General features: G+C 40.8%; 13 non-coding genes and 1 pseudogene across 13 annotated transcripts; 8 read left to right on the top strand and 6 right to left on the bottom strand.

The window, feature by feature from the left end:
* Window positions 1-7838: 7838 nt before the first annotated feature.
* On the top strand, window positions 7839-7952 carry LOC132896345 (U5 spliceosomal RNA). Its single transcript, XR_009656004.1, has one exon. It is a non-coding gene; the product is annotated as a U5 spliceosomal RNA (small nuclear RNA).
* A 7227-nt stretch (window positions 7953-15179) lies between these two features.
* trnar-ucu (transfer RNA arginine (anticodon UCU)) lies at window positions 15180-15269 on the bottom strand. Its single transcript is given in 2 exon segments — window positions 15180-15215; window positions 15233-15269. It is a non-coding gene; the product is annotated as a tRNA-Arg (tRNA).
* Window positions 15270-16151: 882 nt separating this feature from the next.
* On the bottom strand, window positions 16152-16241 carry trnar-ucu (transfer RNA arginine (anticodon UCU)). The gene is given in 2 exon segments: window positions 16152-16187; window positions 16205-16241. It is a non-coding gene; the product is annotated as a tRNA-Arg (tRNA).
* A 3003-nt stretch (window positions 16242-19244) lies between these two features.
* LOC132897546 (U2 spliceosomal RNA) lies at window positions 19245-19423 on the top strand (annotated as a pseudogene).
* A 354-nt stretch (window positions 19424-19777) lies between these two features.
* Window positions 19778-19892, bottom strand: LOC132896116 (U5 spliceosomal RNA). The gene has a single exon (XR_009655939.1). It is a non-coding gene; the product is annotated as a U5 spliceosomal RNA (small nuclear RNA).
* A 1898-nt stretch (window positions 19893-21790) lies between these two features.
* On the bottom strand, window positions 21791-21981 carry LOC132897048 (U2 spliceosomal RNA). The gene has a single exon (XR_009656227.1). It is a non-coding gene; the product is annotated as a U2 spliceosomal RNA (small nuclear RNA).
* Window positions 21982-27818: 5837 nt separating this feature from the next.
* On the top strand, window positions 27819-27900 carry trnas-gcu (transfer RNA serine (anticodon GCU)). Its single transcript has one exon. It is a non-coding gene; the product is annotated as a tRNA-Ser (tRNA).
* Window positions 27901-34853: 6953 nt separating this feature from the next.
* On the top strand, window positions 34854-34968 carry LOC132895933 (U5 spliceosomal RNA). The gene has a single exon (XR_009655882.1). It is a non-coding gene; the product is annotated as a U5 spliceosomal RNA (small nuclear RNA).
* Window positions 34969-40360: 5392 nt separating this feature from the next.
* Window positions 40361-40450, bottom strand: trnar-ucu (transfer RNA arginine (anticodon UCU)). Its single transcript is given in 2 exon segments — window positions 40361-40396; window positions 40414-40450. It is a non-coding gene; the product is annotated as a tRNA-Arg (tRNA).
* A 3306-nt stretch (window positions 40451-43756) lies between these two features.
* LOC132897277 (U2 spliceosomal RNA) lies at window positions 43757-43945 on the top strand. The gene has a single exon (XR_009656298.1). It is a non-coding gene; the product is annotated as a U2 spliceosomal RNA (small nuclear RNA).
* A 4375-nt stretch (window positions 43946-48320) lies between these two features.
* trnas-gcu (transfer RNA serine (anticodon GCU)) lies at window positions 48321-48402 on the top strand. The gene has a single exon. It is a non-coding gene; the product is annotated as a tRNA-Ser (tRNA).
* Window positions 48403-52728: 4326 nt separating this feature from the next.
* Window positions 52729-52801, bottom strand: trnaf-gaa (transfer RNA phenylalanine (anticodon GAA)). The gene has a single exon. It is a non-coding gene; the product is annotated as a tRNA-Phe (tRNA).
* A 5103-nt stretch (window positions 52802-57904) lies between these two features.
* On the top strand, window positions 57905-57977 carry trnat-agu (transfer RNA threonine (anticodon AGU)). Its single transcript has one exon. It is a non-coding gene; the product is annotated as a tRNA-Thr (tRNA).
* A 2996-nt stretch (window positions 57978-60973) lies between these two features.
* Window positions 60974-61046, top strand: trnat-ugu (transfer RNA threonine (anticodon UGU)). Its single transcript has one exon. It is a non-coding gene; the product is annotated as a tRNA-Thr (tRNA).
* Window positions 61047-71919: the final 10873 nt, after the last annotated feature.

The raw sequence follows: 71919 nt of genomic DNA, 5'->3' as shown, positions 1-71919 counted from the left end.
TTGTTCCTACCCACACCCTTCGGAAATGTCTATGACTGAGACCAGACTAAATATTCACATTTAGTCTGGCTTGCCAGGCTAGGTCTTTGGCTGAAGTGCCCTGGAGTAATGTACTTACTTGCTTTTAAATGCCTTGAGACCTCAAGTATGGCATAGGAATAGGTCATACACACCGCCTAGTGGCCAGTGTTAGTAATTACCAGTCATACACACCACCTAGTGGCCAGTGTTAGTAATTACCAGTCATACACACTGCCTCGTGGTCAGTGTTAGGGGTCATCCATAATTTTCATCATTATCACGAGCGTATAAACCATACGCCGGGGGAGGGGGTTAATGACCAGGCGTACACTTTTTTAAAAATGGAAAAATGATGATCCGTCAATGTGCGAATCGGCGGCCGCCATGTTAAAAATTTCGCGCCACATCGGTGTTGCCAACTAGCTCTACACGCTTTCTTTCTTCAATACAACAACAATGGCTGACCCAGATTTTGACCGCATTTACAAATTTGTGAATAGCAGAAATACCGCTATTCATAAGACTCGTTCAAACGAGTACGAGCAGTTTTTAAGCATTTATTGTTTCCTGCATTCATCTGAGAGGAGGCAGTTAGGGCAGGACAGGCTGCTTGGAAAGAATCAAAAATGAACGTTTCAAAGCCAAAAGGCAACAGCTCCCCTTAAAAAGACAGTTCCTAATTTTCAATAATCAGACCCTCCAGGATGTTACGATTTGCAAATTCGACCAATCCCCGTGAATTCAGGGCGGTGTTGCGGTCCAATCACTGCAACTTTCCTGCAAATTTGACCAATCGTTGGTGTCTTGAGGTGACATTGACAAACTACCTTCCGCCTTACTTCCAGTGTTGCCAGATTGGGCGGTTTCCCTCCCAGTTGGGGGGGGGGGGATTTCAAGTGCATTTTGGCAGGTTTTGAACATATTTTGGGCTGGAAAACGTCAGCAGTATCTGGCAACACTGCTTACTTCCGTGTTTCCATTCAAGAGAAGCAGCATGTGCGAGTCAGTGTTTATGTAGGCTTAAATTCTGTTACTGAAAGTGTGGTATGTTTACAGTGAAGGACTGTGTGCACTTTACATTATTTTTTTTACTTAATACAAGAAATTAATGGATGCCAACATTTTTACCAAAATGGTATTTTATTTTCCATTGTTTAGGCAGCTTCAGCATCATACTGTGAGATTCTATTCAAATTGTTTTTCTTCTTTATGAAGCCTGAGCCATTTATTTTATTAGTTTATAATTAGTGTTTAATTTAGTCTTCAGGAGAGACTGCCTGCACACAGTACTAGTATTAATAGTTTTTTTTTTTCTTACATGAAAGCTGAGGCATTTATATTATATTTTAAGGTAACTTCATGCTGTGCTGTGAGGTTCTATGCACTTTAACTTTTGAACCAACAGGTGCATTTGGATAAGTAAAGCCTATTTTTCTGCATTTTTGTAGTCTTGGTAATCTTTTATATTGGTAAAGTTGTTTACAGGACCATTTCTCAGTGTCTTTGTTTTTTTAATCAATAGTTTTTCAGTAATAACTTAATATTTAACTCATCACTCAATTTTAATCACAAAAACAGAAAATCGCAACAATTTCTCGCAACTTTCACTTCCTCCCGCAATGTAATCACAACAAAAACCTAAAAAACACCGCAACTCATCTCATTATCTCTAGCCACTTTATCCTTCTACAGGGTGGCAGGCAAGCTGGAGCCTATCCCAGCTGACTACAGGCGAAAGGCGGGGTACACCCTGGACAAGTCGCCAGGTCATCACAGGGCTGACACATAGACACAGACAACCATTCACACTCACATTCACACCTATGGTCAATTTAGAGTCACCAGTTAACCTAACCTGCATGTCTTTGGACTGTGGGGGAAACCGGAGCACCCGGAGGAAACCCACACGGACACGGGGAGAACATGCAAACTCCACACAGAAAGGCCCTCACCGGCCATGGGGCTCGAACTCGGACCTTCTTGCTGTGAGGCGACAGTGCTAATCACTACACCACCGTGCTGCCCAACACCGCAACTTTCATCGCAATTTTTTGGAAAAACCCCCACAACATCAGACATTTTAGCCTGCAACAATCACAAAAAAGGCCCGCGAAATCCTGGGGGGACTGAAAAATGAATCGCCTGCTTTCCATGAAAACTTCTGGACCCGTCTTGTGTCTTCTTTTCTTCTCTTGTGAATCTTTGTATTGTCCTGTCATCCAATTTTAATAAAAAGTAATACAAGACATGGTTTTATTTTGAATTCCTATTCCACGTAGATCCATCATCATTTTTTTTGTCTGCTAATGTACACTTTTGGGGGGAGGGAGGGGGGTTGCTCAAAAGTCTACTCTTTGTAGACTCATGATAATGATGAAAATTATGGATGACCCCTTAGTAATTACCAGTCATACACACCGCCTAGGCACGGTGGTGTAGTGGTTAGTGCTGTCGCCTCACAGCAAGAAGGTCCGGGTTCGAGCCCCGTGGCCGGCGAGGGCCTTTCTGTGCGGAGTTTGCATGTTCTCCCTGTGTCCGTGTGGGTTTCCTCCGGGTGCTCCGGTTTCCCCCACAGTCCAAAGACATGCAGGTTAGGTTAACTGGTGACTCTAAATTGACCGTAGGTGTGAATGGTTGTCTGTGTCTATGTGTCAGCCCTGTGATGACCTGGCGACTTGTCCAGGGTGTACCCCGCCTTTCACCCGTAGTCAGCTGGGATAGGCTCCAGCTTGCCTGCGACCCTGTAGAAGGATAAAGTGGCTAGAGATAATGAGATGAGATGAGATGAGACACACCGCCTAGTGGCCAGTGTTAGTAATTACCAGTCATACACACCGCCTAATGGCCAGTGTTAGTAATTACCAGTCATACGCCGCCTAGTGGCCAGTGTTAGTAATTACCAGTCAGACACACCGCCTAGTGGCCAGTGTTAGTAATTACCAGTCATACACACCGCCTAGTGGCCAGTGTTAGTAATTACCAGTCAGACACACCGCCTAGTGGCCAGTGTTCGCGGAGCGCCTGCGCGAGCGGAGCCCCATAGGCATAGAGTGTGGATACCTAAAGAAACCCATCGATTTGTTTTCTGATTTCTTGTCATGATGCATTTCATTGTACCTCTTACCTTTAACTGACAAGCATAATTTTATCATTTAAAGAAGTGTATGCTTATTTACATATATGATTTTCTTTCAGCTCACCAGCAAAGTTATTTTCTCTTTTGGATGAAACGAAGCCCAAAGATTCCAGCCTGCAGAAATTGTCTAAAAATACAGCCAGATGGCCGAGCACTGGAGTTCATTCTGTCTCAAAATACTGTATTACGTGCATTATTCATTTTGATAACCGTGTAATAAGGACCTGAGACCTTCGTGCAAAATGTGCACACTTCTAAAAAAAAATGTTCATCTTTTAGGAACAAACTATCACTCTAGAACAGTGGTTCTCAAACTTTTTTCACCAAGTACCACCTCAGAAAATACTTGGCTCTCCAAGTACCACCATAATGATCAACATTAAAATACAGTAGCGTAGTAGGCCTAAGTATTCATTAAAAACAAGGCGGAGGTTTTATTTAACAAGTATATTTAATATTGTTGGCCACTGTAACATTACGCACAGTACTTTGAACAGTAACACTGTGTTTAAATATAGGAAAATAAAACACTGTACTTAAATAATGAATCAAATAAAATTAATTGCACATAAAAGTGACATAAACATTGTACTAAAATAAATATTAAGAGTTCTTAAAGATTAAATGAAAATGTACTTAAAAGTTAAATAACTGTACTGTTCTTAATGCGCTCAATCAGTGTCTTTTTAACATCGTCAGCCATGTCATTTATTCTCCTTGACACGGTGTCATTTGAAAGCGGCACCAAGTTTAACTCTCTGGCAGCTTTCTCTCCACACATGATACGTGTCATCTCTCTGGCTAATGGTAAACACAGCAGTTCCCCAATTGTGTGCGGCTTACCGGCTCTGGCAATCAGGAGGCTGGCACGATATGAAGCTTCCTGTGCTTTGGCTACGGGTGTACCATTGGACAGAATGGTGGACTTGGACTGCTTCAGTTCATCACGTTTTTGTAAAAAAAAAAAATCCATTGTTTTGTCTTTTAGTGCTGTGTTTGGTTGTAAGATGCCGTTTGAGATGCGATGGTTTCATGGACTCATTGCTCAGAACGTCCCCGCGTACAACACACTGCGGCCTGGGCAGCTCCTCTGTCCCACTCCAAATGAATCCCAGTTTTATGTATTTTTCGTCATACTTCCTCCTCACTGGTTTCTGCCGTTTCCTAGCAGTTCTGGGGCTGGTTTTGCCACTGTCGTTAGCATCTGCGCTCGGCTCACACACGTCCTCTTCAGTTCTCCCTCTCCCCTGATCCATGCTCCCATTCGCGGATTTAAGCCATGACAGTAATTTTGTCGTATTCGTCATAATTAGCAAAGCCACCTCCACCTTTTCCCATCACAGCCTAGTCTACCAATGGCGGATAACCGTCTGTCAGCGGAACCGGCGGGAATGCATACGTATGCTACGTATGGCTACCCAGAAGCACTTGCAAACTTTTTAAAATTATTAACTTAATTTGTATCTCCTTTCATTTTCTTGTCATCAGTTGATAAGATATTTTCATCCATTCGGATATTATGGATAGTACTTCACGTTTTATTTTTTTAATTTTATTTATATTTAATTAAGTAATTCTTTGGCGTACCACTAGAATGGAGCCCGCGTACCACTAGTGGTACGCGTACCACAGTTTGAGAATCACTGCTCTAGAAAACTCTTTAGTCCATGCGCTGCATTCGGACAAGGAGTCCGTTCCCGGGAGGTTCTAATCCCACTGGGGTTTTATCCCGGGGTTTTGTACCAGGCAGCGGATTCATTGTATTATATTTACTTTCAAAATGATATTATTTTTCCAATATGTTTTTTTTTTTTTTTCTTGTCTCAGCAATGGTGAAATCGAATTTGTAAATAAAATCAGTGTCCTGACTCTACTCATCAGGCCAGAGCTATTCTCTTTCTGTGTATATTTTGTCCAACATAAGGAAACAGTATAGTAACTATAACGGTAAAGAAATAAAATAAGAGAAGCTGGCTATACAGAGCATTTTTTAACATAGTTACTGGGAGACCAAATCCCAAACCAGCTTCACTGGGAGACCAAATTTTATCATTTGGTTCAATTGGTTGCAATTAATTAACCAAGTACCATGTAAGTATACATTTAACAAGGAAAACGAAGATCTATGTTATAAGATATACACACAAGATCATGTTGCTTAAGAAAAACAAAACTAAAATTTGGTTACTGAGATGGCTGATGTCAGAATCTGATGTCATTACTGTGTAACTTTGAGTGTCTTTGACATAACATTTGTGCTTGGTAATTGCTCTTGATAGCTGTGTAGTCACTGTAGTGTGTTTGTCTGTATGGTGACTAGTGAACCATTTTGCATCACAGAATATGCCGCAGCGGTGCAGCCACATGGACTCTGGGGCCTGTGATTGTATTGCCCAGACCAGTTGGTCTCCTAGTGGAAAATCCTTAAAAAATGCTCTGGATCATGATACCGCTTAAAACTATTCCTATGCCATTCTTGAGGTCTCAAGGCATTTAAAAACAAAGAGTGAGGCCATGGTTCTGTGTATCTCCTTGAAGTACCTTGCTCAAGGGCACTTCAGCCCAAGACCAGCCCATGTTAACTTAACTACAGAGCTGACACAGGGAGAACATGCAAACTCCACACATGCCCCTTTTCCACCAAAGCAGTTCCAGGGCTGGTTCGGGGCCAGTGCTTAGTTTGGAACCGGGTTTTCTGTTTCCACTGACAAAGAACTGACTCTGGGGCCAGAAAAAACGGTTCCAGGCTAGCACCAACTCTCTGCTGGGCCAGAGGAAAGAACCGCTTACGTCAGCGGGGGGGCGGAGTTGTTAAGACCAACAACAATAACAAGACCGCGAAAGATCGCCATTTTTAAGCGACGAGAAGCAGCAGCTGTACAAACGCGAAGTCATCCATTATTATTATTGTTGTTGTTGCTGCTGCTGCTTCTTCCGTGTTGTTTTTGCTTCGATATTCGTGCCAAGGTTTATGCAAACGTAGCAACATAACTGACGTATACAGTGACGTAACCGACGTATACAGCGAGGTAATGACGTGGCTTCCCTTAGCACCGCGAGCTATGGAAAAGCAAACTGGTTCTCAGCTGGCTCGCGAGTTGAACGAGTTGTGAACCAGCACCAGCACTGGCCCCAAACAAGCCCTGGAACTGATTTGGTGGAAAAGGGGTAACAGAAAGGCCCCCATCAGCCTCGAACCCAGAACCTTCTTGCTGTGAGGTGACAGTGCGAACCACTACATCCCCCTGCTGCCCAAGTTAATAAATTTTTAAAGCCTCCCCATCAGGGAATCAAACCCCAGTCTTCCGCGTGACAGGCAGAGATACTGTCCACTATACTAACGAGGACAATGCAATAATCCTCATTTATCAATCTAACGTAGAAACCAGCGCAGATCAAAGTGCATAAATCACCATATGACAGGTCTCACGTGTGATTCATGAAACGTTTGTATCTTGCCAATCACAGTGTAAGAATGATTGGGCATTGATAAATGTAGTGGGTGAAAACCACTGTCATTTCAATATCACAATCCTAAATATTATCGGTTTAGAGGCCTTGCTCCTTGACTTTACGACATGGAGAGGTGTAATATGGTCAAGAAGAGAAACTTATCTGCCCTCAGAATAGAAGCTTCAACATCACAAATCCAATGGAATGAATTATTTCTATTTGGCAGCCTGAACAGTAGCATCGCAGGAAGGCAGGAAAATGTGGTATGGAAAGCACTTAGGTGGAGTAAAAATGTTGTGTGTTATTCCTCACCTCATGCTTATGGAATGGGATGTTCAACAAACTCATCAGACTGGTCAGGTCTCCTATATTACAGTGTCATATATAATCACATACAGACCCAGTCTACCATAGAAACAATATAAACAGTCGTTCACCAATGAAAATACATTTCTAGAGATAACAAATAGTGTTAGCTTAAAGTTTAGAGGCATCTATGATCTAATAATGATGCTCTCAATTTTATAAAATTAAACTTTGCCTTAGGATGTAGCACAAGCGAATATTTTTGCCTCGAGCCCCAGGAAAAAGTTGTCAATAATTATTTAGGTTTTCAGACCAGTGATCAGAATATTTTTAAAGAAATATTGCTGCTGGCTCATCCAAGTTTAATACTTCATTGAAATGTGTTTTGAGTTGTTTATTTGTATGTTGGTCACATTTGGCTTGTGTTTCTAAACTTATACTTTTGTAATGTCAGGGTTCAAAGCTCACACAGCTGCAGTCACGTGACCACACCTTCTGATATGACTTAGTGTTCCGACTGATTCACAAATCACAACAAAGGAAGGAGGACAAGGACAGAGACTGAAGATCTTAATTCATTTACTTAAAGACAATAGAAATATTTACAAAATGAATGAATGGTGTGAGTAAGGCAATTAATCAGTAGTGTTAGACAGTGCAAGCATGTGATGATAGTGGAGTGAAGAGCTGTAACATGAAAGAAAAACCAAATATAAAACAAAGCCATAACAAATAACCAAACCCAAGACAGCAGGTGATGAGCTCCAAGCCCCCGCCATTTCCCAAAGGCTCCTCCTTTTAAAGGAGATCCCAGGTGTTTCCGTAATGAGCTCCTCAGCCACAACTCCAAGCATCACAGCGGCAGCGCTGAGAGTCTCCCAGCCTCCAATCCAGTGTCACTAACCTGATCCAGTGTTCAGTGCAGCTCAGGTTTCTCTTCACTGACCGCAAATCTTTCACCTTTTACTAAACATTTCCGGGGAGAGGGATGTTAATGAGCTCAGCTTATTTTTGCAGGCTTTGCTCTGGTAGAGCTGGACATGTTTCATGGTCAAATGTTAGAAATATCGAACCTTTTGCATGGAAACCACACACACACACGGTGATGTCTCTCTTCAAAAGGATCCAGCTGTTGGGGGCGGAGTCTAGCTGTGTTTACCTTTCTGTTACCTTTCTTACCTTTCTACCCAATCCGGCTGAGTTCAGTGCTATTTGGCTTGAAGAATTCTCTGCGATTCCAGAAAAGGTTAAAATTGTCTATGAAGTTTATACAGGTACCAAATAAAAAATAAGTTTTTCCAAGCCAGGTGTTAAGACTGAAGAGTCTAGTAAATGCAAAGCTTCCCCTTGCAGGGAGTGGGCCACTGATAAAAGATTGTATTCTAGTCTTATAGAGATCAGAAAAAAGTTTTCTGAAATCATCTTGGACAAACAGCTGTTCTCTGAAAACATCATTTGCTCCCACATGCACAACAATACGTTTGATAGTTTTATGCTTGGACATGAGTTTCAAAATGCTGTCTTTGGTGTCAGAGATGGATGCATTTGGAAGGCAGCAAATAATTAGTGTTGGGAGTAATGCGTTACAAAAGTAACGAATTACTGTAATGCATTGCTTTTTGCAGTAACGCGGTAATGTAAGGCATTACAGAAAAGATTTGGTAATATTTTACTCGGTACAAATGTCAGTAATGCGCGTTACAATGCATTTTTAACCTGGAATGAAGTGGTGGGTTTTTTTTCCTTCAAACAAATTCGCCAAAATCACGCGAGATCAGCAGAGGTGAAACGTCTGCGCAAAATGTTTCACTGCCTTTTCCTTTAGGCTACTCAGACAGGAGAGAGAGAGATGAGTGAACCTGCAGCTGATCTAATGTCGGATAGCACATTCTCCAGATGGGCATACGCCCATTACTTTAAGTTTGTGAAAAATAAGGATGTGAAGAACATCGTAGTCAGATGCACTTTGTGTGCTAAACCTAAAGAACTGTCCACTTCCTGAAATAGCACGAGTAATTTAACTAAAGAGGGGCAGCACGGTGGTGTAGTGGTTAGTGCTGCCGCCTCACAACAAGAAGGTCTGGGTTCGAGCCCTGTGGTCGGCGAGGGCCTTTGTGTGCGGAGTTTGGATGTTCTCCCTGTGTCCGTGTGGGTTCCCTCCGGGTGCTCCGGTTTCCCCCAAATACATGCAGGTTAGGTTAACTGGTGACTCTACAATAAATTGAGTGTGAATGGTTGTCTGTGTCTATGTGTCAGCCCTGTGATGACCTGGCGACTTGTCCAGGGTGTACCCTGCCTTTCGCCTGTAGTCAGCTGGGATAGGCTCCAGCTTGCCTGCGACCCTGTAGAACAGGATAAAGCGGCTACAGATAATGAGATGAGAATTTAACTAAACATTCACAGAGGTGCCACAGTAACATGAAGCAAGCGGAGGATGAGAGTGGTGATAAAATCACAAAGCAGCCAAAATTAACGTTCTCCCGCTCTGAGATGCTCCTTCAGCCTCAGGAGGTTAGGAGACTTGTGGTGGAGTATGTTGTTGAAGATATGCTGACAGTTTGTTTACATTTTTCCTACGGAAGCCGTGAGAGGCCCTTCATATAATCTTTTTTTATTCACCTTGTTATCCCGAGATAACGACATAATTAATTCAGGATCTCGAGAAAACAACACAACTAATTCGAGATCTCAAGAAAACAAAACCATTATTTCAAGATCTCGAGAAAACAAAACAATTATTTCATAATCTCAGCTGGATCACTGTATCTCCGTCGGTAGAGACGAAGCCGGGCCAGTCTTCTGCGGAGGTGCCGCGAACTAATTTTGAAATTATCCCTTATTAAAAGACTTAATGCAATCTCTCCCTGTGTCAACCCCTGATCAGAATATTGCCTTATTAGGTGATCGATTATTCCAGACATTCTAATGACCAAAGTTGCGTCTATACAGAATGAGAAATAGCCCCAAAGTCAGCATATCACAAGTCTCTTAGCGTACCTGAATGAACCATTTCTCAGCTGTTTTCTTGAGATCATGAAATAATTGTTTTGTTTTCTTGAGATCACGGAATAATTGTTTTGTTTTCTCGAGATCACGGAATAATTGTTTTGTTTTCTCGAGATCTCGAAATAACGGTTTTGTTTTCTCGAGATCTCGAATTAGTTGTGTTGTTTTCTCGAGATCCTGAATTAATTATGTCGTTATCTCGGGCAGGCCCGCTGACAGGGGGGGACAAACGGGTATGTTGTCCCGGGCCCAGGAATGGGGGGGGGGCAGAACTGGGCTCTCATGAAGTTGTGATTATTTTATTTCATTTCAAAATGTGTTGATTTGGGGGAGAAATGTGCTATATTTGCATTTAATAAATGATTTCTAGATCTTTTGCCTTTATTGTCTTTGAAAAAGGCATCAAGAACCCCCTACAACCCCTAATGCAAAAATGGTTTGGTCTGACTCATTGATTAAGGGGAAAAAACGACATAGTTCGATCATAGCGCTTCGACAATCAGCGTGCGTGCCATTTGCCAACATGCACAAGTCAGGAGCACAGAAAAGAAAAGAGAAAAAGAGAGGAAGAAACCAAGAGACTCAGGGGCTCACTGCATAAATATTTTAAAAAAAGATTTGGATGATGCAGCAGGTACTAGCAAAGGCAGTGGGGCAGCTGAGCCAGGTAAGAGAAAGACACAGCCAACTTTTTCCAGCCCCGTAAAGTAACCCCAACCAAGACACGCGCGGCACGCAATTCATGTTACAAACGAGGGGAGAGCAAGTCACACTGAACACCATATCAAACGCACAGGGCATTGAATCATTTCATAACCACAACGGCTTAATAACATTGCGTTTCATATATCTGATTGAAGCTAAGAATATTCACATTAGCCTGCAATCATATCCCACCGTTTCTCGAGCGGTGTGTTCGTCTATGCTTTTCACACTGGACAGTATGCACGCCCGCACAACAAAAGTCTGGCGCATTGCATTTCGCACCTGAATAGTTGCAGACTAAGGAAATGTTAAAATGTTAAAACTGTAAAAATGTTGAAATGCTAAAATGAAATGGTTGTTGACCGGTTGAATGGTTTTTGAATACCTGTCATTTAAGGGTTGGAGTGAGTAGAGACTGGGATAAGAGAGGTGGGTGTGTGTGGGGGTTGTTGGGGGGGCATTCAGAGCATTTTGTCCCGGGCCCAGCCAAAGCTGTCAGCGGCCCTGTCTCGGGATAACAAGGTGAGTAAAAAAAGGATTATATGAAGGGCCTTTCTCGGCTTCCGTATTTTTGTCCTGTATAACTGAGTTTTTTTTTCTGGTCGGAAGTCAGACTAAAGTGATTGAGCTGCCTTTCCTTCGAGGGCTAATATGTCTAAGCACTTCAATATCATTAAAAGCACTTTGATTTTGTTATTTCTAATTCTGTTTTTCGAAATGTGACTGGGTAGCCTCATATAGCTAATAGTCATTATCTAGCTGTGATTTAAAAGGCTTGTGGGTTTTTTTTCAGGCCAGTTTTATTGTAGGCTACGATTTGCCATAATATGTTCATTTTTGTTAAATTTCTGAAATGATGGAGTCATATCCCTTAGGGCTAATCTTTTTTTTTTTTTATGAAGCATAAACTATGCTTAATGCTGTAAACTTGAAAACAATAAAGGCATAGAAATGCTAATCTTGTATCCTGTCATATCTTTAGACATTACAATACATTACAGTTCAATTAATGTTAATATGAATAGGCCTAAAGTTACAGTATTTCTTTCACCTATTGTCTGTTCTTGCAATGATTGTTCCTTGTATTGTGCCATGAGCCATCACTGTGGCTATTATATTCTACTGTTTTTAACCATAAGCCTAGCTCAGTCAGATACCACATCACCTTCCACTGGATGTGTGATGAGCTAATTGAGCGTCTTGAGCTACATTTAGATTGCCAGATCCATACTTCCAGTTATTTTGGTGAGAGTAACTTAAAAGTAATGCAATAGTAGTGTAATGCCTTACATTTTAAATACAGTAATATTGTAATGTAACTCATTACTTTAAAATGACAGTAACAAGTAATAAATAATGCAAAACAGTTTTGAAGTAACTTGCCCAACACTGCAAATAATCATCCCATGTCCTTTTAAATATCTTACAGTGGAATCACCAAGAACAAGGGTTGTGGGATCAGGTGGTGTTATGAGCTGCTTTTTGCCTCTTTCCACAGCTCTTCGGTTGTGGTGCAATCTCTTTCTATGATGTGCTTGTCCGGCTGAAAATTCCGCTTCCACATCCCTGAGGCATTCAAATTTGTTCTGAAGCCTTATGGGCTGTGGATTTTCCATAAGATTGTAAAACCTATTGTAGCTTGCAGACCTGGCGTTAGGGTTTTGCTAGGATTCGAACCTGGTTCGTTGGTGTGATAATCCAGCAAACCCCCACTAGGCCACCAGGGGGATGACTCAAATGCAGAGGCGGAAGTAGAAAAAGTATCAAAAAGGTTTATTTACAATATGTACAAAAAATATCCAAAAAGTAAAAATACAAAAACGCTCAGAAGATCTAAGGGAAAAAATAAAAAATCTAAAAGTACAAAACAAACGCCAAAAAAACAGAAAAGAAAAGGCAAAAATACCAAAGCTCAGAAGATCCAAAAAACTACTAGGTCCAAAAGAAAAGCAAAATGCAAAATAAAGAACACGGTACAGAGGAAACTGGAGATAAACATAACAGCACAAAGACTCCGTGACAAGAGGACTGAACTCAGGGGGTATAAATACACAAACTAAATTGAACACAGGTGAAGATAATCAGGACTAAACAGGCAATTAACACAAACACAAAACACAGGAACAGTGGCGGCCTCTAGAGGCCAAAATAAACATGACACGAAAAGGAAATAACAGCGGCCTCTAGAGGCCAAAACAGTCCTAGTCCTAACACCTGGCTCTGTTTCTAATAGCATGGCTGTGGAGCATGGGTTGCATAGTATCAGAACGAACTGGTGTTGAGGTAATTACTCTTCTGTTTTTATTTTTGGGCCTGCCACCCATCGTGTGCCAGTTTTCTGTACTCACATTTTGCTTTCTTAGATCGATGCATTCATCCACTCGATTTGCAATGCCATCGGCCTGTCGGGGTGCAATCTCTGCATTCTCAGCCACTGTTTCTGTACTCCTTTTGTGAGATATCGCTCTTAGTTCATCCGTCTTTGGCAGAGCATCAATCTTTGATTCCAGGATAGAAATCCTCTGTTCTAGTTCTCAGAGGTGGAAAGTAACGAATTACATTACTCGCGTTACTGTACCTGAGTAGCTTTTTTGTGTACTTATACTTTTTCAAGTAATTTTTAAAGAGTGTACTTTTACTTTTACTTAAGTATGTTTTCTTTTAAGTAGTGTACTTCGGTACATTTTACATCACAACTGTTACTGAGTAAAAAAAAAAATAAATAAAAAATTAAAAAAGGCTAAAACGGAGAAGGGGAAATGCGTTCTGGAAATGAATCACGGGAAGCACAGTTGTCGCGCGCGAGTCTCACACAGACAATGGCGGACATGCACTGGCGCTTTAAGGGGGGGGGCTTCGGGGGGCTCAAGCCCCTGGGCCACAGCCAATCAGGGGCCTTGTAATATTAATAAAATAATAAACTGTCGGAATCATGGGCCTACATTAATGTACGGATAGAAATAAGGTTAGAAATAAATGAGTGCACAGTAGCCTGCTGTAAGAGACATGGTGGATGTGGTTCGCGAAATGAACACCCACAACTGTACCAGAATAAAATGTAACAAAATGTAACGTCACGCACGAAAGCACGCCAAAGACTGCAGACTACAGAGACACAAATTTAGAGGCTTTGAAAGATGAAGCGTTCACATGTTAGCGGGGCGCATAAAAGGAAAAAAAGAGAGATGCAGGTAATGATGGAATCGTTGCCTAAAGTCACAGACTTTTTTAAGGTAAGGATCACCAATCTGTTCAGAATATCAGCTACTTATCAGTTATCAGCCTACCAGCAGCTAGGCTATGTGCAGCTAGGCTAGATATGCTATGATCTGTCCAACAGTAAAATAAATCAGTTGTGATTTGAATACGTGTCGTGTGATTTGAGTTATAATCCTGTTAGTATAATAGCATATTTCGATGGGGATAATAAAATGTCTAAAACGGCATCTACTGAAGAAATTGATGAAAAGATTGTAGCCTATAATTTTCACAGTTCAGGCAGCAGACAGAGTAAGCATACTGAGGGGAATAGCAATACAAAGCTAGCGCAGATCCACATTTCTCGCTAGCTGTGTTGGGTGTGTTGTGTGTGGATTTAAGTGAAATACTTGAGAAGTTCTGTGGTCAAGACAACGTTTTAAGGTAAGGACACTTGATTATTAATGTTTGCCCACCGTGGCTTGTTGTTGACGAAAGGCCCACATAATTTTGCCTTATGCAGCTACTGCTAGCATCATGCTTTGAACTAGGTTAAGCTCATTTGCGCTAAAGGATGGGTTTATTGAAGGACTTTGATGTAGCTAGTTTCTTTTTTAAAAATCGTATGCTCAAAACAGTATGCCCGTGTTCATCATGTTTAACTTTTTTCTTGATGGAGTGCGTGAAATATTGTTGCAAGTGGTATTTTGATGCAGTCATGTCAAAAAGGCAGTTGAATGCACGGTCTTATTCAAGGAGAAGGAAGACTTGCATGATGCTTGAACATAGATCGGTAAAATAGACCCTAGTAGGACTTGGTTTCGTGTGTTTCGGTCTGTAGAGTTATGAGTTTGGCCGCTGTCCATGGTGTTTACGTTTCATGTGGCCGCCGAGCCAAGTACCTTGACTTGCAGTGAATGTTTGTTTTCATGCCGCTGAGCTATTTTTATGTACAGTGGTGCTTGAAAGTTTGTGAACCCTTTAGAATTTTCTATATTTCTGCATAAATATGACCGAAAACATCATCAGATTTTCACACAAGTCCTAAAAGTAGATAAAGAGAACCCAGTTAAGCAAATGAGACAAAAAATATTATACTTGGTCATTTATTTATTGAGGAAAATGATCCAATATTACATATCTGTGAGTGGCAAAAGTATGTGAACCTCTAGGATTAGCAGTTAATGTGAAGGTGAAATTAGAGTCAGGTGTTTTCAATCAATGGGATGACAATCAGGTGTGAGTGGGCACCCTGTTTTATTTAAAGAACAGGGATCTATCAAAGTCTGATCTTCGCCTCGGTCGACGATTTCGGTTGGAAAAAGCTTCCCTGCAGAGTGTATGCAAAAGGAAATGACTCTGGTGGGACTTGAACCCACAACCTTTGAATGGCTTCTCTGATGAGCCTAGAAGTCCAACACGCTATCCATTGCGCCACAGAGCCCAGCTTGCCCTAACTTCATGGTGTTTCCTCTCAGATTCTTTCAAATTCCTGGCTGGCCTCACGTTTCCTGTTCTGTTCCAGGGACAAGTCCTTTTCTTGTCATAACAGATGAAATGAACATGCAGTAAACCTCAAAACCAATGAACTCTGGGAGGATCTAAACCCACAAGCATCAGCACAAGGCTTGCAATTCAACATCCAGTATGCCACCATGCCGTCTTCGCTCGTTTTTCAGCTCAGAAAGTAAGACGGGCACGGAAGGAATCGGTCTTGCACTGACAGAAGACTTTTGTCTCAGGTACTGCTGGGATACCATGGCTCCTGTTTACTGGCAGTCCCTATTGGGCCAGTTTTATCATCTTGGCATGGCTTTTCATCTCACGCTCTTCCACAATTATGGGCGCCATACTACTTGCCTGTACTTCTTGATTGTAGAGGTGCATTTTTGTCAGCAATTGAAAGAAACCTTCAAGAGAGTCTCGAGAGCAAAGACCTGTGGCAGGACCTGAATCGGCAAGCCTTTAAATGCAACAAGCCTTCTCTGTGAGCAACTGAAATCAACATTCAGTTGAGTCTTGCATCAGGCGCTGCTGGGTTTTCTCCCACATGGAGAACGCAAGTGTTGGCTTTGGAGGTGTAAGCACAAATTATGGCAGGAGTGAATGTCATGAGTATTGTGAGGAACTGGAATTTCAGGTACAGCTTCCTTTTGGCCAAATTCGGAGGAAGAGGTGGAACATGGTGATATTACTGGTTGACTGGGGTCAAGAAAGAATTGCATCTCAGATGGAAAAGAGGGAATGGCCATATCCAAAGGATTTCGCCTCAGGTCAACGATTTCGTTTGGAAGAAGCTTCCCTGCAGAGCGTATGCAAAAGGAAATGACTCTGGTGGGACTTGAACCCACAACCTTTGAATGGCTTCTCTGATAACCCTAGAAGTCCAACACGCTATCCTTTGCGCCACAGAGCCCATTTTGCCCTGCCTTTGTGGTGTTTCCTCTCAGATTCTTTCAAATTCCTGGCTGGCCTCACATTTCCTGCTCTGTTCCAGTGCAAATCATAAACATGAGAGAGGACAGCCCTGACGAGTACCTCTACTCAAGGGGAAGATATCCGATACTGAACCATTTATGAAAACCCTCGCAGCTGGGGACCTGTACAGCACCTTGATCCACTCAACAAAACTGGAGTCCAAACCATACCTGTTCAAAACATCAAATAGATACTCCCACCTGATCAAATGCTTTTTCAGCATCCAGTGACACAGCAACAACCTTGCTTTTTTGTCATTTGCGTTAATTGTATAACATTTAGAAGCCGTCGGACACTGGAGTGTGAGTTCCTACCCCTGATGAATCCTGTCTGGTCCAGTCTCACTCAAATGGGCAACACTTCTTTCAAACTTCTAGCCAGAAGCGTAGACAAAATTTTACAATCAACCCCAAGCAAGCTTATTGGTCTATAGAATGTACAAATATCAGGAGATTTATCTTTCTTTAAAATCAGAGAAATATGGGTGAGATTTAAAGTTAGTGGGAGTGTGCCCCTCCTAAATGATTCCATAAACATGTTAGTTAAGTGCCCCACTTCAAATTTTGCCATCTTTTTATAAAATTCAGGTCCAAACCCATCAGGGCCTGGTGCTTTCCCACTCTGTAGGGATTTAATGGCCTCCAAGACTTCCTAGGCTGTGACTGGCCTACACAGACCTTTTCTGCTTTCTTCAGATAGGGTAGGGAGATTAATTCTGTCAAAAAAAAAATCCTTAGAATTGATATGTTTTGACACTCAGATGAGTATAGCTTGAGCTAGATGAGCAAGTAGCCAGATGGATTTATTCCCAGATTCAAACAGTCTGTGCCTGGCATAAAATATTGCTGATTCTGCTTTTTGAGTTAGCAGTTGAGCTAAAGCAGATCTGGCTGCTTCTAATTTCTTCAACACATAACTGGAGAAAGACACTTTAAAATCTCTTTCCATGATAGCAATGTCTCGATCAAGCTCCAACTGTTTTGCTAATATGTTCTTCCTCTTCGCAGTTGTGTAAAAAATGATAGACCCTTTGAGGAAGGCCTTGTCTGTTTCCCATAAGGTCGAGGCTGAAACCTCAGGTGAATCATTTGTAGAAATAAAAAAGTTCCCATTGATTTCCTAAATATGTTAAAAATGCAGGATTGCTAAGAAGAGATGGATTTAAATGCCAATGTCTAGATAAAGGGTCATAGTAAGGAGGCAGGCGTTCTATAGAGATTGATGAGTGGTCTGAGAGAATGCATGTGTTAATGGAGCAGGCTCCGGTTCTGTCAAGGGCCGATCTAGAGATGAAAATATAATCAATTCTAGAAAAAGAATGATGGGGATGTGAGGAAAAATGTGAAATCTTTCTCTCAGGGATTAGTGACTCTCCATGTGTCAAATAACTTGAGGTCTGACCAAAGCTCTATTGTTGCTTTTGCCATCTTTGATAACAAAATATTATTTCCAGATATTATTTGTCAAGATATTATTTGTTTATTGGTGACCTTGTTAAAATAATAAAGACAAACTCTTTCTTTCTTTGCCCGACCTAACTTTTCCCTATTTCCTGGTTTTCTCCATGCTCAACAAGCAGCTGGACTGTTAGTCTGCAGTAATTCTTTCCCCTACTTTTTCATTAGACAGATCACACAACACTCAGCTGTTCCTTTTCAAAATTCAACAATCCCCACTCCCTAGTTACTTACTTACTGACAGCTGAATCCTTTTGAAAAGAGACATCATCTTGGGGGTGTATGAGGGGGGTCCATGCAAAAAGCTCAATATTTCTAACATTTGACCACCAAAAATGTTATCTATCTATCTATCTATCTATCTATCAAAAATGCTCGTTGGTCAGACATTTCCCTGCCTGTTTGCAATGGATAATAAAGCTGTAAAGGTGTAAGAGATTGACCAAGGCCAAATTACCCTATACCAGCTTTCTGGACCTCCAATACAGTTTCACTAACCTGATCCAGTGTTAAATGTAGCTCAGGTTTCTCTTCATTAACATATAAAGCTTTTGTGGTTTACTACAGATTGCTGGAGAGGGGCATATTATGGCCCTTTTCCACTACCCTTTTTCAGCTAGCTTCAGCTCACTTCAGCCCGACACGGCTCGCGTTTCGACTACCAAAAACAGCACGACTCAGCTCGCTTCAGCCCTGCTTAGCCCCTAAAACTCGCACAGTTTTGGAGTGGGGCTGAAGCGAGCCAAACCGTGCCGAGTGAGGCTGGGGTCGTGAGGAGACACTCCCCTGTGCAGTGATTGGTGAGGAGGAGTGTCCTCACATGCCCACACATGCCCCGCGAGCACGCTGGGATCTGTAAACACCGTAAACCCGGAAGGAGAAGAATTACGAATTACGAGAATTATGAAGCCTTATGCTCCTCGCCTCATCTATACACTCTTGCCAGTATCTGGACAACAAGCCACAGCACCAAGACCAGCAACACTAACGACTCCATGTCCTCCATGTTTATTGTTTACTATCCGGGTCGTGAGACTACCGCTTAAAAGATCACTGATGTCACTGTTTGCGCCGCCTAACGACATCACGTGACTTCCACCCACTTTCGCTAACTCCACCCAATGTGTCCACCCACTTCCAGCCAGCACGGTTCAGCGCGGTTGTAGTCGAAATGCAACTCCAACAGCCCCACTCAGCTCGACTCAGCACGGCACGGCTCAGCCCGACTCAGCTGCGTTTGTAGTGGAAAAGCGGCATTAGTAAGCTCAACTGCGTTTTTTTTTTTTGTAGGTTCTGCTCTGGCTGAGTTGTACATTTTTGGTGGTCAAATATTAGAAATATCAAGCTTCTTACAAAGAATCTCCTCCAACCATTTGGTGCACCCCTGAGATAATATCTCTCTTCAGAAGGATTCAGCTGTGTTTACCTTTCTGGATTTTAATATTTGGAAGTGGTACATTTAAAGCTGTTAAATGCAGCCAGTTATCAGTTTTCTGCATTTTGGTTAAGATCTGTTCTTATCAGTTTAATATCTGATATGTTCTTTAAATGAGAATGTTATATTAAACAGATTTTTAGAACAGGGAGCTGGAATAGGGGCTTGCTCTTTCTGCTCCATGCATCAATCTGGTATTGCAGTACCTCCAGGAATAGTGCCCTTCTTGAAAAAAAAAAAATCCTATGTCATTTTTGTGTTTGATGTGTTTTCTGAATGATGATGATCAATTAAATTGATTTTTTTTTAGAGCAGAGAGCTGGAAAAGGGGCTTACTCTTTCTGCTGTATACAGTAAATCAACACGGCGTTGCAGTAGTTCTAGAAATGATGACCTTATTAAAAAAAATTACAGCCAAATCCTTTTGAAAAGAGACATCATTTTAGGCGTGCATGGGAAAGAATTACTGCAGACTAATGGTCCAGCTGCTTGTTGAGCATGGAGAAAACCAGGAAATGGGAAAAAGTTTTGGAGCTATACCAAAAGCTTGATATTTCTCATCTTTGACCACCAGAAATGTTCAGCTCCCCCAGAGCAAAGCCTGTAAAAATAAGTTGATCTTATTAACATTCCTCTCCACAGAAATCTTTAGTAAAAGGCAAAAGATTTATGTGTCAATGAAGAGAAACCTGAGCCACACTTAACACTGGATCAGGCTAGTGGCACTGTATAGAGTATTTTCACGTGACGTCATCAAACCGAAAGTCGGCCATATTAGAGGCATTGGACACATGAACAGCAAAGCAAGCTTTGTGAATTTTTCAATAAACAAACCAAATAATGGTGAATTACTGCACTGCTTTGGGTTGCCACAATCTCTCAGATCTTGAGAAACATCTGCACTTCTACCGATTACCTAAAATAATCAAAAATCAGGGGGAGGAAACCAGAAAATTGTCAGAGGCGCATCATCATCTCTGGCTTGCCAAACTAAACCAGGATCTGGCCAACAAAAATCCACACAACATAAGTGTGTTCAGTTCACTTTGTATCAGGTATGAGGTTTTTTTTTTTTTTTAAGTTTTAATCAATGTCTTAAAATTAAGCATGACACCATACTGTCTAGGGCAGCATGGTGGTGTAGTGGTTAGCGCTGTCACCTCACAGCAAGAAGGTCCTGGTTCAAGCCCCGTGGCCGGCGAGGGCCTTTCTGTGTGGAGGTTGCATGTTCTCCCCGTGTCCGCGTGGGTTTCCTCCGGGTGCTCTGGTTTCCCCCACAGTCCAAAGACATGCAGGTTAGGTTAACTGGTGACTCTAAATTGACCGTAGGTGTGAGTGTGAATGGTTGTCTATGTGTCAGCCCTGTGATGACCTGGCGACTTGTCCAGGGTGTACCCCGCCTTTCGCCCGTAGTCAGCTGGGATAGGCTCCAGCTTGCCTGTGACCCTGTAGAACAGGATAAAGTGGCTACAGTTAATGAGATGAGAGATGAGACCATACTGTCTAGCTGTGATGGTGCTTCTGTATGTTCTCTTGAGAGTAAGGTAAGGTTAAAAATCACAATCAGCCATCTGCTGTCAGCTGAGGTAGGCCCACAGGGGATGTGATTCATGATCTACAGTATATCACTGTCCATGTAATGTGCACAGTACACACCTTTGCTTTCACCAGACATTTGTCACCAAATTTCCGTGCTTTTCATTCCCTGACTCAGTCACAGCACATCTGGTTCTAGGCTTCTAGTCCCTTGAAACACTTCAGATCCTCAGCAGTGTATGGACTTGGCAAAAAAATTAAATAGTTGATGATGTCTGGGTATATTACAGCAGGCAGCAATGCATTGTCTTCACTCAGTTCCTCTCCCATTTCATATCGTTCCAGGCTGTTGATTAACTGCAATTTCTCCAGATAGTAGGCTCTTACACTGGGCTCTAGGCCTTCTACATGCTTTCTAGCAGCTTCTGTCTTCTTATTGCAAGTTTCTTTAAAATGTTATTTTTTTTCCTGGATGAAATGCAAGCACTGTTTACGGAAATCAAAACCGCCAACATGGCACACATCCAGAACTTTTGTGTTTTGGTGCTGTTGGTGAAAACACTATTGGAGGTCCAGAAAGCTGGTATAGGGTCAGGTGGCCTGGGCCAATCTCTTGCACCTTTACAGCTTTCTTAGCCATTGCAAACAGGCAGAGAAATAAATAAGCCAATAAGTAAATAAAAAGAAAAAAAAGAAGATAGGTGGTGTTGTGTGATCTCTCTCATAAAAAAAGTAAAAGAAAGAATTACTGCAGACTCACAGTCCAGTTGCTTGTTAAGCAGAGCGAAAACTAGGAAATGGGGGAAGAATCAGACCAGATCAAGCAAAAAAAAAATATATATATATATATTTTTTTTTTTTTCCCTTTCAAACAAAGTAACTATTTCTAGAACTACTATAACGTGATAGACACATACAGTAGAATAAAAAAAGTAAACCCCAAGTCTAACGCTATACTTTTAAGCAAACATTTATTATTCTTATTTAGAGAGCGTAAACGTTAAATTGACTCTCTGAAAAGGAAAAAAATAGAGCTCGTCTTTTTTTTTTTAGTTTTTAAACATGGGCACCATTCCTGGAGATACTGCAATACCAGGTTGATGCATGGAGCAGAAAGAGCAAGCCCTTATTCCACCTCCCTGTTCTAAAAATCTGTTTAATATAACGTTCTCATTCCGAGAACATATCAGATATTAAACTGATAAGAACAGATACTACACTTGATCTTAGCCAAAAGGCCGAGAAGCGATAACTTACTGCAGGGAACAGCTTTAAATAAACCACTTCCAAATATTAAACTCCAGGAAGGTAAACACAGCTAGACTCCGCCCCCAACACCTGGATCCTTTTGAAGAGAGACATCGCCTTGGGGGTCACAATATTCTGCTCCGTTGTGTTCCACCAAAAGAGATCCATCATCTCTCCAAAGCCCAGACTTTTAAAATTTGAAGTTTAGAACTGTAGTAATTCAATAATAATAATAATAATAATAATCAATTCATTTGATTAATTGCAAATCTTGCATGTGATGATTAACTCATTCTACCAATTTGCAAATGTGTTTTAAGCGAATAACGCATTGGCTGTCGGGAGGGTGTATGTTCCTTTCCCTCATAAACGGCAGTAAAACCCATCCGGAGCCTTAAACCCTGCGTTCCATGAGGCTGCAGGGGGAGTCGCTCTCTTCTGGGGGAGCTGCAACTAGTTTAGAATGCGAGTTTAAGCTGAGATGTGATTGGTCTAACGGTAAAACAGCAAGAGCGCTCGAGAACTTTTTTGATACGTTGAAAGGTTACAATTTTACTTGGCAACAGAGTGTATCTGAATTCTGATTGGTTGTTGTATCTGAATTCTGATTGGATGTTGTTATATTATTGCCCTTCTGTTGTTCATGTCGTAAAGTCAAGGAGCAAGGCCTCTATCTAAACCGATAATATTTAGGATTGTGATATTTAAATGACAATGGTTTTCACCCACCACATTTATCAATGCCCAATCATTCTTACGCTGTGATTGGCAAGATACAAACGTTTCATGAATCACACGTGAACCCTGTCATTTCTACACTTTCGATTGATAAATGATGGCTATTGTGTCATCCTCGTTAGTATAGTGGACAGTATCTCCGTCTGTCACGTGGAAGACCGGGGTTCGATTCCCCGACAGGGAGGCTTCAGCAATATATTAACAGGGGAATGTAGTGGTTCGCACTGTCACTTCACAGCAAGAAGGTTCTGGGTTTGAGCCCAGCGGCTGGTGGGGGCCTTTCTGTGTGGAGTTTGCGTGTTCCCCCTGTGGCAGCTCTGGTTAACCCCACAGCTCAAAGACATGTAGTTCAGTTAACATGGGGTGGTGTTGGGCTGAAGTGCCCTTTAGCATATATATATAAAATGTGTGTATATATGAATGACTCACCACACTTCGTGTCAATTAAATCTTATTAATAGTAACAGATCTAGATAAATCCAGTGACTAAAGACCAAACTTTAATATGCCTAAAGTCAATGTTAATGTCAATTATGACTATTATAAATTGCCAATGGTAGACCCTCTGATGATAATGTTCTTCTAATAATATTTTATTTCTAAGTTAGTAAAAGTACTCATCCTGTAAATGGATCATGATTTGCATATTGCAGATACTCCCATATCCTTAGCCATTTTGCACTGTTACCATTTACACTAATACAATTTGTGCTATTTCTGCTTGTGTGGTATTGTATGTGTGTGCTTTTTCTTTAATTAATGCTTGTTTGGTTTGTGTATTTATGTTTACACCGAAGGTCTTGGAGAAACAATATTTCAATCTGTGAAAAAGCCCGTTTGCATGGCTCCGTCCTCCGTTGCACAGTTGCTCTGTTCACTAGATGAGCTCTAGTGCTCCCTTTTTAGTGAGCTCAGTCAGCAGGCTGGTAAAGTCCAAAAAATTAGGAAAAACCTCCTGTAATAGCCAGCCAGCCCCAGGAACTGCCTCACCCCTTTTTGGTCTTGAGTCTTGGGCAGGCCACAATCGCTGCATTCTTATCAATTTAGGGATGCACCTGCCCATGACCCAAATGAAAGCCCAGATACTGTACTTCCACCCACGAAATTGCACACTTCCTTGGGTTTGCTGTGAGTTGTGCATATTTCAGTGATCTCAGGACAGCCCTTGGGTTTTGGAAATGCCACTGCCAATGTCCCTGTGTGCTCATGACAGGAATTGAACTATGATGCAACAGCTGGAGCACACCTCTGCAGAACAGGGACCTAATCTGTGAGCAATGTCCACTGAGTAAGCCAGCTGGTCCACGATGTCCAGGGAAATGTGTTTGAAAATGTCAACGATGATATTCTTCACGTTCTCACCTGCTTGCTCTGGAATGCCAGACACTCGTAGATTCCATCTTCTTTCGGCATCCAGGTTGCTGCATTGTTTCTGAGGACACTGTTCTCTTTTTCTAAGATGTGGACTTTATTTTGTAAGACGACGACTTTATTTTTCACGTCTTCTACCTGTTTCCCCATAGAATCAAGGACGTCGGTGACACTTTTAATGGAATTTGTATTATCTTTAACCATTGCCTCAAGTGACAGCAGCCATTTGAGAGATTCTTCTTGCATCTTTTCAATTCTTTCCATTATTTTTAGCAAAAGCAAGATGGGCACAGCCTCTTTATGATCCTCGTCACTGGCACGTGTCTTCGACTTTTTGGCTGGTCGTGGTTTCGGAGTTTCTGGTAGTGGCACCAAACACTGTTCCATTCCATCTTGTAAACCATCTGGTTCAAACTTTTCACTCAGAGACTCTCTGGCATAGAAATGCATTACAGCGCAGCTATCTTCCTCTGTTTCCATATTGATGGATAACCTGAAAAAATAGCAAGTATGCTTACCAACCAAGGGCGGCTGGTGCATAAGGGCGATTGGGCGACGCACTGCCAAAATGAAAAAAAAAAGTTTTTTTTCTTTTTTTAAAACAAACTTTCACCAGCGCTGCTCGAGGCTGTTTTAATCTGTCTCTGGGTATCATTGCCCAATCAGGGTGGTCTTGCTTCTAGAATACCGCCCCATTTGGGGCGATTTCAGTCACGTTGAAAATCGCCCAAGAGTTCACTGATAGAGTCCCATGTTAATATATTTTTTTTCTCCTGACTGACACTTCAATGCAATCTCTATGGGTTCCAGGGGGGCTTGCCCTAACGTGCTTACGTCACTGCGAAGCGCGGCAAAGTTGCGTTCGATCCGCTCAGTTTCTGAGGTGAGATGGATGCGGAAAGCAATTCAGTGCGGTCCTTAAAAGAAGTTCCATTTAGTCAGCAATCAAATCGAGCTAAATTGGCAACAAAACAAGCTGGACCCCCTCGACCAAATCTAAACATAAAACAAATTTCGACAAGGGGGGAATCATATACTCGAGGTTTTACTTCAACATGGTCCCAGCGCAAATCCTGGCGAGCTGGCTGCGAGGACGCCTCAGCGGTTTTCTGCTCCCCCTGCTTACTTTTCCACCCTGGAGGTGGCTCCACGGACAACACTGCTTGGATGGTCACTGGAGTTTCGGACACGCATCATTTGTCGGAGAAAATAAAAAAAACATGAGTCATCAAAGATTCACATGGGCAGCTGCGTGAAATGTTCGGCTTTTGGGAGAGTGAACATCGCTACACAACCGGATGAGGGCTACAGGCTAGCAGTTCACCGCCACAACGATGAGGTGAGCAAGAACAGGCACATATTAAACCAGCTCATCCAATGCGTGAAATTTTGTGGAGTGTTCGAGTTAGCTCTACGAGGCAAAGACGAAACTGAGGGCTCCAGTCACCGTGGTGTTTTTCTGGGTTTGGTTGACTTCGTGACTCACACACACACAGTCACAGAATCCGTTCACTTTTGATGTTTTCAATGTGCATTTTTATATTTGCCACACTTTGCTCTGAGAGTTAGCACTTTGGTAATATCCTTGGTAAATACCAGTAATTGCAAGATCTAAAGATCCACTCATCTATTTATTCAACTGCTATTGTTATGTTAGCCAACTATTTACAATGTTTTGTTACAGTAAATGCACTTTCCTGTTTGTCCTTAAGTTGCACAGTCTGTAAAATTCTTGCTGGTCATGGAGTTTGAAGTACAAAATCTATTTACAGAACATTCTGTAGAACAGTTGACTTGCTACCTAGGTCAAGTTACTTCAGTCCTGTGGACATTTATGGTCCATGTAGACATAACGGGGGAAAATTGCCCCCCCTGAAAAAAAATTCAGGAGCCGCCACTGTTACCAACTCCTGTCGGTTTAGTTCGTATAGTGTTATGTTCACTTCTCCTTTAGTTAGCAGGTTCACTGAATGGTTAGCTTGAGGCATAGTTGGATAACTGAATAAAATGAAAGAAAACAAGGATTAAAAAATTGTTTCTGAGCGAGGTCCTTGTAGTAGCTATTTAGTTTATCAATTAGGTTCATTCTAATCAGCCCTTAAGCATATTTAGCAATTCAGCACATTAGGTTTTGTTCTTCATGTTGCGGAGCTCCACAAATCACATATTACACTTAGGGTTGCCACCTGTGTCTGACAAAAATCCTGGACATTTCGACCATCCAATCGACCTTTTTGCTTGTAAGCAACGGCGCCCTTCGCACATCTAACCCAAGACAAAAAAAAAAATAATAATCACCCTTCTACGCTGAAATTGTATTGCTCTAATTAGTAAAAATGACGCTTTTGCTAGTTATTTGTTTAGTTAATTGCTTTACATAATAAAGCAGGTCTTCATTATTTTGGTTTATTTCCAACAGTTTTTGGTTGTGGACGCCTGGGGGCAGTAGTGGGCACAGGTAAAAGGGGAATACATAATTAAGTTCTGTTTGTTTGCTTATGTGGAATAAAAATAACTAATTTTTCATTGTATCTAAGAATACCTGAATGTAACAATGTAAGGTGTAGTGTCAAACAGCTTACCTGGTTGCTTAGAGTGTGGTGTGTGCTTTGCTTGTGCTTGCCGGTGCCTCTGCTGCTTGCTGCTCTTGGCTAAACAAATACATAGGAGGACATGTAACTGATATAACTGGGCACATACAGGAGTATGTACTACACTACACTATTTCATTTAATTCACCAAAACCTTACCTAATCTTCCATTTATATTTGGTGTTTTTCTTTGCTGCTGCTATGAGTCCTGGCTGATTTTCAATGAATGTCTTGAACTCAGTACAGGACAACTGAAAGTTTAGCCTGACTTGAAGCTCAGCCTTCACCATTGCAACAGAGAGTCTGTTTCTTTTATCAGTCCAAGCATCCTCCATTGCCCCTTTTCCACCAAAGCAGTTCTAGGGCTGGTTCGGGGCCAGTGCTTAGTTTGGAACCGGGTTTTCTGTTTCCACTGACAAAGAACTGGCTCTGGGGCCAGAAAAACCAGTTCCAGGCTAGCACCAACTCTCTGCTGGGCCAGAGGAAAGAACCGCTTAAGTCAGCGGGGGGCGGAGTTGTTAAGACCAACAACAATAACAAGACCGCGAAAGATCGCCATTTTTAAGCGACGAGAAGCAGCAGCTGTACAAACGCGAAGTCAGCCATCATCATTATTATTGTTGTTGTTGCTGCTGCTTCTTCCGTGTTGTTTTTGCTTTGATATTTGTGCCAAGGTTTATGCAAATGTAGCGCCGTAACTGACGTATACAGCGACGTAAGTGACGTATACAGCGACGTAATGACGTATTCAGCGACGTAATGACGTGGCTCCGCTTAGCACGGCGAGCTCGGAAAAGCAAACTGGTTCTCAGCTGGCTCACAAGTTGAAATACACATTTTGCCCATTATGTACAAAAAACCGGGACATTCAGTGTCCCGGATTTTTTTTTTTTTTCCGGGACAGACCATGAAAATCCGGGACAATCAGGAAAAACCGGGACAGGTGGCAACACTAATTACACTGATGCCATCTTGGCTGCCCCCTGTTGCTCTATGTAGTTTTCATAACAGGCTTATTAAATAAATATACAGCAATAATGTTCCAACAAATATTTTAATGAGTCTGAGTTTTGACTTTGACAGAGTTACTAACACACCAATGATCATTGCGTCATACAAAATAAATAAACACACACACAGGCAAGGTGGCCGAGAGGTTAAGGCGATGGACTGCTAATCCATTGTGCTCTGCATGCGTGGGTTTGAATCCCACCCTTGTCGTGTGCCTGCTCTTTTGGATGGCATGGTGACGTAGTGGTTAGCATGGTCGCCTCACAGTAAGAAGGTTCCGGGTTCGCGAGGGCCTTTCTGTGTGCATGTTCTCCCTGTGTCTGCGTGGGTTTCCTCTGGATGCTCTGGTTTCCCCCACAATCCAAAGAAGGTTGAAAGCTAACCTTCACAGCTCATCAGAGGAGCATATCAGCAGAAAAGTAGTGTGGAGTTAGTTGATTAGGTAATTGTTACAAACAGTGCCAAGGTTGTGGGTTTAATCCAAATAGTGGCTGTTTTCACAGATGCATGGGCGCTGCCGGGGGGGGAAAGGTTAGAACAATTCTAGGGGCCCAGCACTGCCATGGGGCCCTTTAAGGGGCTGATAATATGATTTTAATAAGACTTTTGAAATAACAATGCAAGATTCCATCTGGTAAAATGAGCTAATTGAACAAGGTTGTCTATTTCTTGAGTTCTTCAACATATTGTCATTTAACCCTCCCCCTTTTGCGAAATGGTATGGTCCAGTTCTGGTAGAAGCGCGATGCGTTAAATCTGTGTGCTGATCAGTGCAACTCTACTTGCTGCTGTGTCGCGGTGCAGCAGCCAGCCAGCCAGCAGTGGACTGCGTACAGTCTATGATCGCTAAATATGAAGCGTGGCTGTCAAAAACGTAAAGAAAGGCAGCTGAAAGCTGAGAGGGACCGGAGAGGCAGGCAACTGGTCACTCAGTTTTTTCCAAAGAAAGGTAGCTATCGCTCACATGTGTTCAAAATATTAGCGAATGGTAAATGAACAGTATGAACGTGGTTGGATTAGCCTATCAAGAGAACACTTTTACAGTTTGTACAGTGACATTTTTTCCATTTTAATAACTGAACTGACTTGTGTGATAAACAAGATGAAATATTACGTTATGCTGGTGCTAATAACTAGTGCTAATAACCAGTTTCATAACTAATGGGGTGCCCTAAATATGCACAGATTCAGCCTCAGGGGGACCTCCGCCCTACCAAACCACTGAACCCCCCTTTGGAGAAGGAGGTAAACAGCAATACAACCCATAAATGCTTTAGGATTGAAGTTTTTAATGACCGAGCTCCATATACAGTTTGCTAGATTAAAGTGTTGCTAATAACGGACACCAGTCAAGTGTTTGACATGGTTATGTGTGTGGAATGTTCACACGTTCTAAACCATTGGTTTCAAATTGAGGAGCTGGAGAAAGCGCAGCACACATAAAAGAGGGATAGAGGTTACAACATATGAAGAAATACATACATAATTGATCAAATTGAAATGTCACTCCGTGTCACTTTGAAATAAATTTATAATGAGATGTTTCCTGTCTTTTATGCGTAACATTTTTAAGGCTACTGAGTATGGAGTTCATCACAAACTCAAGGTCCATGGGCTATCAAAAGTCAAATAATGACAATATTGCAATTGTGACAAGGGTGGGCAAAGTTGGGGGGCCCAAAATTCTAATCTTTCATGGGGCCCAAAATTGCTGGGGCAAAATTTCTGGGGCAGCTTGCCTGCGACCCTGTAGAACAGGATAAAGCAGCTTGAGATGAGATGAGACAAGTCTATTTGAAAAAATTAAATAAAAACTGTTTTGCGAACTTAATTCCACATACCATTTAAAAAAATAATTCTCATCTCGATGTCAATAATTGTGGAACGGTGTCAATAACTATGGAATGGTGTCACATCATCTGACACGCTAAGTAATCGGGAATCAACTTATTTTTTTTTCAGTGGAAGTTTGAGTGACTATTCATGCACAATTTACATATTGAAAGTCTCTTCTACTTTTGCAATGGCCAAAAGATCATTAAGGTGTCAATGATTGTAGCTGCAGCTCTACTTCTGGATACTTAAACTTACGACCTACGATACCCTGTGGTAGGAGTGGTGCTGTTTCAGATTGGCGTGCTGCAGCAGTACGGTGTGAAGGTTTTGGGCACACCTGTAGAGTCCATCATCGCCACAGAGGACAGACAGCTGATTGCTGACAAGCTGAAGGAGATCGATGAGAGGCTCGCCCCCAGTGTGGCTGTGGAGTCGGTGAGCCCTGCTCTTCTCTCGTTACACTCCACACGTGTATATCCAATATCCAGCACATGATATTCCCAGTCACCCGCTTTTAAAGGCCTACATAGATCAAATGGGTGTGCTTTTATACGAATGTTTGCATGTGTAACATTATTTATGATAATATTTACTCGGTATGTAATGATATATTGCAATGATAAATCGTGATACATATTTATGATGATTTGAATAAATGAATTACAAAACAATATCAACTGTGAGCTACTGCTCACTTACGTATCCCCTCGCTCTCGCTTATATCAGAATGCAAGCTATTGAAAGAATATGACACTTATTATGAATGTTGACTTCAACAAATAATTAACCCTGACAAGTAAGTAAAGAGCAGTGTTCTCCCCAGGTATTTCAAATAGCATCCTGGTAAACTGTCATTTTGAAATAGCATTTTGCTTCTTGAAATGGTGTCTAAATCCACCGTATATATTTCATAAATACATTCAGTTGGTAAACAGATAGTCGATGTGCGACAGACCTGAAAACGGTATACACAGTATAGAACCCCAAGCTGAAGTTCGGTACCAAATATCAAAATTAGCCGGTCACCGGTGGCAAATCGCCGTCTGTGGCTTGTTATGCCACCAGCTATTGTCAGTCGAGTCACAAAATTTAATATTAAATATTTCTGATGGCAAAATAAGTTGTGAACGTAAATTACATCCACTATGTCATGTATGTCGGTTGCCGCGTCAACTTTGTTTACATCCTCGACATGAGTGCAGCCATTACTGCCCCTTGTGCCATATGTAAGCCGTACTCTGATTGGCTTAGTGTTCCATGGACTGTGAATGGTTCATACCATCATGTGACTCACAAATGGCGACGAAGAGAGTTGCAAGCAGCTCCATGCTGGATGCGTGGCTAAAAAGGTCTAGAGGGAAAGGTAAGTACGTTTTGAACGCAAATTTATTCTGTCATTGTGTTGATACAGAAAAATAAATACATCTTAGTCCACTGTTTCTCAGCCTTGCTTAAGACATTATAATTGCAGATCGTAAAGTTGACTCTGCGTTTGACAGCTGCTCGAAAAAACAAACTGCGTGCGTAGCAACGCTAATCAAGCTTAAGCTAGACGACCTGCCTCAAATACCCGTCCCGGGTAAATGTTATCCCAATTTTAGATGACCTGTTCCAAACCATCCCGCCCCATGAAAAATTCGTACTTGCATCTCTCTCTCTCTCTCTCATATATATATATATATATATATATATATATAGTTCTTCATCTGTATTCAAGATTTCACCATATTCTTCAATAGTATTAGAGAATCTGGAGAAACTTGTCACCTTAGCTTAGTCAAAGTGCACATCAGACTTAAAATTATTATATCATCCATATGTGGATTTCAATCGGACTACTTTTTATGTGTTTGTTTGCAAATATTTCTGAAATTTGATAAAATGACTGAGGTATGGTTTCATATTTCAGGTTTCCAAATGGTATTGATTACCCTTTATTTTCACCGTTAAAAGTTACCAGAGGCCACCATTTCTCAGTGCATTTCATAAAATTTTCCGTGCCCAAACCCCCCTGCACGCTTTGCGTGCATTATGTCTGCCACTGGCAAACATTTTACGATTGTGCACCCTGCTGTAAATTATTTGTACCCTGCTATTCTCCCAAACTTTGAAGCCCCTGCAAGCAGTTGTGATTTGTAGTTGCTGAGAAAAGTGTTTCGAAAATTTTGTGAATCCACCCTATATGTTTCGTAAATACATTCAGTTGGTAAACAGGAAGTCGATGTGGGACAGACCTGAAAACGGTATACACAGTATAGAACCCCAAGCTGAAGTTTGGTACTAAGTGGCTATGATTTGTGGTTGCTGAGAAAAAGGGTGTTTTGGATGGACGGAGAGACAGACGGACGGACAGAGGTAAACCAGTATATCCCCACTTCTTTGGAGTGGGGGTATAAAAAAATGAATTGTGATTATCAGGCTGTGTAATCACTAAGATAGATAGATAGCTCCCAAGCTGGGAATTTGTTTTGTTGCAGCAGCAAGTTATCAAACATATGAAAAGAAAAAGACACACTGTGCAACATAAAATAGAATTTAAAAAAAGAACAAGCTGACTTTACAATATACAGATAAAAATGTAACAATTAAAAAAACCTATATATGCGCTTTGTACATGTGACTGTGCATTAATAGTGCTAAAATCAAGAATTGTGATAAATGAAGATAAAAACTGTGCAAAAGTGTCAGTATTGAATGGAAGACAAATAAATAAAAACAAATCAACTCTAACAGTGCAAATGACTAATGACAGTAAACCCAAAATTATACCTGTTCAGGTAGCTTTTTTTTTTTGCCATGACCCAGATTTGAACGAGGGTTGCTGCAGCCACAACACAGAGAACTAACCACTATACAATCATGGCACTCAGGTAATCAGACACTTGCTTGCAAGACCATACCACTCATGATTTTCAAGTTCTGCTCCGGAAACAAAACCTCCCCCTCAGACTAACCTGAGAAACTAAGTCTGAAATTGTTTCCATGGAAACATGAAAAATTAAAATTTCTCAAATTTCTTAGTATGAAAAGGCACATCTACATCACCTTCTTAATATGTATACCAAGTTTCAAATCCGTATCATGAATAGTTTTGGATATATGCTCCGGAAACAAACATTGCTCTTAGAAACTAAGTCAAAATCTATTTATGTAAAAATTTGAAAAATACTTGAGAAAGTAGCCAGAATGTACAGTCCACAGCCCACTCTACGATTGACACACTGCATTATTTAAAATGTGTGTCTTTTTTTTGTGAGGCAAATCGTAAACAGAAGCTAACTGCAGTTAGGAACTAAAGTTGTGAGTGATGTTCCAGTAGGGTCTGTGGGCTGTTTTCTGTTTCCACTGACAAAGAACTGACTCTGGGGCCAGAAAAAACGGTTCCAGGCTAGCACCAACTCTCTGCTGGGCCAGAGGAAAGAACCGCTTACGTCAGCGGGGGGGGGGGGGGGGCGGAGTTGTTAAGACCAACAACAATAACAAGACCGCGAAAGATCGCCATTTTTAAGCGACGAGAAGCAGCAGCTGTACAAACGCGAAGTCATCCATTATTATTATTGTTGTTGTTGCTGCTGCTGCTTCTTCCGTGTTGTTTTTGCTTCGATATTCGCGCCAAGGTTTATGCAAACATAGCGACGTAACTGACGTATACAGTGATGTAACTGACGTATACAGCGACGTAATGACGTGGCTTCCCTTAGCACCGCGAGCTACGGAAAAGCAAACTGGTTCTCAGCTGGCTCGCGAGTTGAACGAGTTGTGAACCAGCACCAGCACTGGCCCCGAACAAGCCCTGGAACTGATTTGGTGGAAAAGGGGTAACAGAAAGGCCCCCAACAGCCTCGAACCCAGAACCTTTTTGCTGTGAGGCGACAGTGCAAACCACTACATCCCCCTGCTGCCTAAGTTAATAAATTTTTAAAACCTCCCCGTCAGGGAATCGAACCACAGTCTTCGGCATGACAGGCGGAGATACTGTCCACTATACTAACGAGGATGACGCAATAAGCCCTCATTTATCAATCTAACGTAGAAACCAGCGCAGATCAAAGTGCAGAAATCACCATATGACAGGTCTCACGTGTGATTCATGAAACGTTTGTATCTTGCCAGTCACAGTGTAAGAATGATTGGGCATTGATAAATGTAGTGGATGAAAACCATTGTCATTTAAATATCACAATCCTAAATATTATCGGTTTAGAGGCCTTGCTCCTTGACTTTACGACATGGAGAAGTGTAATATGGTCAAGAAGAGAAACTTATCTGCCCTCAGAATAGAAGCTTCAACATCACAAATCCAATGGAATAAATTATTTCTATTTGGCAGCCTGAACAGTAGCATCACAGGAAGGCAGGAAAATGTGGTACGGAAAGCACTTAGGTGGAGTAAAAATGTTGTGTGTTATTCCTCACCTCATGCTTATGGAATGTTCAACAAACTCATCAGACTGGTCAGGTCTCCTATATTACAGTGTCATATATAATCACATACAGACCCAGTCTACCATAGAAACAATATAAGCAGCCGTTCGCCAATGAAAATAAATTTCTAGAGATAACAAATAGTATTAGCTTAAAGTTTAGAGGCATCTATGATCTAATAATGATGCTCTCAATTTTATAAAATTAAACTTTGCCTTAGGATGTAGCACAAGCAAATATTTTTGCCTCGAGCCCCAGGAAAAAGTTGTCAATAATTATTTCGGTTTTCAGTCCGGTGATCAGAATATTTTTAAAGAAATATTGCTGCTGGCTCATCCAAGTGTAATACTTCATTGAAATGTGTTTTGAGTTGTTTATTTGTATGTTGGTCATATTTGGCTTGTGTTTCTAAACTTATACTTTTGTAATGTCAGGGTTCAAAGCTCACATAGCTGCAGTCACGTGACCGCGCCTTTTGATATGACTTAGCGTTCCGACTGATTCACAAATCACAACAAAGGAAGGAGGACAAGGACAGAGACTGAAGATCTTAATTCATTTACTTAAAGAAAATAGAAATATTTACTAAATGAATGTATGGTGTGAGTAAGGCAATTAATCAGTAGTGTTAGACAGTGCAAGCATGTGATGATAGTGTAGTGAAGAGCTGTAACATGAAAGAAAAAACAAATATAAAACAAAGCCACAACAAATAACCAAACCCAAGACAGCAGGTGATGAGCTCCAAGCCCCCACCACTTCCCAAAGGCTCCTCCTTTTAAAGGAGATCCCAGGTGTTTCCGTAATGAGCTCCTCAGCCACAACTCCAAGCATCACAGCGGCAGCGCTGAGAGTCTCCCAGCCTCCAATCCAGTGTCACTAACCTGATCCAGTGTTCAATGCAGCTCAGGTTTCTCTTCACTAACGTGGAAATCTTTCACCTTTTACTAAAGATTTCCGGGGAGAGGGATGTTAATGAGCTCAGCTTATTTTTGCAGGCTTTGCTCTGGTAGAGCTGGACATGTTTCATGGTCAAATGTTAGAAATATCAAGCCTTTTGCATGGAAACCACACACACACACGGTGACGTCTCTCTTCAAAAGGATCCAGCTGTTGAGGGCGGGGTCTAGCTGTGTTTACCTTTCTGTTACCTTTCTTACCTTTCTACCCAATCAGAGTTCAGTGCTATTTGGCTTGAAGAATTCTCTGCGATTCCAGAAAAGGTTAAAATTGTCTATGAAGTTTATACCAAATAAAAAATAAGTTTTTCCAAGCCAGGTGTTAAGACTGAAGAGTCTAGTAAATGCAAAGCTTCCCCTTGCAGGGAGTGGGCCACTGATAAAAGATTGTATTCTAATCTTATAGAGATCAGAAAAAAGTTTTCTGAAATCATCTTGGACAAACAGCTGTTCTCTGAAAACATCATTTGCTCCCACATGCACAACAATACGTTTGATAGTTTTATGCTCGGACATGAGTTTCAAAATGCTGTCTTTGGTGTCAGAGATGGATACATTTGGAAGGCAGCAAATAATCAGTGTTGGGAGTAACGCGTTACAAAAGTAACGAATTACTGTAATGCATTGCTTTTTGCAGTAACGCGGTAATGTAAGGCATTACAGAAAAAATTTGGTAATATTTTACTCAGTACAAATGTCAGTAATGTGCGTTACAATGCATTTTTAACCTGGAATAAAGTGGTGGTTTTTTTTTTCCTTCAAACAAATTTGCCAAAATCACGCGAGATCAGCAGAGGTGAAACGTCCGCGCAAAATGTTTCACTTCCTTTTCCTTTAGGTTACTCAGACAGGAGCGAGAGATGAGTGAACCTGCAGCTGATCTAATGTCGGATAGCACATTCTCCAGATGGGCATACGCCCATTACTTTAAGTTTGTGAAAAATAAGGATATGAAGAACATCGTAGTCAGATGCACTTTGTGTGCTAAACCTAAAGAACTGTCCACTTCCCGAAATAGCACCAGTAACTTAACTAAATGGGGGCGGCACGGTGGTGTCGTGGTTAGCGCTGTCGCCTCACAGCAAGAAGGTCCGGGTTCAAGCCCCGTGGCTGGCGAGGGCCTTTCTGTGCGGAGTTTGCATGTTGTCCACATGGGTTTCCTCCGGGTGCTCCAGTTTCCCCCAAAGACATGCAAGTTAGGTTAACTGGTGACTCTAAATTGACGGTAGGTGTGAATGGTTGTCTGTGTCTATGTGTCAGCCCTGTGATGACCTGGTGATTTGTCCAGGGTGTACCCCGCCTTTCGCCCGTAGTCAGCTGGGATAGGCTCCAGCTTGCCTGCGACCCTGTAGAAGGATAAAGCTGCTAGAGATAATGAGATGAGATGAGAATTTAACTAAACATTTACAGAGGTGCCACAGTAACATGAAGGAAGCAAGCGGAGGATGAGAGTGGTGATAAAATCACAAAGCAGCCAAAATTAATGTTCTCCCGCTCTGAGATGCTCCTTCAGACTCAGGAGGTTAGGAGACTTGTGGTGGAGTATTTTGTTGAAGATATGCTGACAGTTTGTTTACATTTTTCCTACGGAAGCCGCGAGAGACCCTTCATATAATCTTTTTTTATTCACCTTGTTATCCCGAGATAACAAGATAATTAATTCAGGATCTTGAGAAAACAACACAACTAATTCGAGATCTCGAGAAAACAAAACAATTATTTCATGATCTCAGCTGGATCACTGTATCTCCGTCGGTAGAGACGAAGCCGGGCCAGTCTTCTGCGGAGGTGCCGCGGACTAATTTTGAAATTATCCCCTATTAAAAGACTTAATGCAATCTCTCCCTGTGTCAACCCCTGATCAAAATATTGCCTTATTAGGTGATCGATTATTCCAGACATTCTAATGACCAAAGATGCGTCTATACAGAATGAGAAATAGCCCCAAAATCAGCATATCACAAGTCTCTTAGCGTACCTGAATGAACCATTTCTCAGCTGTTTACTCGAGATCATGAAATAATTGTTTTGTTTTCTCGAGATCTCGAATTAGTTGTGTTGTTTTCTCGAGATCCTGAATTAATTATGTCGTTATCTCGGGATAACAAGGTGAGTAAAAAAAGGATTATATGAAGGGCCTTTCTCGGCTTCCGTATTTTTGTCCTGTATAACTGAGTTTTTTTTTTTTCTGGTCGGGAGTCAGACTAAAGTGATTGAGCTGCCTTTCCTTCGAGGGCTAATATGTCTAAGCACTTCAATATCATTAAAAGCACTTTGATTTTGTTATTTCTAATTCTGTTTTTCGAAATGTGACTGGGTAGCCTCATATAGCTAATAGTCATTGTCTAGCCGTGATTTAAAAGGCTTGTGGGTTTTTTTCAGGCCAGTTTTATTGTAGGCTACGATTTGCCATAATATGTTCATTTTTGTTAAATTTCTGAAATGATGGAGTCATATGCCTTAGGGCTAATCTTTTTTTTTTTTTAGGAAGCATAAACTATGCTTAATGCTGAAAACTTGAAAACAATAAAGGCATAGAAATGCTAATCTTGTATCCTGTCATATCTTTAGACATTACAATACATTACAGTTCAATTAATGTTAATATGAATAGGCCTAAAGTTACAGTATTTCTATCCCAATTTGCCAGACTTTCACCTTTTGTCTGCTCTTGCGATGATTGTTCCTTGTATTGTGCCATCACTGTGGCTATTATATTCTACTGTTTTTAACCATAAGCCTAGCTCAGTCAGATACCGCATCACCTTCCACTGGATGTGTGATGAGCTAATTGAGCGTCTTGAGCTACATTTAGATTGCCAAATCCATACTTCCAGTTATTTTGGTGAGAGTAACTTAAAAGTAATGCAATAGTAGTGTAATGCCTTACACTTTAAACACAGTAATATTGTAATGTAACTCATTACTTTAAAATGACAGTAACAAGTAATAAATAATGCAAAACCGTTTTGAAGTAACTTGCCCAACACTGCAAATAATCATCCCATGTCCTTTTAAATGTCTTACAGTGGAATCACCAAGAACAAGGGTTGTGGGATCAGGTGGTGTTACGAGCTGCTTTTTGCCTCTTCCCACAGCTCTTCGGTTGTGGTGCGATCTCTTTCTATGATGTGCTTGTCCTCCTGAAAATTCCGCTTCCACATCCCTGAGGCATTCAAATTTGTTCTGAAGCCTTATGGGCTGTGGATTTTCCATAAGATTGTAAATCCTATTGTAGTTTGTAGACCTGGCTCTATTTCTAATAGCATGGCTGTGGAGCATGGGTTGCATAGTATCAGAACAAACTGGTGTTGAGGTAATTACTCTTCTGTTTTTATTTTTGGGCCTGCCACCCATAGTGTGCCAGTTTTCTGTACTCACATTTTGCTTTGTTAGATCGATGCATTCATCCACTCGATTTGCAATGCCATCGGCCTGTCGGGGTGCAATCTCTGCATTCTCAGCCACTGTTTCTGTACTCCTTTCATGAGATATCGCTCTTAGTTCATCCGTCTTTGGCAGAGCATCAATCTTTGATTCCAGGATAGAAATCCTCTGTTCTAGTTCTGTGCATTTTCTGCAGGATCTCCTGGATTTTTTGCCCCCTGGCATTTTGTTTTAAAAGCTAACTTATCTTGTAAAGGTGAAAAATAAAATGAAGAAATAGTGGAAATTAAGTGAAAAAGTAAAATAAAATAAAGATCAAGCAGAAGCAAAGCAGGAGTAAAGCAAAGAAGCATCCTACTCGCTTGAGTAGGCTCTTCATGTGGGGCCATCCTCAGCAGCAGCCAGTGGTTTTCAGGTGATGAGAACTCCAACCAAAAAAAACTGACCAGTGTTTTTGGTTCTTAAAAAAATGTAATTTTCTCAACCTCATGCTTTTTCCATGCATATCTCATAGTCTTCTTGCCCGAAGTTTCCTAGCACTACATAGTCCAAAATTATAATTGTGTCACCAGGAACTTACGAATATGTGCAGCATGATAAGAATCCTTTAGAGTTTTAGCTGTAGTCTTTTTTTTATATCAACTGGCTCACTGATAGAGAATTGAGCAGAACTGTTTTGAAGAAACAGTGAGAACTCACAAGCAATGAATGATACAGGCACCACTTTTCCTCAGTCCCAATATCTCAGCTCACAACTCTCTACCTTCAGAAGGAAGGTCAAAGGCCCCAGTGAGAATTGAAATCATCATCCCTGGTTTACAAGACCAGTGCTCTAAACAGGCACCTATCTATTGTAGAATCAGCCCAAAGCAGAACCTTGAGGACCCTTTGCTGATCCTCGAATACCACTTGTCCACCAAGTCACCACTTTTCCACTGAGTGCTGGTTCTGAGCTGGTGCCTAATCTTGAGCCAGTTCTTGAAGTTTCCACAGCCAAAGAAACAGCTCTCAGCCAGGAAAACTGGTCACAGTGTGCCACCAAATCCTTGCTGGTTTAGAACCAAGAACTGCTTATGTCAGTGGCTAGGACTTGTTTTGCTGGGAAACAATCTTGAAGGAGTTTTTTTTTTTTTTGTACAACATTTAAGGGTTCATCTCTGAGAAACAACCAAAAACTCCACGAGATGACATGAGGAAGAAACCTTGAGAACAACCAGACTCAAAAGAGAACCCATCCTCATCTGGGTCACACCAGATGGTGAGATTATAAATAAGTTCCCTTCAATAACTTTGTGCCACATTGCCAAAATTTGCAACAGACCCCTTGCACCGATGTCACACTTACATTCGCAACCGTTACTGCCCTTGTCCTGGGGGACAAGCGAGCTTTGTTTACATACTGAAAGCAAGCGATATTGAAGATGTCAAACATATTCACGGAAGGAATCGGTCTTGCACCGACAGAAGACTTTTGTCTCAGGCACTGCTGGGATACCATGGCTCCTGTTTACTGGCAGTCCCTTTTGGGCCAGATTTATCATCTTGGCATGGCTTTTCATCTCACGCTCTTCCACAATTATGGGTGGCATACTGCTTGCCTGTACTTCTTGATTGTAGAGGTGCATTTTTGTCAGCAATTGAAAGAAACCTTCAAGAGAGTCTCGAGAGCAAAGACCTGTGGCAGGACCTGAATCGGCAAGCCTTTAAATGCAACAAGCCTTCTCTGTGAGCAACTGAAATCAACATTCAGTAGAGTCTTGCATCAGGCGCTGCTGGGTTTTCTCCCACATGGAGAACGCAAGTGTGGGCTTTGGAGGTGTAAGCACAAATTATGGCAGGAGTGAATGTCATGAGTATTGTGAGGAACTGGAATTTCAGGTACAGCTTCCTTTTGGGCAAATTCATAGGAAGAGGTGGAACATGGTGATATTTCTGTTTGACTGGGGTCAAGAAAGAATTGCATCTCAGATGGAAAAGAGGGAATGGCCATATCCAAAGGATTTCGCCTCGGTCGACGATTTCGGTTGGAAAAAGCTTCCCTGCAGAGTGTATGCAAAAGGAAATGACTCTGGTGGGACTTGAACCCACAACCTTTGAATGGCTTCTCTGATGACCCTAGAAGTCCAACACGCTATCCATTGCGCCACAGAGTCCATTTTGCCCTACCTTCATGGTGTTCCCTCTCAGATTCTTTCAAATTCCTGGCTGGCCTCACGTTTCCTGTTCTGTTCTAGGGACAAGTCCTTTTCTCGTCATAACAGATGAAATGAACATGCAGTAAACCTCAAAACCAATGAACTCTGGGAGGATCTCAAGCCACAAGCATCATCACAAGGCCTGCAATTCAACATCCAGTATGCCACCATGCCGTCTTCGCTCGTTTTTCAGCTCAGAAAGTAAGATGGGCACGGAAGGAATTGGTCTTGCACTGACAGAAGACTTTTGTCTCAGGCACTGCTGGGATACCATGGCTCCTGTTTACTGGCAGTCCCTATTGGGCCAGTTTTATCATCTTGGCATGGCTTTTCATCTCACGCTCTTCCACAATTATGGGCGCCATACTGCTTGCCTGTACTTCTTGATTGTAGAGGTGCATTTTTGTCAGCAATTGAAAGAAACCTTCAAGAGAGTCTCGAGAGCAAAGACCTGTGGCAGGACCTGAATCGGCAAGCCTTTAAATGCAACGAGCCTTCTCTGTGAGCAACTGAAATCAACATTCAGTAGAGTCTTGCATCAGGTGCTGCTGGGTTTTCTCCCACATGGAGAACGCAAGTGTGGGCTTTGGAGGTGTAAGCACAAATTATGGCAGGAGTGAATGTCATGAGTATTGTGAGGAACTGGAATTTCAGGTACAGCTTCCTTTTGGCCAAATTCGTAGGAAGAGGTGGAACATGGTGATATTACTGTTTGACTGGGGTCAAGAAAGAATTGCATCTCAGATGGAAAAGAGGGAATGGCCATATCCAAAGGATTTCGCCTCAGGTCGACGATTTCGTTTGGAAGAAGCTTCCCTGCAGAGCTTATGCAAAAGGAAATGACTCTGGTGGGACTTAAACCCACAACCTTTGAATGGCTTCTCCGATGACCTTAGAAGTCCAACACGCTATCCTTTGTGCCACAGAGCCCATTTTGCCCTTCCTTTGTGGTGTTTCCTCTCAGATTCTTTCAAATTCCTGGCTGGCCTCACATTTCCTGTTCTGTTCCAGTGCAAATCATAAAGGTGAGAGAGGACAGCCCTGACGAGTACCTCTACTCAAGGGGAAGATATCCGATACTGAACCATTTATGAAAACCCTCGCAGCTGGGGACCTGTACAGCACCTTGATCCACTCAACAAAACTGGAGTCCAAACCATACCTGTTCAAAACATCAAATAGATACTCCCACCTGATCAAATGCTTTTTCAGCATCCAGTGACACAGCAACAACCTTGCTTTTTTGTCATTTGCGTTAATTGTATAACATTTAGAAGCCATCAGACACTGGAGTGTGAGTTCCTACCCCTGATGAATCCTGTCTGGTCCAGTCTCACTCAAATGGGCAACACTTCTTTCAAACTTCTAGCCAGAAGCGTAGACAAAATTTTACAATCAACCCCAAGCAAGCTTATTGGTCTATAGAATGTACAAAGATCAGGAGATTTATCTTTCTTTAAAATCAGAGAAATATGGGTGAGATTTAAAGTTGGTGGGAGTGTGCCCCTCCTAAATGATTCCATAAACATGTTAGTTAAGTGCCCCACTTCAAACTTTGCCATCTTTTTATAAAATTCAGGTCCAAACCCATCAGGGCCTGGTGCTTTCCCACTCTGTAGGGATTTAATGGCCTCCAAGACTTCCTAGGCTGTGACTGGCCTACACAGACCTTTTCTGCTTTCTTCAGATAGGGTAGGGAGATTAATTCTGTCAAAAAAAAAATCCTTAGAATTGATATGTTTTGACACTCAGATGAGTATAGCTTGAGCTAGATGAGCAAGTAGCCAGATGGATTTATTCCCAGATTCAAACAGTCTGTGCCTGGCGTAAAATATTGCTGATTCTGCTTTTTGAGTTAGCAGTTGATCTAAAGCAGATCTGGCTGCTTCTAATTTCTTCAACACAGAACTGGAGAAAGACACTTTAAAATCTCTTTCCAAGATAGCAATGTCTCGATCAAGCTCCAACTGTTTTGCTAATATGTTCTTCCTCTTCGCAGTTGTGTAAAAAATGATAGACCCTTTGAGGAAGGCCTTGTCTGTTTCCCATAAGGTCGAGGCTGAAACCTCAGGTGAATCATTTGTAGAAATAAAAAGTTCCCATTGATTTCCTAAATATGTCAAAAATGCAGGATTGCTAAGAAGAGATGGATTTAAACGCCAATGTCTAGATAAAGGGTCATAGTAAAGAGGCAGGCGTTCTATAGAGATTGATGAGTGGTCTGAGAGAATGCATGTGTTAATGGAGCAGGCTCCAGTTCTGTCAAGGGCCGATCTAGAGATGAAAATGTAATCAATTCTAGAAAAAGAATGATGGGGATGTGAGGAAAAATGTAAAATCTTTCTCTCAGGGATTAGTGACTCTCCATGTGTCAAATAACTTGAGGTCTGACCAAAGCTCTATTGTTGCTTTTGCCATTTTTGATGACAAAATATTATTTCCAGATATTATTTGTCAGGATATTATTTGTTTATTGGTGACCTTGTTAAAATAATAAAGAAAAAAATATTTCTTTCTTTGCCCGACCTAACTTTTCCCCATTTCCTGGTTTTCTCCATGCTCAACAAGCAGCTGGACCGTTAGTCTGCAGTAATTCTTTCCCCTACTTTTTCATTAGACAGATCACACAACACTCACCTGTTCCTTTTCAAAATTCAACAATCCCCACTTCCTACTTACTGACAGCTGAATCCTTTTGAAAAGAGACATCGTCTTGGGGGCGTGTGTGTGTGGGGGGGTCCATGCAAAAAGCTCAATATTTCTAACATTTGACCACCAAAAATGTTATCTATCTATCTATCTATCTATCTATCAAAAATGCTCGTTGGTCAGACATTTCCCTGCCTGCTTGCAATGGATAATAAAGCTGTAAAGGTGTAAGAGATTGGCCAAGGCCAAATTACCCTATACCAGCTTTCTGGACCTCCAATACAGTTTCATTAACCTGATCCAGTATTAAATATAGCTCAGGTTTCTCTTCATTAACATATAAAGCTTTTGTGGTTTACTAAAGCTTGCTGGAGAGAGGCATATTAGTAAGTTCAACTGTTTTTTGTTTTTTTTTTTGTAGGTTTTGCTCTGGCTGAGTTGTATGCTTTTGGTAATCAAATATTAGAAATATCAAGCTTCTTGCAAAGAATCTCCTCCAACCATTTGGTGCACCCCTGAGCTAATATCTTTCTTCAGAAGGATTCAGCTGTGTTCACCTTTCTGGATTTTAATATTTGGAAGTGGTACATTTAAAGCTCTTAACTGCAGCCAATTATCACTTTTCTGCCTTTTGGCTAAGATCAAATGTAGTATCTGCTCTTATCAGTTTAATATCTGATATGTTCTTTAAATGAATGTTATATTAAAGAGATTTTTAGAACAGGGAGCTGGAATAGGGGCTTGCTCCTTCTGCTTCATGCATCAACCTAGTATTGCAGTACCTCCAGGAATAGTGCCCTTCTTGAAAAAAAAAAATCCTATGTCACTTTCGTGTTTGATGTGTTTTCTGAATGATGATGATCAATTAAATTTGGTCTAAAAATGGTCTCGTCGCATAAATCACCCGTCATTGTTAATACAATCACTGTCCACCATGTCTTCACACACTACGCCAGCTTGAGTTCAATGATTTAATTAATGACTTCACTTTCCAGAAAAGTATGAAAGTGCCCTTGTAAGTTGACCCATGGCTGTAAAACTGAATGCGCAAAGCTGTGTGCCACTGCTGTTTGGGACATTACGTGTGTGAAAGGATGAAATGTTTCACATAGCCTAACATTTTGAGATTTATTTCTGAGAAGCAAGATATAGAGCCCTGCACTCCCGCGGGACAGTGATTTTGAAAGCTCATTGTGGGCACGGGTGGGAGAGGTGATAAGCTGCAGTCCCGCTAACTAAAAACGTGTTTAAAATAAAATTTATAAATTATTAATTTATGTCTATCATATATAATTTGTGCTGGATATTTTATTTGGCATTAATAAAAACATTTTAAGATGCCTCAATTTGCAGATGTGGTCTAATCTCGTGTACGTTTCCGATTCCTTTCTGCTCTTCCGTGTTTGAGATCTCCGATCATGGCAGAAGAGCAGAGCTCCTCTCGTGAAGCTCACAGTGCTTCAGAAGTAAGTGTTGCTTTAAAAAGAGGTACATTGCTTGAAACGCACCACTGAACGTGAGCTGTAGATATTTATGCTCAAATCCACTCAAAGTAGGGGGCGGGGCACCATCACGCTGTGTCTTTAAATTATATTAATTTCTTATAGGCCTACTTGTATTTCCTAGAATGTAAATGTGAGGAGTGACATATAAGCAATGTGCAATGTGCAATATTCTTAATATCCACTGTAGATTTTGGTAGGTGTGTTGGGTATCTCTGTAAAGCCTCAGCTGCGCATGCCGCCTGGCAAGGCGCACCCTCGCTACATGCGCTAGGTGAAGGATCGGTCAGTGGAGAGCTCAGCTAAGCTCAGCATGTTTAATTCCCCAAGCCAATGACAAGAACTTTCGTGAGAAATAACGCGAACGTCTGCATCATGTGGGATTTGCGGGCGGGAGCAGGACAAAATATGGCAGGCGTGGGCGGGAGCGGGACTGAAAATCATAATTCTTTGCGGGAGCGGGACTGCACAATGCGGGAGCGGCCAGGAGCGGGACTGCACAATGCGGGAGCGAGCGGGAGCGGGACTGCACAATGCGGGAGCGGGCGGGAGCGGGACTGAAAATTCTGTCCCGTGCAGACCTCTAGCAAGATATTTTTCTTTGTTTGTTATCGCTCTTTGTTTTCACAAGTTAAAAGTCACCTGGATTCCAAAATGAAAACGAATGGTTATATACCAAATGAATGTTCTTGTTCTGAATACTAAAGAAACTTGTAGGCCGAGGTTATGTTCTTGACATGTTGTTCATTGACTCACTCATTCAAAGGCTTCTTGAGGCTAAACTTTAGTTAACCAGACTTGTTAACCGTGATGTCTGATGGATTTTTTCACCATGCAATTGCCTATTTCACCATTGCTTTTTCTCGATTAAATAGGTGTTGATGGATATAAAGTTGTATCGTTCAATAGTATTTCTAATTGTGCCACTGTCATTATTTAAGTTTCTGTGTCTAGTTAGACAGGCACATCTGAGGGGGTGAATTTGCTGAGCGCAGTTGACAACAGGCGGGGGTGGGGCCTCGGGGGGGTGTCTGCCCAGGGCCTCAGCAAGGGTTAACGCGGCCCTGAATAAACCCAGTGGTGCTGCAGGAATAACCGCTGTGTCAAAGTCGTTGCTGGGATCCTGATCTCGCCGCTTCTACAAATGAGCGTTTTGTGGGGATTTCCAAACATTTAAACACAAACACCTTTCAATAAACCCCTTCGCAATAAACGTCATTCATACGTAAGAGGAAATTGCGCGCGCAGCCTGGACCCAAAAAAGACTCAGCGACGGTAGAGACGAGAAGAAATATTTGGAAGAAATGCCTAGTTGTTGTGTTGTCGGGTGTCAGAATCGTAGCAGTGATGGGGTTAAAATGTACAGAATTCCAGCAGGATCTCACCCATTCCAAAAAAATCGCCGACGTCTATGACTACAAGCCATCAAACGTGTAGACTGGGATGAAAGCACTATCAAAAATGTGCAGGTTTGCAGCGCCCACTTCATCACAGGTAAGATCAGGCTATTTATTAAATCTTTCTTTTTTATTCTTTCTAGTCTTCGTTTATTGATGTAGCAAAATACTTTGGTAACGTTTGTCTGATTAGCTGGGTCATAGTTACACAATGTAATGAATATTGTTAGCATGTTAACTTAGCTTTGCATGCAATTTTGTTTGTAGGAGAGGTCTCGCTTGACTCAAGCAGTCCAGATTTTGTGCCATCATAACATAATCATATGCGTCTAAAGACTTGTAGGCACGAAGTTTTTCGTGGGTGTACACTGAAGTCTTGTCAATAAGGCACGCACGGCCGGCCCAAGCCATAAGCGAATTAAGCGCCTGCTTAGGGCCCCACACACCACCAGGGGGCCCCCAAGAGCAGTTGGAATGCCCACCTGCGAAAATATTTTTAATTAAAAAAACGTAATATCAGTGACATGATATAGCAGAAACAAAAGACACAAAATAATGTTTTTTGTATAATTTTCATAGTTGGTACATTAGGTTAACTAATCCTTGCTGCTGGTTGCTGCCACTGCACTCCTGCACAACCAGACCCACGTGACGTGACAGGAGTTATTCACTTCGGAAGATAGGTGGACTAGATGGCTAAGCCATGTCTCAAAAAAGAAATTATCTATCTGGGGCAGAGAAGAGGAAGAAAAAAGCAGCAAGAAAAAGGTAAGTTTGAATGTCCAATGTTACTATTTTTGTGTCATTAAATTAAAATAATTTATTAATGATGTACTGGTGTACCATTATTTTGCAGGAGCCCTGCTGAGGTTTTTTGGGACACAATCAACCACATCTGCCCAGGCAGATCCGGGTACCTCCGCCTCCTGCTCCTTTGATGAAAGTGCTCCAAGTGAGTCATAATATGTTACTACCAAATCATGAATTAATCACACTTTTATTTCAAAATAATGTTGTTGTTGAAACACAGTTAAATATTTATTTTGAATGACATAACCAATAAATCCTATAAATAGTTTTAAGTGCAACATAATAGGTTGTTGTTGTGTTATTGTTGATGTTATTATGCTGCAAATTTCTCTGTTCATTTTGTGAATTTATTTAAGATTTCTTTTAAGATGTAAGGTTTATTCCAGATTTTAAGATTTATTTATTTGTTTGTTATTTAATAACGGTTACAAGTACAAGTACTAAGTACTGTTTGTAAGAACTGTGTATGTTAGGCTTTGTTTTGCACATTAGTGCAAAATAAACTGGTTAACTTGTTTACATATACAGTGTCTTGTCTACTGATTTGTTGTTTTACTTACAAATATGCCACACATCACTCTGAATATTTTATATTGCAATAGCCACAAGTTGCAGTATAATGTAAACCAACTAAAAACGCAGATTATGGTGGGTGGCTAGACTAACTAGACTAACTGTGTAGCCTAAGAAATAATAAGGCAGCAGTGTAGTTTTGGTGGTGTGGGGGGTCCCCAAATCAAATTCTGCTTAGGGCCCCTTAAAGGCTTGGGCTGGCCCTGAAGGTACAAGTATATATCTGGCCATTGTATACCAGGGAACTTACTAACATCGTCCGTCCACTCTTTAATTAAATGCGGATCCAGTAGGCGATGTCCACTTGTTAGAGTTAACTTATTTATGTAGCGTTCTCGATCTTGTAACGACAATTGTTTGGCATAATCTGACAGCTCATAATGCCGGTCTATGGGCAGCGCCATTGTTTCTGGGTCCAGGCTGCGCACGCATCCTGGCAACGGTCGGTTTGTTTACAAACATGCAAAGGGGTCTATTTCCGCGAGGTGGGCGGGGAAATCATGAATATTCATGAGGAAAGTGCCGCGTGATTGGCCGGTGAAGTCTTTCTGTTCCACCACGTTGTTTTATGAGGAAGCGGTTTTGTTTGGTTCCGAACCCATCAGTCCGAGTCCAATAATTATTCTACCATCAGGAAAAGCAGCACAGAATTTACTGCGATTGGTTTCAAATGATGATAATTTCATTTTCAGTCAGACTTCAGATGAGCATTTTAGACGGATTTATTTTTTTTGAATATGTAGTTTTCACATTTTCATAACAGGCTTATTAAATAAATATACAGCAATAATGTTCCAACAAATATTTTAATGAGTCTGAGTTTTGACTTTGACAGAGTTACGAACACACCAAAGATCATTGCATCATACAAAATAAATAAACACACACACAAATGTGGGCGAGGTGGCCGAGAGGTTAAGGCGATGGACTGCTAATCCATTGTGCTCTGCATGCGTGGGTTTGAGTCCCACCCTCGTCGCATGTTCTTTTGGTCGGCATAGTGGTTAGCACGGTCACCTCACAGCAAGAAGTTTCTGGGTTCAAACCCAGGGAGGGCCTTTCTGTGTGGAGTTTACATGTTCTCCGGGTGCTCGGGTTTCCCCCACAATCCAAAGACATGCAGTTAGGTTGACGTGGGGCAGCCTTGAGCAAGGTACCGAACCCCTGACTGCTCGCTGTGCGCTCTGGGCTGCTCACTGAGCGTTTGCACGTGTTCACTGCTTCAGAGGCTGTAACTGAATTCATGCCACCTTTTCTAGTTATCTGTGCAAAGATCTGTACTATTTCTTCAGATTTATTCCCTTTGCAGACTTTCTAATTCAAATCAATGTCTTTAAGTGTCAGATAGAAACACATTCTGGCTGATCGCTTCATCAGGGGGAAATGGGGGAACTGTCCTTAAACTGCTCACACACACAAAATACATTATGATTTAATGCTGTGACAAAATACAGACAGACAATAATCAGCAATTATTGGTCGATAGTGATGGCCGTCTGAAGCCGAGGCTCCGAAGCGCGTGCCGAGTATAAGGGTTAGTGGCAGATGACGCCCCGCCTCGAGGCGTGGCTCGTTTGGAAGAAAACCACGTGAGGGAACCACGTGAGGCTGGGGAGGGAATTTCTCAGAAAAGGAATCACCTCAATCCAAACACAGTGAAAAAAAATCTGCTCCTCAACAAAAATCAATAAAGGTTCCCCTAAAAGTTACTCTGTGCACTGCACGGCTGCAGTAGCACTCACAGTCCCATCACATAAGCACTGAACACAAAGCTTACTCCCTTTATGTACACCTTTTTATTGTGCAGACAAAATTATACTGACCATAAATCCATAGAAAGAGACAAAGTGTGTGTGTGTGTGTGTGTAAGAGAGAGACAGAGGGTCAACACCAAATAACATACAGGCAAACAAGTAAAACAAACAAGCAAAAAAAATCTGATGACATAAGTTATTTTAAAATGGAACATTGTGCAAATTACTGTACATGCAAAGAATAATGTAAAGTGGCAGAACATTGACGTGAGGTAGAAATTAAACATGCTGTACATTTCTCTTAGCAGTAGGTCGCTAGTGAAGTCTGCTGAATAAGAGTCTGAGTAATGAACCTTTTAGTGAATCACAACCGAGGCCTTGTTTATCATGGGTCATGTGGTTTTCTGCTCAACGATACAAAGCCTCAAAGCGGAGCTTCATCTGCCCCCTTATTCTTGATACGCGCTTCAAAGTCTCATTTGGCCATCACGATCTTTAAACAGTGATATCAATGAAAACTATGGTCAGGTTAAGGTAGGACAACAAATGCAAGTGTATGTTGATCTTTGTGGAGTTTATTAAATATATCGCTCAGTAACTGGCAAGGCAAGTCTAAAATGCCCATTATGAGTCTTGAGAGTATTTGTGTGTGTGTGTGTGTGTGTGTGTGTTTTGAATATATTATGAAGCCATTGACAACAACAACAAAAATCTACGAAATCATTGTACTTAGCAACCAAAAAGTGTGATCCTGAGTGTGAACACAGATCTGGAGCAGGAGACCGAGCCAAGACACCTCATCTCATCTCATTATTTCTAGCCGCTTTATCCTGTTCTACAGGGTCGCAGGCAAGCTGGAGCCTATCCCAGCTGACTACGGGCGAAAGGCAGGGTACACCCTGGACAAGTTGCCAGGTCATCACAGGGCTGACACATTGACACAGACAACCATTCACACTCACATTCACACCTATGGTCAATTTAGAGTCACCAGTTAACCTAACCTGCATGTCTTTGGACTGTGGGGAAAACCGGAGCACCCGGAGGAAACCCACGCGGACAACATGCAAACTCCGCACAGAAAGGCCCTCGCCGGCCACGGGGCTCAAACACGGACCTGCTTGCTGGGAGGTGACAATGCTAACCACTACACCACCGTGCCACCCCGAGCCAAGACACACTGAATATATATTTTATTGACTGATCTAACCCCCCATTTATTGATTTTAACTCATTATATCATTGCTATTATATCATCTGGAATTATGTAACTTTGACAAGTGATCAGCATTCAGTATAACATAACTGTGTGAAAGTTTTTGTACAGTGCAGTTGGATTTCCTGTCACTGTGGGCTGCAGAGCACAGTAGTATAGTGCAGAGTCTGATACAGCAGCAGAGGAGATGAGCAGATCCACTTGGTTATTCTTTTCATCAACTTCAGCAGAGAGACGTGGTGGGATTGAGTCACTTTTATGTCCACTTTGTGATATAAAAAGAAGGAAGTCAGGTTTAGATTTTGGATATTGTCTGTACCAGTGCAGGTAGTTTCCTTTACCACTTGCTTTGTAGTTGCAGGACAGAGTAACATCACTGCCTTGATCTATAATTGTATGAGTGAAAAGTGGCTTTATTGAAGCTGCCATGGAGTCACCTGTCATAAAGAAGAGAGCATGCACATTCTGATTTTTCTTCCCACCACGCAGATGAATAAATCACTAATTCAATGCTTAATATTTCTGCAAGAACAAAAAGTCAAAGTTAACTCACCGAGTGAAAGCCACAGACACATGAATATAACAGTGAACATGATGAATGGTCTCAGCTGAGTGAAAGTATTCTTTCTGTACTATGATATGTTCACATCATAAAGGTTCATGAAGCTCCAGCCCACAGCACCACATGACAGTGTCACCATTGTTACTGACAGATTGTTGATTCTTACTGAAGCATCCTGGCTTTACATTCAGCCTCACATGGGGAACCTGTCTTCAACTCCGACTGTCAGCAGAATTCATATAATTATGAAAAATCAATCATTCTGGTCTGTAAAAATATACCGTAATTGAATAAATAAATCATTAAATCTTTAAATTTCATGTTGCATTTGTTTTATAAGTGGTTTTGCTGCATTAGGGACTTTAGCCTTATCAGAAAATGCTGTGAATAAGTCATGATAAATAATTTAGTATAAAAGCTATTATTACTATTATTATAATGCGATTGATTTATTGACTTTGTAATAATGAAGCCTGAGGTGAGGAACAAACCAGCTGCTGCTCTTGGTAATATTATGAAAGATGCCACTAAGCCATTAGCTTATAATCAAAGGCTCGAATTTAGCTTTTCCCTGCTATTAAAAAACACAACCTACATAGTTACTGATATTACATTACTGCACCGACGGTTAATGGAAAAATAGTGAATTAAAGATTATCAAACTCACCTGGCACTGATGCTGCATGAAAAACTCACGAGTCTCTCGACAATCTGGTTTTCCAGTTGCACTCAGTACAGACAGTGTTGTATTGCTCCGCTTATTTTAACAGGCCATTGTTAGGGAAATAGTCTTCTTCCACCGGTGGAACAAGTCCCTTCTTGTTTACTGCAAAATATGTATATTTTGAATAGAATTCGAAATATGACTTATCTGCAATGTATTCCCATTCTTCAATGTTGCCTTAAAGACACTGCAAACAGTTGTTTTTTTCTGTAGCTCCCATCCCCCATTCCCACCTTATTTTTCCTCTCCTTTTTTCCAACTGATGACTTACAAACCCAAGTTAAATCAAATCTGACAAATTTCCAAATAGTCAACACAATGAATAAGTTTTAATTTCCCGCCTTTTTTCCTCTCCTTTTTTTCAACTGATGACGTACAAACCCAAGTTCAATCAACACATACAAATCTGCGAAATTCTCAAATAGTCAACACCATGGATAGCAATAAGTTTTACTTTCTAAAACTCATAAAGTTGAGTTCAAAATCCAAAAATTGTCAGAGCTCTTTGTGCTAAAGAGAGGTAGTAAGTGGACATAACTAAATGAGGCTGCAATTTTTTACAGTGTACGGTTATTCCGCAGTGCCAAATACATTACTGTTTCTGAAATGTGATCAGGAAATTTTACTGGATCACAGCAGATATATACTGGGGCATGTAACCCAGTGAAATGGGTCTGGCGACGCCAATGGACAACTCATAAATTCAAGCAACAGGTTAAACGCAAGCTTGACCCTTACTGTGCGGTGAGCTCTTTGGGATGGCGCTCCTGACTTTTGTTTCCAGATCATAGGAACTGCTCCGTGTACCAGACATCAATCAAATCCTTCTATGTGAATCTGCCTCACAAATTTATCTTTTGCAAAATGTGTGGAGCAGACACCAAACTGTCCTGTCAGCTTGAAGTTACCTCTCTTTGTTGGAACAAATCAAACCCATTCATTCTGCAAGTGTCCTGCTGACTTTGGGCTACAATGGATCAAAATTCTGCTTTTTTTCAGCAGCGACACACCTTTTAAGTGTCAAAGGCTTAGATGAACACACCCCACAGTGCCGAAACCCAGGATTGAACCAGGGACCTTTAGATCTTCAGTCTAACGCTCTCCCTACTGAGCTATTTCGGCAAGATCATGCCACCATCTGAGAAGTCATGTCACCGATATAAACATGAGTAGTTGCTAAATCCAATCGGTAAGGTCACATGGTGTTCCTTTTGAACCAAAATCTAATGAAATATAAAGTGTTTAAAATAATATATAGTATCATCTGGAAGCATGACATATGTAATGTGGTAATTGATTAATGAAACTCTTTTATGTTGTTGGCAATTTGTTTTATTCCAAGCATGTTTTTAATTAAATGAACAAATGTTCACATGAAAGAATGAGCAAATAATAAGCTAAATAATGAGGTAAATGTGTTCTCTGTGCTCGCTCATTTCACTGTTACCCCCCAAGCATGCAGTCTTGATTATTTCACTGTTATCCACAGTATCAAGTGAATAATGATCTCCCTTATAAGTGCACACACGCACACAGAGAGAGAGAGAGAGAGGTTTTGATCTGTGTGTAGTGTATAAAATAGATTGTGAAATAAAAAACTGAATAAAGAATAGGAAGATTTTAATTATATATATATATATATATATATATGATCAAAATCTTTTTCTCTCACACACACACACACACACAATGTTAGATGTGCAGGAGAGATGGCATGAGGTTGTTGCAGTGCAGGTCGAGGACAAAGCTGCGCACTGGTGTCGGCTCTACTCTCCCGTTTGCTGCCCTGTGTTTGGTCTGTCTGGAGTCCTGGGGGCGGTGATGTGACCCATCGGTGGTTGCTGTGTCTGTATCAGGCCCCTGCCTGCTTCGCCGGTGGGATGATGGGGTTTTTGCACTATCTTTTACTGTTCTTTTGTATTGTGATCATTGTGTAGGTTTTGTCATTGCTCTTTTCTTTCTATTGTCCCTGTTGTTCTAATTTTTGTATCCCCTTGTTTCTTATGCGGTCTGTCATTCATGTGGGAATTTTTTTTTACTTTTTTGTATGTCACATAGTTCTGTGTGTGTGTTCCATATGTTTTTTCAAAGTTTTGGTGTCTTCAGTATTGTTCTGCGATGTAGAAAATGGTAGAAAAAAAACTGATACAAATCACTGATACTGTATAAATCACTTAAAGATTTAATTTGCACTTTTGAAAATCTACCTATTCATTTGGTTCTTTGCACATCTTGTGTTCATTGTTTGTGCACTGTTGTCTTTGTCTATTGTCTTTGTTTTTTGTTGTGCTGTATAGTTTTTGTGTTGGTATAATTAAAAAGCATAGATTGTCAAAATAAACCTGAAAAAAGAATATAAACCCCAAATATCCAAACTCACTTTTAACAGAAGTCATCAAGGAATCACTGAACATTTTTGTGAAACAGTATTTTTCATTGAAAAACTGTCATTAAACATAAGACGTACATTAAAAGGATGACTTAAAATCCAACAATCAAGACAATGATGGAATCAGTTTTCATGCTCTCATTATGTTAAAGAAGAGTATTGCTTATGGATCCTCTCAGAAATGAAAGTTCGTATGAACAGAACTGGTAACTGGTGCCAATGTTCGGCTGTTACCAATGTTGCTGAAAGATTTTCTCCCATCGTTTAGTCTTTGTTCGCAGAAATATTTTTACAAGCATTGAGACATATTGAAGCATTTAAGAATAATTCACCAATAAACAGTTTATTATAAAAAGAGGAAACACTGAAAGTAGATTGCACACAAGCATGACAATTTTCTCATCTTTAAGTAAATATATAAAAGGTATAAGATTATATTATGTGTAATAGCTGTTCCTAGTAGCAGGCTAATATATATCAGGAATTCTCAATATTGACTTCATTTCACTAAAACACACCTCACTGTGTAAAATCACTGTGGATTACAAAAAGCTAACACACAAATATTATTGTAAAATTCAGACTCTGCAGGATCTTGACTTCAGAAAGTGGGATGTATATGAACTTATTGAAAACTTGTTTAGTGCTTTTAGCAAGGATATAGCAACTCACAGCAACTCTTTACAACCATGGTGAGCAGAAAAGGAGCTCAGCAATCAACAGCAGAAGACCACACTGGGTTCCACTCCTGCAGCCAAGAACAGGAATCTTCAAATCAAGAACAAGTTCCGATTACACTGGCAAGTGAGTGTATATTTTTATTGACCTCTCAAACCATCCATTGATTTATTTTTAACTGATTATATCATTGATATTATATCATCCGGAATTGTGTAACCTTAGCAGTTGATCAGCCTTCAGTATAACATAACTGTGTGAAAGTTTTTGTACAGTGCAGTTGGATTTCCTGTCACTGTGGGCTGCAGAGCGCAGTAGTATAGTGCAGAGTCTGAAACAGCAGCAGAGGAGATGAGCAGATCCACTTGGTTATTCTTTTCATCAACTTCAGCAGAGAGACGTGGTGAGATTGAGTCACTTTTATATCCACTTTGGGATATAAAAAGAAGGAACTCCAGTTTAGATTTTGTCTGTCCCATTGCAGGTAGTTTCCTGTACCACTTGATTTGTCGCTGCAGGACAGAGTAACGTCACTGCCTTCATCTATAACTGTATGTGTGAAAAGTGGCTTTATTGAAGCTGCCATGGAGTCACCTGTCATGGAGAAGAGAGCATGCACATTCTCATTTTTCTTCCCACCACACAGAAGAATAAATCACTAATTCAACGCTTAATATTTCTGCAGTGACAAAAAAGGTCAAATTTAACTCACCACAGACACATGAATATAACAGTGAACATGATGAATGGTCTCAGCGGAGTGAAAGTATTCTTTCTGTACTATGATATGTTCACATCATAAAGGTTCATGAAGCTCCAGCCCACAGCACCACATGACAGTGTCACCATTGTTACTGACAGATTGTTGATTCTTACTGAAGCATCCTGGCTTTACATTCAGCCTCACATGGGGAACCTGTCTTCAACTCAGACTGTCAGTAGAATTCATGGAATTATGAAAAATTAATCATTCTAATCTGTAAAAATCTAATCAATACATTATTAAATGTTTAAATTCCCTGCTATATTTGTTTTATAAGTGGTTTTGCTGCATTAGGAGATTTGGCCTGATCTGAAATTGCTGTAAATAAGTATAAATCATGACAAATAATTTAGTATGACAAGTTATTATTATTATTATTACAATGTGATTGATTTATTGACTTTGTAATAATGAAGCCTGTTATTTCATTGAGGTGAGGAACAAACCAGCTGCTGCTCTTGGTAATATTATGAAAGATGCCACCAAGCCATTAGGCCTTAAGAGGTGTGATGCATTTTGTGTGTGACGTTTGCTGGATCGAGTGAAGGTTGCACAGAGAGAGAGAAAGAAACTGGGTGTTTTATTTATTTGTGTTTCTTATTTCCTCCTTCAATCCTCATTGGGGCCTTTGACAGACCTGAAGGGAGAAAGATCACGTCTCAGGTTCTGATCTAAAAATATTGGGACCTGAGAGAAGTGGTGCTTGTGAGTTCTTGCTGCTGAGGAAGAAGTTTCTTCAAAACATGTTACACTTAAGTCTCTATCATTGAGCCTTTGACACCAACAAAAATACTTCAATTAAAGCTCTAAAGGATTCTTATAATGCTGAAAATATTTGTAAGTTCCTGGTTACATAGCACTAGGAAACTCGGGACAAGAACTCCATGAGATGTACATGGAAAAAGCATGAGGTTAAGAAAATTACAAGTTAAAAAAGACAAGAAGACAGAGTCATCTATATCCCTCACCCTATATACCAACTATATACCAAGTTTCAAGATATTATTTGTCACATTTTTCAAGTTCTGCTGCAGGAAACCAACCCTACCTTTTTACACTGACCTCAGCAGCCCATGGCATAAGCCCACCGGACCTTTGGTCCAGGTGAGCTAAAAATTAAAATTTCTCACATTTCTTCGTCTCAAAAGGCACATATACATTACTTAATCAACACATAAAGAAAAGAAAGAAAGCACAACTTTATTCATCATGCACTTGTGAAATTTCCTCTCTGCATTTAACCCATCTGAAGCAGTGAACCCACACACGCACATACCTAGAGCAGTGGGCAGCCATGCTAACAGCACCCAGGGAGCAGTTGGGAGTTAGGTGCCTCGCTCAAGGCCATCCCATATTAACCTAATCACATGTCTTTGAACTGTGGGGGAAACCAGAGCACCCAGACACAGCATGCAAACTCCATACAGAAAGGCCCCCTCTGGCTGCAAACCCAGAACCTTCTTGCTGTGAGGCAACCATGCTAACCACTTACACCACCCAAAATTATGCCTACTCAGGTAGCATTTTTTCTTGCCATGACCCAGATTCAAACCAGGGTTACTGTGGCCACAACGCAGAGTACTAACCACTATACGATCATGGCAAACTACTCAGAGATAGGTATAGACTAACTTTCAAGACCATACCACTCATAGTTTTCAAGTTCTGCTCTGGAAACAAAACCTCAGACTAACCTGAGAGACTTAGTCTGAAATTGTTTCCATGGAAACATGAAAAATTTAAATTTCTCAAATTTCTTAGTCTGAAAAGGCACATCTGCATCACCTTGTTAATATGTATACCAAGTTTCAAATCCGTATCATGAATAGTTTTGGATATATGCTTCGGAAACAAACATTGCTCTTAGAAACTAAGTCAAAATCTATTTTTTATGTAAAAATTTGAAAAATACTTGAGAAAGTAGCCAGAATGTACAGTCCATTGACACACTGCATTATTTAAAATGTGTGTCCTTTTTTTGTGAGACAAATAGTAATTATGATTATAAAATAAATTCATTGAAAGAAGTGTAAAGTACTTTTATATAACAATAATTAATACTTAATTAACAATTATAATTATTATTACAACAATTGTTAAGCAATTTATTGTTATATAAAAGTACTTTACACATTTTTCAATGAATTTATTTTATAATCATGATTTATTTCTTTCATATACATGTATTTATCAAAAGTGAGGTGATGTTGGGTGCGGGAGGTTTTTGCATGACCCAATAAAAATAACTTCAAAAAAGTAATATATGAGTAAAAGTTCACCAAATGCAACATCAGGAAAGTAGAAATTTTGAAAACACTTTCACAGTCATAACCCCAGTGCAGGGGCTTCAAGGTTCTGCTGTGGCCCCAAGCTTCAGCAGCTGTGAGAGAGTTAAGGCTCCATAGCTCAGTGGTGAGAGCACTGGTCTAGTAAACCAGGGGTTGTGAGTTCAATTCTCACTGGGGCCTGCAAGGAATGCTTTGAAGGTGGAAGGATGATCTAGGTAAAAGAGGGGATATTGAGAATGCTGACACCAGAAAGTACTACTGATGACTTCTCATCACCTGAAGACCACTTTCTGCTGGTCAGAAGGGCCTCAAATAGACAGTTTGAAGATAAGTGAGATTGCTGAGGATCTGAAGTTGTCTTTGGTGTGTAATTTCTGCAAAGCACTTTGCCCTCAAGTCTCCATCAATGCCCATTGTCAGGTGGTATTTGTTTATATTTGGAGGCTACTTTGCAAAATTTACCAAATCTTGTTTTTGGTAATAATATACAAGTTCAGATATGAATTCATAAATCTGGGCTTGTTGTAATGTTTGTAGGCTGCTGTTTCATAGTTAATTATGCAGGGGAACTTTGCGCATAAAAAGAGCCCTGAAACCACATATAGGAAATTGGTATAAAAGTATTACATAATTAATATGCAATTATTATATCCATAATAGGTGTTATTTGTGGCACGCAACCTTCTTACTCAGGTCAAAAGCAGGGTTCATACATTAGATACCCATTTAACCCTAAAAGGGCCTAAACTACTGAGTGGGATCAGTTAGAACCTCAGAGGTGGTGTGCTGCTCAGTCTATTCAACTGACATAACTTTCTGCTTTTCGGAGTTTGTTACTCTATAGATTCTTTATCTAAAAGTATGTTTGTTTCAAGATTGATGAAAAAAGTGTTTAACAAGGTGACTGATTTTCTGTTTGGGTCCCATAACTCTGTGAGATTTGTTGCAAAAATTATTTCAGCAAGTTAGTCGCTTCGTTGTGTGTCTATCTTTGCCTGTCTGTACGTTTGCATGCTTGTGTTAGATGTCTGCCATAGTTAAGAATATAACTCTTTCTTACAAATTGTAGATAACTAGTGAACCTGTTAGTTATAGAGTTACTGAAATGTCTGATGCTTATCTGTCCATGCACTCTCCATACAGAACAACAGATAGTCCAGCAGATACAGAGGAAACTGACATTGTCTAGTTGTGAAAGTGACATTGTTTACTTTTGAAAATAGTCCAGTGGCTGTTCTGGTCATAATGTGTTACCAATAACTGCTTTTATCTTCATGTTTTGTGTTTGAATCCTTAGGCAAAGTGTTACTTCTTGATGCAGTTTGGACATAAAAAAAATAAAATAAAAACTGTGAGCAGCTTAGTAATAAATGTATCACAGAAATTTCTAAAATGAGAGATTGTGAGCTGAGTTCTGGAATGTAGATAAGCTATAAATATTCTCAAGTTCTGTAGCAATAGTGTAAAATATTTCTGGCTTTTTTATGTTCTCTATGTACTTAAATGTTTCATTTTAAACTTAACTTGATAATATCATGTAAATATATGATTTCTATTCATATAAAGTTAGTAAATGGGTAATTAAAAAAAATACAGATGTTATAATGGACTTAAGTGATATGGATATATGGTTGTTTTTTTTACATTTTTACATGCGATATTTAGCATTTCCTTTTTTGGTGAAAATGGTGATTGCTGACATTACAACAAGTAAAAATAATGTTTGGGATGTAAATAAAGGGTTAATACTGAGAAACCAGACTTGGCAAATTTTGCAAAGTAGGTTACATATGCTCCCTGACTATAAAGTTTCTTCAAAGCATGTTGCACTCAAGTCTCTATCAGTGAGCCTTTGACATCGTAAACAAAAGACTTCAATTAAAACTCTAAAGGATTCTTATCATGCTGCAAATATGTGTAAGTTCCTGGTTACACAATTCCAACTTTTAGCACTAGGAAACTCGGGACAAGAACTCTATGAGATGTACACGGAAAAAGCATGAGGTTAAGAAAATTACAAGTTAAAAATGACATGAAGACAGTCACATATATCCTCCACCCTATATGCCAACTATATACCAAGTTTCAAGATATTGTCACATTTTTCAAGTTCTGCTGCAGGAAACCAACCCTACCTCTTTACACTGACCTCAGCAGCCCATGGCATAAACCCACCGGACCTTTGGTCCAGGTGAGCTAAAAATTTAAATTTCTCACATTTCTTAGAATCAAAAGGCACATATACATTATCTTGTTAACATACATACCAAGTTTCAAATCCGTATCATGAATAGTTTTGGATATATGCTCTGGAAACGAACATTGTTCTTAGGAACTAATTCAAAATCTATTTTTTTTATGTAAAAATTTGAAAATTAATTTTTCAAAAATCCAAAATAGCAAAACACAGCAGTTCACATGTTGCTTGATACGTATACAAAGTTTCATGAAAATATCTTCAGTAGTTTTAAAGATATGGCCTGGAAATGAAAACATGACAAGATGGAACCCGTTTCTATATCCCCCGCCAAACTTCGTTTGGGTGGAGGATAAAAAAAAGGACCAAAAATACTGTGGGTGGTAAAAGAGAACAACAGGACTTGCTTGAAGATTCTTGAAGACGTTTCACCTCTCATCCGAAAGGCTTCTAAGACAGAAGTATTCGGATGAGAGGTGAAACGTCTTCAAGAATCTTCAAGCAAGTCCAGTTGCTCTCTTTTACCACCCACAGTTTACTATGACCTGGATGACTGAGAATCTTCACAGACATGCAACCAAAAATACTGTTTGGATTTTTTTTGGTTGGAGTTCTCATCACCTGAAAACCATTGGCTGCTGCTGAGGATGACCCCGCATGAAGAGCCTGAAGATCAGGAGGTCACTCATGGTGCTTATGGTTCGTCTCTTGAGGGCTTGGCCTGTCCAGTGTTTTTGTTAGCTCAGATGAGAAAGTAGCCAGAATGTACAGTCCACAGCCCACTCTACGATTGACACACCACATTATTTAAAATGTGTGCCTTTTTTTGTGAGACAAATAGTAAACAGAAGCTAACTGCAGCTAAGAACTAAAGTTGTGAGTGATGTGACACCAATTTCTGTGGGCTGTTTTGAGGATCGGTGTAGGGGCTTCAAGGTTCTGCTGTGGCCCCAAGCTTCAGCAGCTGTGAAAGAGTTAAGGCTCCATAGCTCAGTGGTGAAAACACTGGTCTTGTAAACCAGGGGTCGTGAGTTCAATTGTCACTGGGGCCTGTAAGGCAGGGCTGCCAACTTTTCAAAATTCCTTGGAGTGAAATTTTTTTTTGGGGGGTCGACGGCAAAATTTTTCCACACACCATGCAGTAAGTGGGAATTTTGTATTCAGTTTGATATTCACTTGTCCCCCTGCATTCTGGTGTTTTGTTTGTGGGTCGTCCAGCTGGAGATGGACAATGGGGGGGGGGGGGGGGGGGGTTGAGATTTTGGATTTAGTAGATGTTCCTGCATTCTGGTGGATTTTTGGAGTGGCCTGCTGTGCCATACATACATTCTTACACACCCTGACTTGCCAGGCCTTCAGCTTGTGGCCAACAAAAGCACCAAGTTTTGGCTTAAAAGCCCCCACACTTGAAAACTACAGATGACCGCCAATGTTCCTGTAGCCCTATAGACCTGTGTTTCAGATTTAAAGGCAAGTTCATGTTTGAAAATATTTCATCAGCTAAGCCTAAATACCTTCTGAATTGAAACTAAATGTTAAGTTTTTAATAACTGTTGCAAAAAATAAGATTGTCCCTCACTGACTATTCATTATGCATTTAAGGGCTTTCCCCACCACTAGGTTCAGCAGAAGATTGGCATGGGGAAAAATATCAACAGCAAAAGAACAAATAAAATGCTTAAACAGTAAGCAAAATGTGCAAGAAACATTAAAATGATTGAGTTTGAACAGTATTGAAACACAAAAAGCTGAACCTTGGCCATAGGTGGGAATGTGCACACAAAGTTGGGCTTAAAAATTTTGGTCATACTTAACTAAGCTATATTAATATATTTCTTATTAATTTATTTCTTATCTATGTGTCTTATTAGTAATAGAGCATTCGTCAGGGCCTGTAATCTGACAAATATTCTCTACCTGTCTTGCCCTCTTTGAAACCCTGTCTCCTCAGTATATTGTTCTCTGTCTTTTTTTTAATTATTCACAAGTTCAAGTTCTTTGATATTACAGGTGACCATGCTTTATTTACTTTAACTGAGCAATTACATACAATATAAATAATTAAAAATAAATACCCTGTAAATAAACAATAGGTATGGTGGCTAATGGCTCTTCTTGCATTTGTAATATTATCTCTTACTTGCTTTATTTTACAACATTTCCAGTATGGCTTCAAATAAAGTCATAAAGTATGATAACATACAGTAAACAAACTAAAAATGCACCTTAATAAATGTGTGCTAAGGAGGTGCTCTCCCGTGCTGCTTGTTGGGGAAGATAGAGGCTGTGGCACGGCAGTAGACCTATAATGATTTAGCATGCCTAGTGCACAGCTCTCAATATGGCATTAAATATTTTCACAACACTTATAGGCTAAAACAATTAAGAAACTTTATATAAGTTCATAATTACGCCAGTAACACCACACATTGGTGTGCATATGTACAAACCTGTCTGAGACACCCGTCTTCAACTCAAATACCTTCTTCTCTCTCCTCTTCCTCTAAATTGATGGTAGGCAATTATCCAACTTCCGGCGAGTGCAGCATCATTAGATGCGCCACCTACCATAGGGGAGTGTGTACAGAAGGGAACACCTCTCTGCCTGTTTAGCCGTGCGTAAGGCGTAATTGATCGATCGCAAGTGGTTGGCGCGACGCAATGGGTAGCCTAGATCAGATAGATAAAATAGATTTTTTTCTAGCGTGAGAAATTGGAGGTATGGTGTGTGAGCGTGTGAAGACAATCAAATGCGTGTGTCTCACGCTCATTGCATGAGAGTTGGCAGCCCAGCATTAACATGACTGGGTATAAAAAGAGCATCTTGGAGTGGCAGCGGCTCTCAGAAGTAAAGATAGGAAGAGGATCACCAATCCCCCTAATTTTGCGCCGACAAATAGTGGCGCAATATCAGAAAGGAGTTCAACAGTGTAAAATTGCAATGAGTTTGAACATATCATCATCTACAGTGCATAATATCATCAAAAGATTCAGAGAATCTGGAAGAATCTCTGTGCATAAGGGTCAAGGCCAGAAAACCATACTGGGTGCCCGTGATCTTCGGGCCCTTAGACGGCACTGCATCACATACAGACATGCTTCTGTATTGGAAATCACAAAATGGGCTCAGGAATATTTCCAGAGAACATTATCTGTGAACACAATTCACCGTGCCATCTGCCGTTGCCAGCTAAAACTCTATAGTTCAAAGAAGCAGCCATATCTAAACATGATCCAGAAGCGCAGACGTCTTCTCTGGGCCAAAGCTCATTTAAAATGGACTGTGGCAAAGTGGAAAACTATTCTGTGGTCAGACAAATCAAAATTTGAAGTTCTTTATGGAAATCAGGGACGCCGTGTCATTCAGACTAAAGAGGAGAAGGACGACCCAAGTTGTTATCAGAGCTCAGTTCAGAAGCCTGCATCTCTGATGGTATGGGGTTGCATTAGTGCATGTGGCATGGGCAGCTTACACATCTGGAAAGACACCATCAATGCTGAAAGGTATATCCAGGTTCTAGAGCAACATATGCTCCCATCCAGACGACGTCTCTTTCAGGGAAGACCTTGCATTTTCCAACATGACAATGCCAAACCACATACTGCATCAATTACAGCATCATGGCTGCGTAGAAGAAGGGTCCGGGTACTGAACTGGCCAGCCTGCAGTCCAGATCTTTCACCCATAGAAAACATTTGGCGCATCATAAAACAGAAGATACGACAAAAAAGACCTAAGACAGTTGAGCAACTAGAATCCTACATTAGACAAGAATGGGTTAACATTCCTATCCCTAAACTTGAGCAACTTGTCTCCTCAGTCCCCAGACGTTTTCAGACTGTTGTAAAGAGAAAAGGAGATGTCTCACAGTGGTAAACATGGCCTTGTCCCAACTTTTTTGAGATGTGTTGTTGTCAAGAAATTTAAAATCACCTAATTTTTCTCTTTAAATGATACATTTTCTCAGTTTAAACATTTGATATGTCATCTATGTTCTATTCTGAATAAAATATGGAATTTTGAAACTTCCACATCATTGCATTCCGTTTTTATTTACAATTTGTACTTTGTCCCAACTTTTTTGGAATCGGGGTTGTACCTCTGCAGATGGACATCAGGAAATTCTTCATCCAAAACAGAGGCAGGGAGAGAAGCAGTAAGGAGAGATGTGGATAAGGTGGAGGGAGGTAAGATGATCTAGCTGTATGTTAATATTATCATCATTGATCTATGCTCGGTCAGCTGGCAACAGTGATGCTAGTTGTTGATGCTGTATGCATTTGATTTACGGCTGTCAACCTTCAGTAAGTTCACTGCATTGTCAAAAGTAGTTAGTTAGTTCTAATCTACAGAATCCCGTAGCACTCAAAAGTCAGTGCATACTAGCATTTATATAAGCTACAAAAACTATGCAGTCTTGCCAGGGTGAAAATCAATAACTACCATAAACCTTTGATATGGAGGGTCTGTGACCCAATAGAGCTTTATGTCTAGCAATGCCCCGGGTCTGTATTCATCTTCTAAAAATCAAAAGTGGAGCATAACTTGGTTCCATGGTGTAACGGTTAGCACTCTGGCCTTTGAATCCAGTCATCCGAGTCCAATTCTTGGTGGAACCTTTAAAAGCTTTTGCCCACTTTGAATGATGGACAAAGAAATAACTTTTGTTAAAGATGAAAATGGGTCATGGCTGTGAATTTTGGTCCATGCAGTTAAAGGACCCATGGCATGGTGGTTTGTTGATGCTTTAAATGGGCTCGTGGAGGTTTCTGGATGTTATATCCGCAGCCTTTCTCGAAATGAACCCTCGGCACGTAGATATAGCCTCCTGGGAGAAAGCCCCATTTCAGCCCTTTTCCCAGTGCGTCGTTTTGCTAATGAGAAGCATGGAGGCGGGGAAGGGTAGAGGGTGGGGGCGGGCCATGGGGGGAGGGGCTTGACCAAGCTGCGTACACACATACTCGCTGCTATCAGCACCTGTAGCCACGCTGCTAAGACAAAACCCCGTTCTCCCTCGGACTCCTTTCGTAAACTCAACGTGACACAGAGAACAGAGAGTGAGAGTGTTCGGAGTGGTAGTTTACGAACGTATAATACCCTAGGCTTGAACACACACTCCATAACCAAAGAGGATAGAAGCAGCAACTACAGCAACATATCGCTTATCCAACAGAAGACATGCATTGCGGAGCAATAGTCAAACATAAGCTCATAAGTTACAGTCAATTTCCAGACTAAACTCAGTTTAACAGAGCATGCTGCATGCTTTTTGGTTTTGTAGCGCAGAGTACCTGGCTAACTGCAGGAAGCGGTTAGCTGCACAGCTAATGTAGCCATTGCAAGGCTAACGCACCGATTTTAAAACACGGCAAAACGACTTAACAGTTATACACTTGTTCGCTGTTTGTGGCTGATGCGGCAGGGATGCTTGGTACGGACCCAGGCTTCAGTGACAGTTGATGTGCAAAACCTGCCCTGTACTGTCCCAAGTTGTGGAAACATTCATCAGGAAAATGCTTCTGACAAACATACACCGTCTTAGGTAGACTCGACGGCATATTATTGAAGTAAATAAAATTAAGCCACTGCGTCTTCAGAGGCTCTCCCGTCGGCAGTAAAAACAGACTCCTTTCTGTGTTGTCACATCCATGTACAGCGCAATTTCCATGTTTCGCTCGCTTAGGTGGTGCCATGTTGTTGTGTCCTCTATGGTCTCCTTACTACAAAATTGAAGTGACGTATCTATGGTGGCAACTTTTGAGCTGGGCGGGCAATCCATACAGTGGGTGGGAATCCAGAGGGGGGGCGTGGGGATCATCTCCCTTGCTGACGTAGTAAAGGGAAGAGCCTATCAACGCGCCATTTTGACGCGCCATTCTCAAATGTTGACAAAGGGTGGGCATAGTTTGGTTTACACATTATGACATTTCTAGCCACTGGGGTGACTTAAGAAGGTCAGAGGAACTCATTTTAACGTAAAAAAAACCTCAGAAAGTGAAAATTTCATGCCATGGGACCTTTAAAGAAATGTGTGCATTGGGTGCAACATGGTGGCTCGGGGAGCATTAGAACAGAGCTCTGATGGTGGCATGGTCGGGCTTGTTCTACGAACGTGGTCATCAGATAAAATGGGATTCACCTTGCTCCTGGACCAAGCGTCTGATTTTTGCCTCATACGTTACTGATTTTCAGGTAAAGCAGCTCAGTTGGGAGAGCATCGGAACGCTATATGGATGAAATCTCAGCAAAGCTGCAAAGTCACATAATTCACTGTCACAATATTCATGCAGCTTGTGACCAATAAATACTGTTAAAACCTGACTAAGAATGAAGTGAAAATGGCAAATAACATGAGAAAATATTCCTGTTTCAACAGCTGTCCTAAACAGAAAGGAAGGATAGCCTTTGTGTTGGTATTTAAATAAACAGATAGAAAGGAAGGAAGAACTATACAAAAGAAAAAGATAAACTGAAATAATGTCTGTAAAAATAATTATAGTAGTAAAAGAGCTGTTCATAAAATGACCAGAGACTGAAATGGAAAAGAAAAGGGGAGCGCTATAAAGATATGTAAGGAATGGGGGTAAAGTTGAGAAAATAAGAGGAGGTAATGGGGATGGGGGTCAGGAGAAACTTGTCTTGGGGCCAGTTTGATCGGATATGACGGTTTAACACACAAACCAAATCCACGCGATGTGAGGGGTAAGATGGCGGCCAGATGGCTTCACTCTGACGAGCCTATGAGCTCTCGGTCCGGGAGAGAAGATGTAAAGCCGCCCACACACAACACTGAATGGGCTACTGAGCAACACAGAGCGATCAGGATGCTCTCTCTCTCTCTCTCTCTCAGGGAGCTGATGTCACCTGGTCACGTGACCTGGGTTTTCCCCTAAAGTTTAGGGGAAAACCCAGGTCACATGATTCAGACAGTTTCATTAGTTAAATTAGTTTAAAAGAAGACAGTTTAATTAGTTTAAATGAAAACAGTTTAATTAGTTATGTTTCAAAATCTGCAGCTATATAAGAGCCACGCATCCACACAGAGCTTCAGAGCGACACAAACTGTAACAGCGAGTAACAGCGAGTTTCCAGCGATTATCAGCAACTTATCAGCAATTCATCAGCGGCTATCAGCGATTTAATCTTCTCCTTCGTAGTAAGTCACCTTGTACTAACTGAGTGATTTGTATTTTTTTAAGTTTTAATAGTCTACTAACACGACACAAACTAATCGCATGACTGTCTATTCTCATTCCTTCTTCTTTACCTTCATACTGATCAGGGCTGGGTTTCCCAAAAGCCTCTTAACGCTAAGACATTCTTCACTCGGCAGTGTGTATGACTGGTAATTACTAACACTGGCCACTAGGCGGTGTGTTTGCCAGTTACTGTAATCTTCCAGTAAATGTTCCAGCTTATGGTGAGCTGGGATAGACTCCAGCTTGCCTGCGACCCTGTAGAACAGGATAAAGCGGCCACAGATAATGATGGCTGGATAGACACCTGCTTTGAAATTTCCTGTGAAAGAAAATAACAGATTCACAAATGCAGTAATATTTTATTTATATATATATACACACACAGGACTGTGCAAAAGTCTTAGGCACCCTATTTTTTTCATACAAACTTGTTGTTATATATTTTTATTTTATGATTTCTACATTATCGAGTGAGTACAAAAACATTTTAGAGTCCCAAACATTCATTTTCCAGCACAAAATTAAATGTTACAGAAAAAAAAACTAAAATATTTGAACAGCATATTACATAAGAGCACTTTTCAGATCAAAAAAGAAAACGTTATGAAGGCTGCTGGGTTTTGGTGCAAAATTAAGACGCGAGTGTGACAGTCAAAGTGTCCAGAAGAACTGTGGCTGGTTCTGTAAGATGCTCAGTAAAACCTACAGCTCATTTCCTTATAAAACTGCACTCACTGTACCTCAGACTACTATTTTTTTTATTTTTTTTTAAGCAAAGGGTCATCTCACACCAAATATTGACTTTATTTCATATATATAATATAAAAATGAATGACTGAATTATAGTGAAGTGTATAAATTACACCTATTCTTTGGCCACCCAGCTGTCTTCAGGACTCATCATTGCAATGACACTGTAAGGAAAACACACAGAACGCAGCCTTATTTATTCAAAAATAAATAAATAAATAAATAAATAAATAAATAAGTTAATTCGTTGGTTACTTAGTTTAGTTAATAAATAAAAAGGATTTATTAGAGGGAAAAAATCCAAAGGAATGCTGCATACCCATCAAAAAAGGAGCTTGTGCATCATAAACCATCTCCCAGTTCCCCTTCACTTGCAGTAAGACTCAGTTATCACAGCCATCGGACTCGAACTGGTCAATAGTCTGGCGAAGCAGAGAGAGAAAGTGTAACCATATCATGTTTCACTCCTCTGCCCTTTAACTCACGACAAAAAGACGTCAAACTTGCACATGCATTCTAAATACAATCATTTACCTCAAAGACTTCATGATTTGTAACTGTTATTCTATATTCATATACAGTACCAGTCAAAAGTTTGGACACCTCATTCAGTAGTTTTTCTTTATTTTTATTCATTAAAACACACTTCATGTCTTAAAGTAATGATGAATATCGTTTCTCTTTACTTAGCTGAGCGGTTCTTGACATAATATGCATTACTACAGTTGTGGAGCAGGGCTGTTTACTGTATTTTTATTATTTGCCTGTTAATTGAAAAGCATTCCAGGTGACGACCTCATGAAGCTGGTTAAGATAATGCCAATAGTGTGCAAAGCGTCAAGGTAAACGGTGGCTACTCTGAAGAATCTAAAATATGAAACTTTTTTTTTTTTTACACTTTCTGTTTACTACATAATTCCATCTATGTTCCATATATTATTTGATAGTTTCCATCTCTTCAGTATTGTTCTACAATGTAGAAAATAGTCAGATGTTTTACAGAGAGATCAGTGGGCCGGATGAAGTTGCATGCGCTTGTTACTCTGATTGGACAAGTCCACGCGCGCGCTCATTGAATATTCATGTTTTTCCACAGCGCGTGCTAGAGAAGAAAATGCGCATGCTTGTCTCCTTTTGAATGTAAACACGCGAGACTGGCGCGTGAGTAACGGTTCCCGCATAGTTTTAACGGTTCTGAGAAGAGGGGAGAACAGAGAACCTCCAAAAGGAACCAAAATAACAGGTGTACGTTTCCAGATATCAGACAATAAGCCACACATGATCGTGTAATTCAAACTGACTTTGGGTCTGTTTTTGTTTGATTATTTTAAAACAAAACAACAACAAAAAGGAGGCTGGTCAAGTCTCCACTGTCAGAAATAGTGTTACAGTAAGAGTCCATTTCTGTTCCCCAAGGTACAATCTACACTAATGTACCCTTAGGGCTCATTATTGGGCCTCAAGGTAACTATGGGTGGTACTTAGGATCAGAAAGGTCCATATGTGTTCCCAGGAAGTATATAAATGGGACAAATAAGCACATTAGAGGGTACTGTCCCAATGACCATGCATAATAGGACTATTACTGCACTTGATTTTCTGAGAGTGTGACATGTTGTCGCCCCCCCCCGCCTTGCTAACTAGTCAACACTAAAGAGCAACTGTTATGATCAAGTTAGTTTACAAATGTCTATACAAATCAATAACTCCAGTTCACTAACCCTGAGCTCCTGTCCGTTTTCACCAGGTGCTTGCAAATTCTTCAGCTGGTCTGGAAGTCAAAGAAACATGCTTCACCGTCCCGATCAACCCCAACCATTTCCCCAGCAAGTTGTGGCGTTTGGTGAACAATCCTCAAATTTGCTCAATCTGCTGGGACTCCAGTGGGGAACAAATACTCATCTATCAGGAACCCTTTGAAGAAGTGTTAGGTTCTCCTAATGAGCAGACGAGAGCGTACTTCAAAACCACTTCCATCATCAGTTTCTTTCGCCAGCTAAACCTGTATGGTTTCAGAAAAGTGCACCCAGATCATGACAGCTCAGAGAAGCAGCAACTCGGCAAAGCTTTCGCCTCGGCCCAACAGCATCACTTTCACAGCAAGTACTTCAGACGGGCAAACCCAGAGCTTCTGGTCAAACTAAAGCGACTCACGCCTGGCAACAAGGCCAAGATTGCTGCTGGGATAAAGGTGACCAGCAAGTCAACAAAGTGTTTATCAGATGGTGAATTCACCCAAGGAAAACTCTGCTACGATGAAAAACGGTTGGTAGTTTAAAATACGTATTTATTCATCTACATCATTTCAGTATAATCGCCAAATGTGTGGTCTTGCACCTTGAATGAATCATCTGGTGTGTGCATTCTTACGATTAAAATACAAAAAAAAATTGATTAAATCTCTGTGGCCCACATTTTTAAACTTGGCTAAGATTTGAAAATCCTCGAATGTGCACGAGACATAAGATAACAGATAAGAGAGTGGACTAAATTCCTTGAAAGGGGCATGAATGCTTCACGATTAACATTATGCCAAAAAATATTGCAAATCAAGAGGGATCACCTTCCACACGCAAGTATTCTAGTTGAAAACATATTTTTGGGTTATTTATGGTATTTTTTTTTAATGATATTTATGGTAGTTTGGGTGTGGAGATTTTCATATGGTACACCGATAAAGGGCTAGCTACAGTACCAATAAAAAGTTTGGACACACCTAAAACTACTATTTCACTAATCGGAGCATAGCCTTGAAAGAAAAGTGAGTCATCTACAGGAATTTGTAGAGACAATAGACAGAATAAGAAAAGGAAAGTCATCTTGCTTGTACAGTGCCAGCTAGCTAAGTTTTTGGTCTCTAGCAATCTGAATTTTTAGTACTATTTATTCATTAATATCTGCCCTGTCTCTGTGTTTAGATTCAGTCTTGGTTGAGGAAACTCTTCACAACCATCATGGTGATGGCTCACAGAATGTGACGGATTGTGACAGGACATCCGAACCCTCCCAAGCATCTGTAATGGGCCATGGCAATCCAGGCTCTGGGTTCCACCACTTCCCGATGAACTCGCAGTGTTCGCACCAATCCAGCTGCAGGCACATCCATGAGGGCTCACCAAGCTCAATGCCTGCTGGGACGTTCATACCTCATCACTCACATTACGGATTTTACGCACCAGGTAATGAATAGTATGATAGTTTAATTCTTGTAAATCTACTATACATCCCAATCGCATGCTTCTGAAGCAAATACTGTTATGGTGTATTTTGATGTACACTTGCATGCATGCAATTTGGGATGTCTCCCAGTGTATTGTTTCTCAGCATCAGTGTTGGTGTTTCTTATAAGCAGCAAGTACTACGATGTCTTGCAAAACTGCTTCTTTTTTTTTTTGAACAAAATACGAGTGATTAATGCCATATGGTGCTTGGCAGTATGTTTTTGGCTTTTGTTTGAACTCATTAATATGTGCTTTTTCAGACTGAATATTTATTTTTTTAATGATATTAGAGGTGCTTCATGCACATGATTTCTGTTGATACCAATAATTTAACAGAGCCTTGATTTGGCCAACCAGTCTGTCGGTCAGGCTTTATACTGCATGTGATTTCTTTCAATTGTTTCTGACACAACTATTTTAAAGCTTTATGTCAGCACCGTTTAGTACAGTAGGGAGGAAATAAGAGTGGCTATAGGAGCTGTATTGTAATATTTTCCAGAATAATGCTTTACTGAGATGGTGTTAATGTGTTCCCAAATGGGAAGTCATTTAATAACTTTTTTTTTTTTTTTTTTGCAGGGTATCACTACTGTAGCCCAGGCTCCTTGGATTCAAACATGAACTTCTCCCAACACCCAGCTGGCTCCAACATTTATTGTGGATATTACCCTGTGAGTGCTGAGAAACTTTTTCAGATTGTGTACTAATCAGAAGAAATTGCCAGTCATTATTTGAGCCTGTGCATCCATATTAA

This window comes from Neoarius graeffei, chromosome 1, assembly GCF_027579695.1.
Source record: "Neoarius graeffei isolate fNeoGra1 chromosome 1, fNeoGra1.pri, whole genome shotgun sequence".
Lineage (NCBI taxonomy): Eukaryota > Metazoa > Chordata > Actinopteri > Siluriformes > Ariidae > Neoarius > Neoarius graeffei.
Note: the sequence above shows the minus strand (reverse complement) of the source record. Positions and strands in the feature narration are given on the sequence as shown.